This window comes from Nuphar pumila, chromosome 7 (assembly GCF_984573655.1).
Source record: "Nuphar pumila chromosome 7, dmNupPumi1.hap1.1, whole genome shotgun sequence".
Lineage (NCBI taxonomy): Eukaryota > Viridiplantae > Streptophyta > Magnoliopsida > Nymphaeales > Nymphaeaceae > Nuphar > Nuphar pumila.
Window position 1 is genome coordinate 42,021,753 of NC_143255.1, and position 72,089 is coordinate 42,093,841.

The following is a 72,089-nucleotide window of genomic DNA, read 5'->3' on the forward strand; positions in this document are numbered from 1 at the left end:
GTGGATGATGATCAATTTGAAAATCAGAAAAAGAGCTACTATAGGGTGACAAAGAGTCGAGTTGGAGGTAATGTAGTTGAAAGGGCAAAAGATGAAACAATCTATTTGAGACCTCCAGATTGAGCATGGCCATTCATCCAATTATCTCATGGATGATGGAGGAAAACTAGAGATCCGTCTGGCTAAAAACATAAAACTTAGCGTTAGTATTGTAAATTAATAGTTTTGTTGTTTTATTACTTTATTTCTTTTGCCTTTTGTGTCATGAGTGTGAATGATAGATCATGCAAACAAATTATAATAAGTTACATGACTAGGACAGTCTCGAGTTTCACATCACAAGGCATTATATCAAAAGAACTCCAACATTTTTTTATTCGATCGTATTTTTTTCTTCTTTTGCTTCCTATGTCTTTATATGCATTCATGCATTCATATAGTTTCATTCAAGCATGGGGGACTACTGAGGACAGTGACATTCAAGCATGGGAGAAGGTATGATATACCTAAAAATTTCTGTCCATGTATATTTTTTTTAAAAAACTCATAAAATTGAGTATTTTAAAGCAAAAGTTTAACAATATATGATGGTTTTTGCATATCTTTATCATTTTGAGATGAATTTTAAGCCCCATGTAGAATTTTTTCTAAAACTTTATTTAGATGAAAATGTTATATATGTGGTATTTGAAGAAAATATTTGTTTATGACTGTGAAAATCTATTATGATTTATATAAATACAGATGTGCTGATTTTTTAAAAAAAAAAACAAAAAAAAAACAAAAAAAAAAAACAAGCAAATGTTAACAAAGAAAGAGCATACAAATAGTATTTTGACACTTCTAGCTGTAGTGCATTTAAAAGCAAGGTTCAAGCACAAGTTGAAGTGCTTGCACTAATGTGATTGAATTCCTAATCATTAAAGACATACACGAGTTGAAGTGTTTGTACTCAAATGAATAGGGCAGCTAGAATATCAAAACTTTCTGTGCAATTATTACATGAGGCCTTTTGGATTTGAGTAATTAAGCTCGATGGATGTTCTACAACTAGTGCCTTAAAGCCATCTAGTTTGAGAGCCATCAGCCCAAAGCTCGCTACAAGGATCCATTAGAAAGCCTGATTATTAGAGACATTGCTAAAGCAGCGAGAAAAAACTAAATGTAACTATAAAAATTCAAGATGTAGTGACTTGAGTGACTAAGTCTGAGGGACACTCTGTGTCAAGTGCCCTAAGGTTGTCTGACCTGAGAGTCACTAACCTAAAGCTCGTTACATGGGGTCATGAAATCTGAAAATCGACATAGTGCTCAATAAAATAAAAAAATAAAGAAGTGCTTAAAGAAAAGAAAAACATTGTTTAATTTTTTTTTACAAAACACTGTAAAAGTGTTTATGTAATGATAAATAGAGGATGACATGAATGAACAAGTTTTTCTAAAAATAAAACACAGCTAATCCAGAAGTCTAAAGAGATTAAAAGTAATTTTTCTAAAGTGGATGCGATTTAATAAATGAAAAAGAATGTGAATACTTGAAATATATTCGTTAAAAATAACTTTTTACTTTCCCGATATTTGAGAGAATTATAAAAAATATACATGATAGAGATGTTTGTGGGTATCATCACTGGAAACCCTCATGAGACCTTACTTGTCCACTGGAGTAACCCAGAGATTTAAAGGGCTTATTGCATATGCTAAATGCAACCATGACTCCTACGAAAGTGAGTGGACAATTTTTACCTTAGTTTTTGCATTTTTAGAATAGATCTTTTATTTTCGTTATAGTCTGGAAGTAGTGTTTGCTCGAAGACTAGCAAACAATAAGTATGGGGGACTTTGATAATGCATGATAATGCATTCATTCTTAATACATAAAATCATGTATTTAAGCATATTTTATTGGTTTTCATTTCATGTTTATAATGTTTCAACGGTAAAGACGCCATGGTTCAAATTTCATGTGATTCAGATTTAAAATGAGAAAGTTACGGCCATTTTATGATTTTAGAGTGAATCCCAAGGCAATTTGGACCATGATCCAGTCCAAAACATATTAATCGGATCTTGGATCCAATACTAATGTGTTTAGCAAACACTTAAACCCAAAACCACTTCATAATTTTTAAAAACTTCTCTTGAATTGGCTCAAAAGTCTCTTTTTGAAAAATCTAGTTAGTTAGGTACTAATTTATAAATAAGAAAACTTTTAGGAAGTTAATTGTAAATAGTTTTTAACCAAAATTTTAGTATAAATACAAAGCTTGGGACTGGAGTGAAAGGGGTCTTCAGCCCCTCTTCTTCCTCTTCACCCCTTCTAAGAATTTCAAAGAATTTTTCTTTTGCCTCTTATTTCCCTCTTCTTCCTCTCTCTTCTTTTCTTCTTCTTCTTCTTCTTTTCCCTTTTCTTCTTTCTATTCAAGTAATAGAGATCTCTTTAGGAGCCCAATCCAGAGTGGAGTTATACATCTTTTAGGTTGAAGATAAATCAAATTCACTAGATCTATAACTTCGTGAGTTTTCTTCACCTCTTTCATTGTGAATTAATTATAATTTTGGTTGTTCTTTTCTTTCTATGTTCCAATTTAATCATTCTGCAAATTTTAATTTCCTATATTTTTTTAGTAATTAGATTAGTTAGTAATTAGATCTGATTCCACGAATTTATAAGTGTTCATTCTTTGATCTAATATAATAGATCCAAGTGTAAAATTCTGGAATATCATTTTTCTGATTTTTTATAGTTTTTTGTTTTTGTCATAAATGGAGATTTTAGAATCCAAATTATGATCCGTAAATTGAATCTGATTCATGTTTGAGTCTATTATTTTTTTCAACAACATGATCGAATTCTGATTGATGGGCCATTCTGAGCTTTTTCCAGCCATATATTATGGCATCTCTATTTTCTGCAACTTTTATTTTCTGTATTTTTTTTAGTTTTCGTTTTTGATATATCTGGAGCTTTCGTACTCTAAATCCATAAAATAGATTGGATTCATGAATGAATATAATTTTTGCTGTAAAATTTTCATTTATTTTCAATCTGTTTTGCTAGACTGAATCTATTAAATACCAAAAGCTGTCAGAAATTTTGACAATAATTTCCAGAGTTTTGAAGTTGTTCACTTGTTAATAAATTGAGTTTTATATTGAATTTTATAATTCTATAAATTAGATTCTCTTAATTCTTGTTTTGAGAACATATCTGAAAAATTTGAGTAGGATATGAATTCATTTGCTATCTAATTTTGTCAAATTAAAGAAATGTGTTCTGATAGAAAATTCTGTAATAGCTAATGGTAGAATTGTAATTTCATATAGTAATTTCAATTAGTGTAGATTTTGCATTTCATTTGTTTTTGTTATTGTTTTTTCATGAAATGATGCAATTTGATGATTCCACATGATTGAAGTGAAGCAGATTTGAAGTTAAAGTGAAGAAGCAAAGACAAGGAAGCTCTATTTTTAGTTTTTTTAGCATTTTTAATTCCTAGTTAATTAGGGCCTTTTTGGCCACATTTAAGTTTTGTAATTAATTTTAATTTCAGAATTATTTGGGGTCTGTAATAATCCTTTAATTGTCATTTTGTAATTACTTTTAATTAGTTTAATTTTTCTTTTTAAGTTAATAAACAAATTCACTTTTAGTGGAATACAAAGTTTTATCAACCCGTTCCTCGAGTTCAATCCCGCTTCTCTCTACTTGTGAGAGTTGAATTTTTAAAATTTGGTGATCAACTTTCATAAATACTTTTCATCAAAATATCATTTTAAAAATACATTGACAATGTGTACACCAATCCAATTCTATTTGGATCGGTCCAGGTTAACTGGATCTAGAATCAGTCTTATCTAGATTAGACTAGATCCAAATTAAGACCTGAGACCCAGTCAGACCTGACTCATTCTGGTTCAAACCCAGACCGGGACGGTCTGTCTGAGTCGGTTTGGACCGATTCGGTCTGACCCGGTTTGGTCTAAACTGGTTCAGTTCTGAACCGGTTTGGTCTGAACTCGTTTAGTCAGAACCGATTCAACAGTTTTTTTACTCGCCTAGTTCGGTTTGGGTCGCATCGAGGCCGACCAGGCCTCAATAAAAATAAAAAGCAGAAGGGGCTCTGCCCCTTCCATCTTTCTTGTTGCAGAGGGGGTCGACCTCTGAGTCGACCCTCTCCCCTTTTCTCTGTGGTAGAGGGCTGACCCTCTTTCTCTCTGCAGCCTAACAGGGTTTCCCCTTTTTTTTTTGTTTCTCTGCAGCTCGATGGTAGCCATGACTGTTGGCCCTCAATTGATCGGAAAAGAGAAAGGGGAAGACCCTTACCTCATCATCGCCAACCAGATTCTCGTGAGTCCCTCTGATTTTTTTTCCTTCTTGCATCCCTCTCCTTTTGCCACTCGCTTGGTCGACGATGGAGGGAATGCACCGTGAGGGCTATTTATATTCCTCACGGCGGGGTGAGGATAACCTCAAACCCTCCCCCCCTGTCGATCATGGGGGTTGAGGTTTATCATGACCCCCCGATCTGTTACAGGGGAGGTTGTTCCCCCAAATAGGGAATAACCTTTCCATTTTTTTTGACTTTATGTCCTCTGATGATTTTGTAGAAGGGGGGTTTTACAGTTGTAGTGATCGATGATGCAGAATCATATGATTGGGTTCACCCCAAAGTTGAGATAATCAGGCTCAAAAGCTACCCTTCTATCTTTTTCGTGACCTTTGAGACTTTCTTCCCACACATGCACCATTGGCTTGTCGCCGCCTGCGGTCTACTCAAGGCCAAAGATCATGATTGAAAAGGGAGAGCCACATGAATCTCCACCTTCTCGAGAGGATGGATGTTGCCACTGCTTCCTTTTCAGACAAGCGAGAGAGGATGTATGTGGCAAGTCTGAGATAAGATCAGGTTCCTTCTCTTTCTCCATGATGGAACACTGTTGCCTCTTTTTGGAATGGACCATTCTCTCTCTCTCTCTCTCTCTTTCCAAACTTACAGAATTCAAGGCATATTTGAAAGCCAAAAACATGTAGAAAGAAAGTTCGCATAGATTTTTTTTACCCTTCCAAACAAGAAAGACTTTTATTGAGAGAGTTTTGTAAAAAGTATATTTTTTTGATAAAAATCATTCCTCTAAAAGGGTGGAAGAATGTTTCATACCAAGAAAAAAATTATTTTTAAACTCTCGTCCACCCATCTCACCACCACCACTACCACTACCCACCATCTCACCATCTTATCACCACCACCATCCATCTCACTACCACCCACCACCATCACCGCCATCCTCTTCCTCCTCTCTCATTTTTTCACATTTTCCCACTCTGTTTTCTCATGCTACACCAACAAGCAAAAAACTTTTTTTTAGAAAACTTCTCATGTCAAAAGCTCTCATAGGCAAAACTTTCTTTCTTTGTGAAAGTTTTTCTCTCTTCCAACCAATTGTTGCCTTTTTATCACTGAGAATCAAGAGATATGGGTCTTCTTATATTAACGAAAGGTAAGTCAATACCTTAACTAATCTAAGCTCATGAATGTGGCACATCTAGGAATCCAATCATGTCAAATGTAGCCCAGATCATGTTTGTGACAGAATCACATTCACTGGTTTTAGAGATTGGTCGTAATGGATCTAGATCCAGATTGGGTTTCATATAAATGAATAAATTTGGATCAGAATTTCGTAAATTAGCTAAGCTTGGGTACTATGCATGTAAAACGTGTAAAGTTTTAAGAGAAAATAAATAAAGAAATTGCCTTATTTTGAGTTAAAAATGTGTTTTTATCTTTTATGGTAAGTTTTATATGTTTTATATGCTTAACTCTATCATTCTGATAAAGAAGGGTAAAATGGTCATTTTAATAATTTACATAATGAAAATACTATTACAATATTCAATTTAATCATTTTAATAAATCACAAACCCATTTAAGCTTTTGAGGTGTTTCAAACTTAATGGGACATATTTTGATGGTTTTTAGAATAATTTTATAAAAGGGTATTTTAGTCATAAAATTAATTATGAGAAATATTTTAATTAATAAATTATTGCTTTAGAACCAAATTTTGTCTAAGTTAAGTCTATGAATCACCAAATCATCTTAGTTTTAGTGTATTTTATTTTATTTATTTTATTTAATCTTTTATAAATAATTTCTTTTATATATAAAGTTTTCTTTTTAGATCATTGGGCCGGGTCCGAACCAGATCCAAACCGTACCCGATTTGGACCCAACACCCTTTATACAATGCGTAAGACCTAAACCCTCTTTCTTCTTCTGTTTCATTTCCTTCTTCTCCCCACTCCTCTCCCTCCTCTTTCCTTTCCCGTTCGCAGACCCACCAGAGCCGTGCCATCACCGACACCTCTGCCAGTTGACGACCTCCTCTTCCTCTCCTCTCTTCTTCCTCCTTCCTTTTTCTTTTTCCTATCTCCCCTATTTTCTCGAGGGATCTTCCCCGCCAAAAGCCACCACCATGAAGGGTCTGCTCGGGCGCCTGCCAGAGACCAACGAGGTTGTCACCGTCGTGAACTCCTCCTCCTCTTTCCCTTTTCCCCTTCTCTTCTCTTTTTCCTTCCCCGTTCGAGTGCCAACCAAAACACCTATGCCACCGTCGCGTACTGCCATCGACGTCGTCGGGACTCATCCTCTTCTTCTGCCTTTGGTTCAGGCGCCATACCGCCGGGAGCCCCAACCATTATCGGGTAACCATCTCTCTCTAAGCATTACTGTAGGGTTTCGTAAACTTGTGATAGATTTTGCGTAGTGGGGTTATGACTTCATTGTTTTTTTTTTTTGAGTTTGAGAATCATAGTGGTCAGTGTTTTATTGAAAAACTAATGGTACCAACCAGAGAACCATGGTGGTATTTTGCAGTCTAGATTACCACTTATCTTAGATGGTGTCAATTATCTTTGTGTTTTTTTCATATTTTTAGTATTTATAGCTTTACGTTTTACTCTTTTGGCGTAAGTGGGGTGCTATTTGTCATCACTTGATTTTTTTTTGTTGCATAAGCAATACAAATGAAGAAGGTTGGTCACCTCTTCATGTTGCTGCAAGCATAAGGTGTTTTTGCCTCAACCGAGTGACCCTAATTAGGGTTCTTCTTGAAATTTTGCATGTCCCCTTACTTAGGAACCCATGCCCAGCAGGTCAGGATTGTTCATCATGTTTATCGTGGGCTAAGATGCACATATACATTATTTTCTATTTGAGGCTCCGATTATTCAGCATTTACATACAATTCTATATAATTTTTAGAAATTTTATCATGCCTTAGTTTCTGTGCCATCACAAGGAGCGATGCTTTGAACTGCGTGTAACCATGGGATTTACTCCACATGGCTGTCCAATTTTGTATGGGCTTGTGAACATGCTACTTTTTTATTTTTCATAATTGGTTTACCGATTCACATTTTGTTTCTTTTTGTCGCTCATATGCGAGACCGAGGTTCAATAAGTTGTCATTATATGTGCAATTGTAGCACTCTCTCATTATGAGAGGGGTGAGCAGATTTTGTTGTGTGGCGAATTCACTGGACCTTCAGAATCTTGAGTTCTGTTTTACTTTTCATCGCATCGAAAAGGTAGGATTTCTAAACTAAAATTTTAGAATGTAATTCATGTTGTATGATAAAAATATAAGAGTTAGTTTGCACGCACACTGAATTCATAGCACAGTCACATTGCTAGAAATAATTTAGAATTATATTATATTGTCAATATGAATATGAGATTGCAGGTGCGTAGCTGAATAAATTGTGCGATCCTTAATGCTAAGCATCGCATGCGACTAAAAATGCCATGCAAAAATAAAAAGAAAAAAAATGCAAATATAGAAGCATGCAAATCGGGTAAATACCCATAGTAAGTAAGTGGTGCAAGCGCATTACAGGTTAATTACTTCTTGAATGCAACACTCTCCTTCTCATACACTCACTTAATTATGGATATCTAGGATTGTTGACAATTGTAGTTTGAAAACCATGCTAATCATGGTTGTAGTTAGCGGGATATTGGAGTGCATTTGATGCATATACATGTTTAACATTATTGTAAAATGAATAGTTGACTGTATTGCAATATTTGAATTGACTGCATCAAATACTTGCATGACATTAATTTTTTTATTGATCTTACCATGCATGTAAAATTTGTATCATGAAAATATGCCTAAAATGAATGTATCATGCTTGTGAAGATGATTACATTTTTCTGTATATCCTGTTAATGTGTGCAAGTATGATGTGATGTGTTTTGCACATGAAATAATGGAATTATCTATGTATGCATAATAACTCATGTGAGTGCATCTTGTGTTAAGCATATTGAGATTAAATCATGCATGAAATCATGTTAAAATTAAATTATTTATGTAAGCATGTATAGTTGAATCATGACATGATAGGTTATACATGAAAGCGAATACAAATTTGTTTTGAACATACATGAGAGCATGCAAATTTGAATTATGCAAGTGGCATAGACTTTTATATCATGCATGAGAGCATAAAAATTTGAATTATGCAAGTGGCATAGACCTTGATATCATACATGAGAGCATGTAAGTTTGAGTTATGCAAGTGGCATAGACTTTTGAATTCATGCATAAGAGGGTTATCTTATGAGAATATAATGCTTGGCTTTGACCTATGACTTAATAATAAAGATAACCCTAGACCATGGGTCCATTTGAGGCACCAATAAGTCCGGGCTCTCTGAGATAGCTAGATTCGTTTCGATCTCGTATCCTCTTAGGATTGAGAAGGGCGGTACAAGCCTCGTGGGATATGTGTTTTCGAGGACTGAAGGCGCCTCTTGTCCTCGTCTCACAGAGGTTAGGAGATAGGTCTACCAATGAGTCCTAGGTGATAGGACCACAGTTCGATAGAGTTAGGAATGCATGCTCAATTTTTTTGTTGACGATTTTGGTTTTGCATAGGCCAAGACCTAGGATCATGGGTCCGTTCTCCCAACCACACATTATAGAGTTGAATCGCTCGGGAAAGAACTAGTTAAACCATAAGAGGAAAATAAAAAAATACATAGAATAATGAATACTCCTATGATTGTTTTTGGATGTCTATACCCTCTTTTGTACCAAATGGATTTGAATAAGCAAGAGAAATAATTAATTAATTTTTTTAGAATCACTGCTTCCACATACATAATCATATATTATGAACATGTAGAGACTTCTAAGGTTTTACATAATTATTGCATATGAATTGTTACATGTGAATGAAAAAGACATGTTTATGTTTGATCATGTGATTTGACCTGTTGATATATGTCAAATGCTTGGTTGATACACATGAGGTACTTGTGTGTGTGTGACACACAGGAAGGGTCAAGATAGGACCTGTTTTATTATTATAATTGAATGCAAAGTGCATAAATGTTCTGATAAATGACATGTGGATTTATAATTGAAATAATGCATGCCTTAGTCATAAGTTGGACATGAGCATGTTTCGTTTGAGCATAAAGTGAATGATGATATTGCATGGTAGATTGCATTTTTACTTCACTTTAGAGTATGCTATGAATTATTAGTTTTATATATTTATGCAAACTATTATAATGTATATGAATGTTTATGAAATTAAATGCTATGAAATGAATGATATATTATGTGATCGAATATCATGTTCTTATTATGATATGAATTCTCTTGACTCTCATTTCTAAAAATGATGAAAATTACACTTGATTGTATCATTTTAACTTGAATTGCATTATTCAAGTTTAATTTTGATTTTTTACGGGCATGTGGTACAAATAACCTCATGGAAGATTGAAGTGAAGCGTGGGTTGCTACGTGGCTGAAGGCTCCACTCTTACCTACTGCAATTCTTGGAGGGATCAAGCAAAAGTTTGAGATGATTAAAAACTTGTGTAAATTTTACTTTTTATCTGAATCCTTATATTTAAAGAAGTGTAATATTTTGTAATGAGAACATTTTTAAATTATGTCATTTCATTCCTGATATGTTCTTGCATATGGTTTAGAATTTCAAATCTTTACATAACTCCTCAATTATCTTAAATATTGATATGTTTTGTCTTCCGCATTTCTTTTTTAACATGTGAAAAGCCTTTAGAGTATCCGTACGGGATCTGATACTAGGAGGCTAATATACACTCGGGCTTGCCCTAAGTTGGTTCGTCTAGTATTTGGAACAATTGGAATGTGGCCATAAATGAACTTGTTGGCATATATATTACTTTCGGGAACCATAAGAATTTTTAAATAAATAAAAAGTTTTAGATTTTTCTCAAAATTTGGGGTTTGTGAAAGTTTTAAAAAGGTTAATTTTTTATAGATGTTACACTGCACTTGTGGGAATGCATAGACCCCGTTCTCACCCAATCTAATTGAGGAACCTTTATGCGACTCCAAACCCATATTCAATAACAAACAAGATTGAGGATGAAGGATAATATATTTCTGGCTTCATATTCTCCTTTTTATGTAAATGATATTACCAAATAATAAACTGATATTTCCACTGTATTTATGCTATATGAGCTATTTCCATTCGGGAGTTAATGCAATTGGTAGCTGATTCAATTTGGAATGACGTCTCTTAAAAACAGTCACAAGTTGATATATCCACGACTTATCCTTTGTCATCCAATTAAACTACATGTAACTAATAAATTGGTAACCAATAAGTAAATTAATTAGTTGCCAAAATATACATAAAAACACAAAATTAGTAAATATTGCTTATCAACTAATTTTTACTGACAGTATATTGTATGAAATAGATTCAAGCAAAGGAAGGTAAAAGAAAGGCACTGATAAAAAAAACTTCACCATGTTTAATCATATTGCAGATCCAGTGAATTCTTCGTAGGTTCTCTTGACCAACCCAACCCAGGGACATACACAGGTAAGACTTGGTTCAGACATACGCATTACTGAATCCAACCTAATTGGATCTAGCCTAGTAGGGTTTAGATCATATTAGAAAAGCAATGCCAAACCTGATAGTACGATTAGCTAATGGGATACATTTTTCAGGTAACTGGGGCAGATTGTTCGATAGATGAAAATTTGCATATCAAAGACCCTGTTCCAATTATTAATAGGATTCTATTTGCTTTAGGATTCAGATTTGTTTGGATATCCCACTGATTGAATATCCATAGACATCCCCATCAATGGTCTTCTGACCTATAAGATCAAAACTCCAGATCGCTTATTTGGCTTGCGAAACAGCAGTCATTCCTAAAACAAAAGGGGTTTCTCTTTGGTGAGTTCTTTTCTAGGAATGTGATTATATATATATATATATATATATATATATATATATATATATATATATATATATATATATATATATATATATATATATATAGAGAGAGAGAGAGAGAGAGAGAGAGAGAGAGATGGGTGGGTGCTAAACCCACTTGGTGCTAATGGTTTTTTTTGGGGCTTATTTTATTTTATTTTTAATTTCTGACCGTACAGATGTGATCTATGTATACTTGATTTTATAGGGATCAACTCTTGAAACCTTTGATTCCAACAAATGGATGAATTTTTATAAAGTTTGAAAAATCAGCAGTCTAAAATCTTGGTAAATTTTCAAGGCTCCAAACATCATTTTTTTCATCTAAAACACATGATCCAAGTGTGGATTCTTAGTAAATCGACGATGCCCAATGCATTTATACAGCCAAAACCATGAAAAAAGCAATGGAGAAACTGAAAAACCCATTTAACACATGGTTTAATACCGACCCATTTTAGTATATATATTCAATTTTTTTTTCATTTAACCTACTTGAGTCAACCCAAGCCCCATTCATAATTGACAGCCAGGTTTTGCCTGATCACCGTCTGATGAAGGGTGATTAGGTGCAGCAACCTACTAAAAAGTGTGCAATTACATTGCACCTGATCTTTCCTCTTTCTGAATGGTGACTATATGAAACTCTGACAAAAACCTGCTTAAGTTGGACCAAACTGGTTTAGTCTCAGGTGCGAACCACGAGATAAAGAGAAAAAAACAAAAGAAGACAGGAGATTTACATTCTGCATTCAGGCCTACGTAAGAACAAGAAACCCACAAGCAAATGCAAAGAAATACAGAGAAGAGATATATGTTGGACATTATCAATTATGGGTCCAACCCACGAATGTGACTCATGTTTGACACCCTCCTAGTGGGTCACGTTGACCACGTAATGGGGTAGTGGGTGGGAGTTAAGTGAATGTGGAATAACCACATTCACGTAACTGCCTAATCTCTCATTACATAAGGGGTTAGGGGTTACAAGGATGATGAGAGACTTGTAGCATTTTCCTGCCTAATTCAGTTTCGTATTCGGACACAGCGGAATAGGGTCCTGCTTACCGTCGACCTAAGGCCTGGGCTTATTGTGGGCGTCGACCGGCTGAGGAGAACGTTGAATTACCTACACAAACTATGGCGAATTCAGGTACGCTTCCTGTCATTGATTTTGCAGGGATTCGCCAACAATATATAGCTCTTAGTACCCTAATCCCTAATGCACCCGAACCTCTCGTACCCCAGCTCTCAAAAGGAGACAATGTAAAAAAGATTAAGGGGATAAAACCCTAATCCGTACAAAAAAAATTACAAACAGCCAACCCCAATGAAGTCGTGGAATCACAGAGCAGAAAACAAGAGAGTAACAATGAGCCGAACCCAGGACACACGAACTTACCTTCAACCTCTCGAGGTGCTCGCTACCAGAAGCCAGACGTAGAAAATCATCCTCATCAAAGGATGAGTACATGAGCTTCAAGCGCTTGAGGTGTCTGAAACCAATGAATCCATGCGATAGCTTCACATTGCAATTGTACAATTTCAATGAAGTCAGGGAATCGCAGAGCGACAAGAAAGAGGGAAGCAGTTTCCTCCAACGCCCTGACAGAACAAGCTCACGGATGCGTCTAAGAGAGAGCAAGAACATGACTCTACTTAGTAGGATACCACTAGAAAGAGGGTAATGATCGATAACGTGGCATCGAATGATCAGATCGAGAAGAGTTGAGACGAGCATGATCTTTACAGTTCCACCATCCTTTGTTGTCAACAACATGAATCTGTTTCCACACATATACTGTTGTTTCAGTGATGACAAGCCTTCCCTGAACCTGAAAATCAAGGTTTGGTAGAGAGCAGAAGGCAAACCTCCACCTTATTAGAGGATGGATGTAGCCACTGTTTCCTTTGTAGACAAGTGAGATGATGGAAACCAAGACATCTTCAGGCAAGGCTGAGATAAGATCTGAATCTTTCTCCTCCTCCGAGGGTCTCTTCTGTGTCTTTTTTGAGCGGACCATCCTTCCCTTGTGTGTGTGTGTGTGCAAATATATACATACTATTGGGGAGATGGGGGTGCAAACAGGTTGGAAATTATCTTAACCGTGGTAGGTCCGAATGGGACTGTTGACATCAAGCAAACTGGACCCAGCGTAATGTAGTTGCATCCAAGTCCAACATTTTTGTGGTAAAACTGGATTCGGTAAAGATTGGATAAAAGAGTTTAACATGTAAATATTAAGGCAAACAGAGCCGGAGATGGGATTTAAGATGATATTTAATGATGGTGTAATTGATGCCACCAACCCTCCACAGGTGAGTGGGCTATTTTTAACTACATCCTTACAAGGATATTGATCTCCCATTTTTTATTTTCACTCCAATCTCCCCTCTCATCTAGTATCCAACACCGATTCGGATAGGCAAATAAATCCTATAAAAAATATTGACTGGTATCCAAATCCAAAAGAATCTTGCACCTTAATGCTAAACCAACTTCTCCTTGTTCTCTATATTTCCCATTAAAATATTTGAAAACTTCTGTTTTCAGATGTTTTTTTTTTGGATAATCCAAGTGAAAAACCCCTCATCACCTACAGCATTGGCTAGCCTTCAGTTGTTAAACCTTTGATGTCCCCCTTACCCACTGGAGAGTACAATCAGCTTCAACCTTACGGCAAGAAATGCCACCCATGGGTTTTAAACTTGTGATGTCCTGTCAACTTGGTGGCATTCACAAGTCGCCCCTATCAGATGAGGGGAGCCCTTGTGAGCTTCAATTTGCAGATGTTAATCATTGCAAGTTGAATATTATCTTTTTTCTCTCACCCAACTTACTGCTTTCCTCTCTTCCCTTGGTTGTGCTTGGAAAGTGGTGATTGATACCAACTGGACAGGAATAGCTGATGTGGACTACCATCTAACTTGTTTGGGAAGGTGGATCTCTTATTCTTAAAAATAGTGAGGCAATTGGCATCTGTCATTTCTTTCTTTTTCTTTATTTTGGTCTCTTTCACCTTGAAAAAAAGAAGAAGAAGATATTTGCCAAATCCTTCTCTTTAAAAGATTTCGGTTGAAATGGGAAACTTTTGGCCAGTAAATATAATAAATTTTGCTATTTACTAGTTCTCATTTTACCTTATTTGATATACATTTCTCAATTCATCCTCCTACTTGTATCAAGTAAAGAGATGTCTTTACACAAGAAAGAAAAATCAAAGATAATTGTGTAGACCCTAAAAGAATTCAAGGAAATGCCAAACGGGAAGGATTCCTTTAAGGCCATTTTTGAAATCTAGGAACTGGGACAGGAGTTAATGCATTTAGCAAAAAGTTGGTCAAACTACCACCTGGTGGCTGTTTCGAAACTGGTAGCTTGGATGGGACTTAATGAATTTGGGATGATAAGTGGCATTGTATTTACACAAAAGCATAGAATTGACAGCTACCACCTCTAGCTGCCAAATCCAGCTGCCACTTCCCATCCCAGCTACTAGTTTCCAAACACAGCCTTAATTCTTTTCAAATGCATTTGTCACTGTTTCCTTCTAACTAATTTCAATCAAATTCATTGTAAGGGCCCCAATGGGAGTTTTAAATTCTTGGGGTGGGGTGGGGGAGTCCTAATGTAGGTCTGTCTCTGCCTAGAATACTTTATCACTACCCTTAATGATCGGGCGAGAATAAATCAGAAACTAACCTAAAAAGTGAAGAATAATTCATAGGGGCTAAAGTTGAATAACTATAGCTTTTTATATAAGATAATTCTACATGTTAAATTACTCGTTATTGGGCATTACCCTGTTGGTCCGTGTCTTTCATGGATATGGGCGTAAATGGCTTTTGATGGGAGCAGGAACATGGCTGATATAATCTGATCTTAAGCAATAGGCCCCATTTTGGATCCAGATCTGAATAAATATCCAATGAGGTAAAGTTTAATCTATATCCAAATTTTGTAAGGTGATGTTGAACCTGGTTAAAAATCGTTGGGAACAGATATTTTACAAAAGAAAATTATAATGTCTCTCGAGGTTTAATTAAGTCATTTATTTAGTTGACCTTAGCTTATGAGTATTAATCGTCAATAGCAGATCAGTCACAAATCACTTTGGTCTTCAATTCAGTCTGTGACAATAAAATCGGTAATTTCATATGTTATAAAGGGGTGTAATTCGGGCCCTAACAAGCTCTGGGTCAGCATGGGCTGGAACATCCCCATGTCAAATATTTGACCAAGCTGACTCCCAAAAATTGGGCAGTTCTAAAATATCCAAAAAAAAAAATTCTGTATAGCCCCATTTTTTTATTACTGTTTCAAAAAAACTAGCAATAAAAAATTGACTATGCAAGGAATTTTTTTGGTACTTGTGTCTTTTTTTAGAAATGAATTTTAGGGATGGCAGTGGACTGGGGAAAATGGGGCCCCACTCCACCTCGCCCCTTTTGGACCTGGGATGGACTTACACTTTTCCCCGCCCCACCCCGTTCCTGTCCTAATCCTCGTCTTGTCCCACCCCACCCCACCCCATCCCATCCCCAATCCTTCTTTAGGGATGGCAATGGACTGACGGGAAATGAGGCCCTCGCCCCGTTTGGACTAAGGATGGAGGACATGAATCAGGGATGAAGGTTAAAATCCAAATCCGTGAGAGAATGGAGGTTCGGATTTTGAGACGGGGTGGGGGTGGAGACCTTGTCCCCTGCCGCTGCCCCGGTCCACTGCCATCCCTAATGAACTTGTGAGGCTCGACTCGATCATTTTTCATGGATTTTTAAAATAAAAATTTTAAATTCAAAATTAATTTTTATTATATAATTTATTTTCCATAAAACAAGTGTTTCCTATAGTAAAATGACAGTTTAAAGGGTAAGCATGGTTACCCTCTCTCAATTGGTGACCCTAGTCGGCTGAGCCATTTCTTTTAGCTGCTCAGGTTTCGAAGCTATGAACCAAAGAATTTGGAAAGGACCAAACTTTTACTTAGTGAGCAGGGCTAGATTGGTGCGATCAAGTTAGAACAGGGTTTGAAGTTGGCTTGACTTGGCCCATGATATCTTTGAATCAGATCAGGCTAGTTTTATCACCATTAATTTACTGCAATAGTTAGATTATTCAGTTAAGCTGTAGCTCTGCCTCTCTTCCACATCCAAAGGCAGATCTGAACGGGAAAGTCGATTCAAACATGACACAAATGTGTAAATCTAATCCAGTGAATCCTTTTCTGATCTTGGTTTAATGATAAGTAGCATGATATAAAGTGTGATCACTTGAATCGGAGGTCTGACCAAACCCGATCTGTTTGCACCCCTACATAGCTCTGCTTCTTTTTCAGGGTTCAAAAGTCGGGGAAAACCACCATAATGGACCCCAGCATGGAACCTTTTTTTTTATTTATAACCCGAAAAAACTGCACCCAATATAAAGACCTAGTCATGCTGGCTCAGCCTATCGTGTCGGCAAAGTAAAACTCCGAGCCCGACCCAGCATGAAACCTAAAAGTCAGGCCTGCATGGAACACGCACTGTAGCTACAGTGCATGTTCCTGGGTCCTCACTGAGCGCCGCGTGGTGCTCAGTGGGGGTGTACGGGGGAGTCGTACACCGCCGTACATCCTGCAGGATGATGTACAGTGCGTGTTCCTGGGGGAACATATAACCTGCCCACAGTAAAATCAGTGTGTAATAGAAATAGAGAAGGCCATTTTGAAAGAAAAAAAAAACTTTAATGAAATCGTAACGAATGCTATGGAAGGTGATGATTTCAAAGCACAAAAAAAAAGAGCTTTGGCGTTTCACCTGGTCTGACCTAACTGAAACCAATGAAATTAATATAATTGCATCCACGTCCAAATTTGTTAGGGTAAAACTGCAGCCAGTAAGGCATTGGAGGGTTTGTTTCAGACTCAAAAATAAATCCTAATGAAAAATATTCACTCGGATCCAAATCTGAATGAATCCTACACCAACTTCTCCCTTTCATTATCATTGTTTTCCCAATAAAAAAATTTGGAAACTTCAGTTACCGATGCAAAACGTAGGCAAGTTTCCTATTATCTCTTTCTCTAATTATCTCAGTTTAGTAGTCTACTAATTTTTTTATCCTTAATTATCTCATTAAACGTGAAAATAACCATTAATCACCACGAGCTGCTTTATTTTTCACTGCGCTTAAAGATTGGATGTGATTAAACCAGAAAGTAATTAACCTAAAAAGTAAACTAATTTATAGGGGATAAAGTTGAAGGGGTGTAACTGGGTTGGATAATACCCGAATCAAACCGATGTTCCAAAACAACCCAATTTTGATAGGCCCATGGATTTAAGTCGGGTCTAAAATCTATAAGCGTTTAAAAAATAGGTTATGACAAATATAGACCCAAAACTCATTAAACATGACTCAATTTTTATACACAACCTTAGTCGTTCTATGTAATTTATACCTAAATGGATCCAACCCCAAACCCAGTATATATCCAAAAGCGTTTTATACCCGACATACATGGTTCTATACAATATGTACCCAAAACAATGGAAACCTGAACCTGTCTTAGACCTGAGTCTCAAACCAATCCTAACCCGAATTAAATGTATATTGATTATGAGAAACTTAAATATAATTGTCATTAATAGAAATACATGACATGCACGTTTTAATTGAGAAAGTGGCTATTATAAAAGGCAGCTATCTGTATAAAAAGGGTCAGTCTATAAATAGAGTATGTAAAAAGATCCAACCCATCAAAAAGCAAGAAATAGCTCCATAGCTAGTTCTGTTGATTGTCCATTGCCATGACATCTCCATGTACCTCTCAATTCATATATGTAGCATCATCGAGGTTTGCATTCTTTTTAACATTTTGCCATGTAATTGTTTTAAAATTAATTTTTTAATTTATTTATCACAATTGTCAACAAGATGCTTGGTTAATCTTTTCAGAGTTTTCTTTTTCAATTACAAGTGGTATAAAAGGCAAGTTCTTTTGCTTTAACATTTTTCTATATATATTCCTTTAAGAAAATCATTTTATTTTATATGTAAATACATTTGTTAATTTTATTTGTTCTCATAATAAATTTTTAACATAAACTCTACTCATTAACGGGTCGATTACCATTCTGGTCGTTATAAAAGTAACTTGATGGTGCTGGATGCCTAGCCCAACAATAGTTTATGAAGCCTTTAGCATGTCAACTAGGCACTTTGGCAATGTCCAATTATTAGCAATAATTATTATTTTTTTGTTTTGATAACAATGGATAAACTGCTTGGCTCATCAAGTTCATTGCCATAGTACGCTTATCTTCGACCTCGTGGCAAGGGATGTCCACTTCTAAGTTTCTAACTTGTGATGCCCTATCAACTTAGTGAAGTAAATTGAGTCAACCCTACCAGATTGGTGGAGCCCACGTGATGCACATTCAATCCCGAAGATGGAAGAAAATTCTATGTTACCATCAAAGAAAAATAAAAGAATAATAAAAATTAATAGAAAATAACAATATTCAATCATCCATATCCCTAATGCCCCCTCCTTCCCTCAAATATTTAAATAAAAATAAAACTTAAATCTTATTTTTGGATCTTGAATAAATTCAATATCTAAATACAATGATCTAAAATGGATCCTTATAGACTCGAATCTTTTACTATGCTCCTACATCATTTTCCCCATGTTGAAGAAGGCTGGACCTCAAAGTCTGCCTGTTTGCATTTTTTTCAATTTTGTTTCACTTTGTATGTTAGGGGTCCATAATATGAAACTAGATAGCTTTCCTACTTCAGACATTGTGTGGACCAAACACGATCTGCTCCAATATGTATCTAGAAGCCCAGAATATTCTTCTTGAACCATCCATAGTCTTCAGTTACATCTTTTTGTTGATCTGGATCAGATAGATCTAGTTTCAATTTGAACTAGTGTGAAGAAGTCCATGAGGAGATAAACTGGACTTGCTTCATTATCCTGCCCTCCACATATCCACATATTGTTGATGATGCACTCCAAACAAGCTCAGGTTCTAGGGCAAGTTTGGTTTAGGTGAGGTGAGTATGGGTAAACTTTGGATATAAATAGGAGGTAATGCATGAAATGGTTCTTTTAGCATTGAATCAAATGGATTCAGGTTTAGTTTATGATAGGGTTTTTGGATATGGAGATATCAGGTTTAAGATGGGTTTTGAAATATAAAAAAAAAATGCATTTGAACTCATCACATGATTTTGAATCTAAATCTTTTTTAATTGAATCTAGGCTTGTGACGGGGTCTAGTTGAGATTTTAAGGTAGGCTCTTTGAAACTAAACTTCACATGACAACTTTGCTTCAATATTCAATATACATTTGATAACTTGCTCTAAGTAAGTGATTGAATCTTGGGATTTGAGGGTTATTTTGAACAAGAGAATGGGTTGGATCAATTGTCACCACAACAAAGCAGTGGATTAGCGACGACCACATTCCATCGCTAATCCGTCGCTAACCGGCTTAGCGACGGATTAGCAACGACGATGCGATGGTATGCTTACGTCACGAATTTTTTGACGCTAACTGGCGACGAAATAAATTCGTCGCCAGGTCTGTCGCTAATTGCGACGGAATAACGAGCGATGTATTCCGTCGTCAATCCATCGGTACTAAACGGCGACCTCGGCTTGGCGACGGATTTACGTCTGTCACTAAGCCGTTGCTAGATTTATATGCATAGCGATGAAAACATCCATCGCTAATCCGTCGCAAACACGAAAAAAAAATAAAAAAATTTTATTTGAAAATTAAATACCGAGAACGATACAATTTATATTTCTTGTACAATTTATATTTTCTGTAAATAAAAAACAAACTATAAATAAAATTTCATATAAAATGAATCTACAACAATTAATCGTTCCACCTTAAAATTAACAAGTTTAATTATTTACAATTCAACAATTACAATTTGGAAACAAAAAAAAATAGAACTTCTTCAACATAGTTCTCTAATCATCGCCAAGATTTCGTGCATCTTCCAGTTCATTGCCTTTATCTGTCCCTTCAGCTTCGCTACGCTGATTATCGCTAGCAGCCTACACAAGAAAAGAACAGTCAATATTGATAAACAAAATATAATGAAATAAATTACACACTATATGTGATTCTATCATATGCTCATATATGTTCTAAGGCAATAAAAAAACTTTATATGTGATTCTATCATGCTCATATATGCTCTAAGGCAGACAAAAAACTCTATATGTGATTCTATCATAAATTATATGTGTTTTAAAGCATTAAAATTTTTTTATATGCAATTATATCATGCTCAAATGAGTTCTAAGGCAGCTAGAAAAACTCTATATGTGATTCTACCATGCTCATATGTGCTCTAAGGCAGGCAAAAAACTATATATGTGATTCGATCATGCTCATATGTGTGCTAAGACAGTCAAAAAATTGAATATGTGATTATAGCATGCTCATATGTGTTCTAAGGTAGACAAAAAACTCTATATGTGATTCTATCATGCTCATATGTGCTCTAAGGCAGGCAAAGCAAAAAACTTTATATGTGCTTCTATCATGAATGATATATGCTTTAAGGCAGTAAAAAAACTCTATATGTGATTTTGGCATGCTCATATGTGTTTTAAGGTAGTCAAAAAACTGAATATGCGATTATAACATGCTCATATGTGTTCTAAGGCAGTAAAAAAACTGAATATGTGATTATAGCATGCTCATATGTGTTCTAAGGTAGTCAAAAAAACTTTATATGTGATTCTATCATGCTCATATGTGCTCTAAGGCAAGCAAAAAACTTTATATGTGATTATAGCATGCTCATATGTGCTCTAAGGCAGGCAAAAAACTCTATATGTGATTCTATCATGCTCATATGTGCTCTAAGGCAGGCAAAAAGTTATATATGTGATTCGATTATGCTCATATGTGTTCTAAGGCAGACAAAAAACTGAATATGTGATTATACCTGAGAGGGACCTGCAATCGAAGATCCCCTGTTCAGCACAAAATTGTTGAACTCATCTCGGAGAAAGGGGGCGACAGTGTCATGGAAGTAGTCATTCAGTGTGTCCTTAATGATCTGACGTACATCATCACCGGAAAGAATAGGCTGTTGCTTGGAGCTTATGTCGGCGGAAGAAGTCTGTGAGCCGTAACTAGAAGAAGCAATAACTGGTGAAGTGTTCATATTACTCCCAAACCCGAACACGTGACCTTTTTTGGGTTCACTTGCTGCAGTCACCCATGCTGCAGGATCAAATGATGGATGCTGAGTAACATCATCGCCATATCGCTCTACCATCTGTTGCTCATATTCCTCCTACAAAATAATGTTTAAAGTATGCATTAATAATTAATGATAACATTATGATAACTTGCATATTGTAATGATTATTAATAGAATAAATACATACTGTTGTCGTTCTCGCCTTCTCTGATACGAAGACTCTCGTGGTCTTCCGTTTATGTGTTTCAACAAACACATCTTTATATGGTACAATGCCTCATTTTTCTGCTTCCTGCGAAGTTAAAGGACAAAAGATTTAGTTCACAAGTTTGCAACAATACTTATAAAATTAATATTATATATTGATGAGTTACCATTTTCTTCAGGTGGCTCCCAAATGTCTTAGATCCACCTGTGTGTAGATGGGCTTCGAGCATTTTCGCTCGATTTTGTGCAGCCTTCGCAGAGTGATTTCAAAATGCATCTCCCGCCCACTTATCACACATTTCATCTCAATAATCTCTCCTAAGCAGGCAGAGGGTCGACCCCTCTGCTATTCCGACAGAAGGTTAAGCCCATGCCGGAAAGGCAGGGGGTTAACCCCCTGCCAGAAAAAGCAGGGGGTTGACCCTCTGCCAGAAAAAGCAGGGGGTTGACCCCCTGTCGGAAAACGCGGGGGGGGGGGGGGGGGGGGTTGTTTACCTGTCTCTGGGCGGCGGGGCCTGCGGATGGTGGGACCGGCGAACGATGAACGACAGGAGCGGGAGCAACAAAAGAAGAAAAGGAAAAGCTGTCTGGGATTAGGGTTATTCGAAAATTAGCGACGGCTTAGCGACAGATTAATTTCGTCGCTAAGACAACGTAAATCAAATTTATGAAATGAGCGACATACTATAGTCTGTCGCTAATTAGCGACGGAACAACTTTTTGTCGCAAACGTCATCGCCAAATGTTGTGGCCGTAACGACAAAACAATATGTCGCAAAATCCATCGCTAATTAGCAAGGGACGTGGCGACAGACTATATTCCATCGCTATTCTCGTAAGCTTCATTCATTATAGCGACAGATGTTTTTCGCTCGTTAATCCGTCGCTAACGAGCGACGGAAATATTTCGTCGCTAACAACGTATTTTCTTGTAGTGTGTGAATCTTCGGTGAAGTTATAGCTTTGATTGATAGAAAGATGAGTTTTGGTAGGGTTCATTTCGATTGGATATTAAGGTTGTTTAATACTGGCATAATTAGATTGGGTTGTATAGGATGGTGATTGGGCATGAATATTAAAGTCATTGGTTCATGACATGATCTGGAATAACATAATTCAACCAATATTTAATTGGGTATGGTTCTGGATCAAGGTTTGAGAATGATAAGCTTAGTTTGAACCTGATCTAAACCTATAATATTGTGAGTTTAGTCTTGACTTGGTTCATATTAAAACTGAGGCTCTTTTTGGGTCCAATAAGATCCAAATTGGGTGGGGTTATGACTAAAATTTTGAGTTTAGTTTTAACCCGTTTGGTTTGAGTGGGGAACTGGGTTATAATAGATATTATGTTTTAGTGTAGTTGAGTGTTGAAGTGGGTATGAGTCCAAATCAAGGCTAGATGGGTCAAAATAAAAGTATTGAGACTGATTTGGTGGAATTATGTTAAAGTTTGCTTTTGGGTTTGGATGAAAAGAATCTGTTGAGAACTTGTTGGAGAGGTCGGTAAATTACTGATTCTCGAGAAAATTGGTTTTTAATACTGATTCAAAGGAAGCAAAAAGGGTGGGTAAGGTAGAGTTATTGCAATGAACCTGTTCAGAATAGAACCAATTCTATTTCCAACCTAACCCCCTCCACACACAATGGAGTGAGGGGAAATGGGGGATGGGTTAAGGTTTTCACCCCTACCTGTATCCACCCACTTGGAACAGCCACTGACCAGTGGGCTAGTATCCTAATGGTTAGTCATGGTCTGCGACCATTGTTTGGCTGTATGATGGTCGGTTGGAAGTTCATCGTAGGTGGCGGAGGAGGAAAAGTAAGAAGATGAAGGAGATGCGAGTAGAAGAGTGCCTAGCTGGTTAGGCATACCGCCGATCTGGAGTGGCCGGCGGCCACCTTCCGGTGCATTCCTAGCCGTCCTGCACCATGCCAGCAGCGAAAGTAGGCCGTTGTTGATTGATGCCCACATGGTATATTCGGTTAAGGTGGTCACACGGGTAAGTGTTAGCGGTTAAGGTGGTCACACAGATAAGTGTTATGATAGACTATTTAGCCAAACAACTTCGCTTGTTGGCATCCATGATTGTCGTTGATTTGGGTAATCATAGGACATATGATTGATCGATGCGCTTCTTGGGTTGCACTTAGAAAATTTGAAAATATGTCATCCTTTGAATAAGATTGAGGCTATGATCCTTCACTTTGATACCAAATGATGCACCTTAAATCCCTGAAGATGTGAAAAAAACTTTAGTCAACTCTTATGCACAAAAATCAAAGAAAAGCAAAAAGCATATTTAAAATTTATAAAAAAATAGAAAAAATAACAATATTCAATCATTGGTCTCCCTAATCCTTTCCACATAAAAAGTATTTAAAGAAAAAAAATCCTAATCCTACTTTTGAATCTTGAGTAGATTCAATATCCAAATACAAAGATCTAAAAATATTTAAAATTTAAATGGACATGAGTCTTCTATTTTGCTCTTGCATCACCACGTAAACTAAAAAATAAGCAGATTTTTGAATCGTGGTCATAAATCACAAATCTTGTTGGGGCCTATTTCAAGAAGTGAAAAAATAAAAGTGTATATGCATCAATAAACATGTAAAGAAAAAACACACTAGCATTAAAATCACTATAAGAACACAATCTGCTCAGTTGATGGCAATTTTAGTGGAACTTTTTTATTTTATTTTTCATGAACAACAAAACCACCATTGGGACCAGAGACCAAGTCGCGCTGGCTCAACCTTCTATATTTATGGTTGCCTTCCTTATGGTGTAAACCCATGGCACACCTCTTTCCCACAGGGAGTCACCCAACTTCGGCTGAGCAATAATGCAAGGGGTTTGACACTCATGGGAATGAAACTCTGACCACCCATCTAGTACCCAAGGTCCCCTACACTTCTAAACCCTTTAAAGTTTTTTTTTTAATTATTTATTGCTATAAAATGAAAAGATAAATGATATTTGTAAGTGTATATATGGTTATGGATATGAACTATAGATGCAACTTAGATCTTACCCAGAAATAGGCTGACTTATGTCCAACTATATTAAAGAGAGGGAAACATTTGGCAATGCCTCATTAGGTACAAACGCCTCTAGATCTCTATGCACAAGTTGTTTTGATTCAATTTGATCTATTGGATGGATTCAACATGTTGGAAGTAGTGGGAGCTCGCTTTGAATAATGATTTTTGATGGAAAACATGGTTTTATGACCCGAAAAAATATGGAAAGTTGTAGGCCGTCTATTTTTGAAGCCTTATAAAAGCTTGCTTACATGTCACGGCCGGATGATTCAAGAGACGATTTTTACTAATTAAGTAAAACATGTAGATCACATCTATAAGGTTAGTTTTATGAAAAACAACAAAAAAATTGAAAAACAAAAGAGGGGTTTGTACCTCATGTTACCACTACCAAATGTTACCCCATTAAAGAGTATGCGACATAGATTAATGCAAATATATCAGGTATGGATGGGTCTAGTTGGACTCAAGCTGATCTTATCCACCTCATTTAAGATGGATATGTAGGAATATAGATCGACCTTGATCAAAGTTACGTGTGACCTCTTCTTTTACCCAACTGAGTGTATGAAGAGTAGGGAATCTGGTTTAACTGTCTAGCTAGATCCAAATATTGTATCGAAGAGTTGGACTGAGTGTGTTTGGATGCCCTATGTGAGTGAGAATTCTCAATAATGATAATGCTTGTGGGGCCCACATTTTAGCCATTTAGATAAATAACAAGTCGATGGATGGTGCCAATCTTTCCCTAATTTTTGAAAAGCTAAACAAATCTATACTTTTTAATGCTACCAGTAGGACAGGGAAAAGAGATGAGTTGCTCATGGTCAGAGAACTGAACATGAATAACAATTGTTGGTCTCAACTTGGCTCATATAAACTTGTTAAATAGTAGTAAATTATTTTAAACATATTTTACATAACATAGTGTTTTTTTTAAAGCAAGCTGGGGTTAGGCAGACCCCTGCCAGTTATACAACGATACCATTGGGATTTGAACTTGCAACGTCCCAATACAAGGTGACGTGCACTAGCTGCTCTTACCAGACAAGCGAAGACTTGTATACAATAAATGATTGAAGTGTTTTGCATGTAAGCAATAGGTTTAAAAGTCACATCATGTTTCTAGTTTTGAAACAATGTGTTTTTGCAGGAAACAAGCCGTTTAAGCTCAGCCAACAGGTCAAGATTTCAGATCTCATTATTTCCAGGCTTTGAAATAATGTATCATTTTATGTAAATGAGTCATCTTTTGCTTGTCTCATTTAGCTCGGGCTGGTTTAAAATAGTATAAAATATTATATTCAAGTCAACTTTAACTCATAAAAATAATAAATAGATCCAACATTGAGATTTTGCTTTTGGAGCTTAGATCTATGTGATTCAAAACCACCACAGAAGCTACCAAATAAATATAGCATTAAAAGAAGATGCCCAAGATATTAATTGTTTTCCTAGATTCAAGTACAACACTGTCAACCCAATCAACCTTGTGAGTCATCCCTAACATGCAACAATCATCATGCTTATTTCCAACATATTGGTAATAAATACATACAAAATAAATCAAAATGCAATAATTCCAAACCCTGAGAACAATCTAAGAAAGGCCAAGCTAGCACACAACAAGGATGTTCTCTACACTTTAAGCTTCAATGAGGTAACGACCACCTTTGGATCAGTTGGAGACTTGACAGTAAGTTGTCAAACTTAGAGAATGGAACTGCTCACCAACCTTCTAGTTAGCACCACTATATCCTTCCCTGGGCACTGCTTGTTGTGAGAGGTTGGTGCCTCTGTCTCTGGCCCATTTGACCACCACAACCTCTCAATCAGTTTAGCTCCTTCCTCGTCAATGAATCGGTCTGGTACGAACTTGGTTGGTCGGTCGAACAATTTGGGATCTTTCATTGCAAATGGTTGGTACCCACACATGAACTCCCCCTTCTTCACCTTGAACATTGCATCATGTGACTCTATGATCGTATCATTCCTTGCTCTTGCATATTGCCTTAGTACCGTCAGAACAACCGATTTGACCAGTGGCATTGCATCAATGGCTTCAAAGTTGAGGTCCCTCTTCTCCTTTATTGCTTTTTTTACCTCTTCTGCAAATTTGTGATGCAATAGAGTGCCTTTGTTTGCTATGTGTCTATAAGAGTCGACCACTATAAAATACTACCACATGCACATAAAATATATCAACACAGTTGTTTACATGGTTAGACCAATTTCTGGTCTACAATGGCCAATGAAGATCTCTCTATCTCAATTGTGTTAGATGAGGTTCCCTTTGATGTGCATTATGTGTGTTACATTATCAGATTTACATGCCTTATCAATGGCCTCAGTTTTAGGAACATAATCACCTTGATTGGCTCCTTTCTTTTTCTCACAATTAACATCTTTCTGTTTTGCACACTGATCATAAACATCATTATGTTTTGCATGCTAATTACAATTACTTATGCGTATCTTCTTGCTATCATCCATATCCTTGATGATCGTGGGATCCTTATCGACTTCAAAGGATTTGGATATAAAAGCACCATGATCCAAATTTGTAGTGTTACTAATAGCCCCCCTCAAGCTCATGGTTCAGGGAAAAAGATTGAGCTTGTCTTTAAGTAGGACAAACCGAGAAGAAGATAATGACTTAGTCAGCAAATCAACAATCTGATCGTCAGTTGAAACATAGCAAACTTTCAGGTGGCCTTTAGCTATATGATCCCGGATGAAGTGCACATTGATCTCGATGTGTTTGGTCTGTTGATGGTAAACCGAATTGACAACTAAATAGGAAGCTCCAATGTTGTCACAGTAAATAATATATGGAACAGAAAGAGGAGCACACAACTCATGAAGTAAAGACAAAAGGGAGAGAACTTCGGCAGGAGCATTGGCAAGAGTGCGATATTCTGCTTCGGGACTAGAGCGAGACACAATATGCTATTTATGAGCATTCCATGAGATAAGTGACTTGCCCAAGAAGACAACATAGCCCCTAGTGGATTTGTGATCATCCAGATTGCCTGCCCAGTTGACATCAGAGAAAGCAAAAATATGCAGTTGAGGTGAAGAGTAGATGAGAAGGCCAAGATTAGAAGTGTGCTTGATGTAGCATAATATACGCTTGGTTGTTAACCAATGAGAGGTGGTGGGCGCATGCATGTACTGGCAGACACGATTAATGATCGCAAAGCTCAAATCCGGTTGAGTCAGCATAAGATTTTGAAGTTCTCCAACCACTTGGGGATATTGAGTAGGGTTGACTAATGGAGGATTGGTAACAAGGAGCAGCTTGCAAGAGGTAGCCATAGGAGTAGTAACTGGTTTGGCATCGTCCATGGTGGTTCACTGTAAGAGATCACATATGTACTTTTGTTGCATTAAAAGCAGGTCTTGAGGAGTGTGTGTGGCTTCAATGCCCAAAAAATAGTGCAAGGGTCCCAAGTCCTTGATAGAGAATTCCTAACCGAGGCGGGCAATAACATTGGGAATAACAGAGGTGGACTTGCCCGTAAGGATGATATCATCAACATATATAAGAAGGTAAAGTTGCCGCGAGTTGCCAAAATACACAAACAAAGAGGTATCAATGCGGGAAGCAACAAACCCAAGAGAAAGCAAGAATGAGTTGAGTCATTAGAACCAGGCACAAGGAGCTTGTTTGAGCCCATAAAGAACCTCGTGGAGCTTGCAAACATAATGCGAGAATCGAGGATCAGTAAAGCTCAATGGCTGTACAATATACACTTCTTCAGAAAGCTAGCCATGAAGGAAAGCATTATGTACATCTAGCGGGTGAAGCAACTACCTTTGAGAGGTAGCAAGAGTAAGAACATTGTGGACAATGGGTGGTTTGATGGCCAGACTAAATGCCTCAAAATAGTCAACCCTTTCTTCCTATGTATAGCCTTTAGCAACTAACCGAGCTTTATAACCTTCTAGAGAATCATCGACCTTTTGTTTAATTTTAAAAATCCATTTACTCCCTACCACATTGTAGGAAGAAGAGGGTAGAACAAGACTCCACGTGCCATTTTTCAATAGTGCATTGAATTCCTCTTGCATAGCCTCACACCATTGTGGAAGTTTATAGGCTTTGGAAAAATAGGTAGGTTCAGTGTCTTTGGGAAGGTCAGCCATGAGAGCAAGGGGGGTAGCGAGAGGCCTCATAGAGTTTGGGTTTAAGGGACCTTGTTTGAGAGCAAGTAATCATGGTATGCGTGCAGTGCGGTGTAGTGGTTGAGGATGTAGGAGCAAAAGGAGAAGCCGAGATAGGCTCCGGAGAGTGAGATGTAGAGGGAGGTGTAGTAGAGGTAGGCTCAAGCGAGTCGGTCATAATGGGTTCAGGAGAATATAGGAGATTAGAAGGAGACTCAGAGGGGATGGCTGTAGGAGGAGCACTGGAAAAAGAGATGGGTATTGGTAATGAGCCAACAGGTGTTGATGTTGGTGTTGGTGTTGGTGTTAGGGGTGGCAATTTCTGACCCGACCCGCCAACCCGACTCTTAGGCGGGTTCGGGTTGGGCTTAAGCCAACCCGTTTAATAAACGGGTCGACCCGTGTAACCCGTTTATTAAACAGGTCGGGTTCGGGTTGGGGGTATGCCAACCCGCCAACCCGGCTAACCCGTTTAATAAACGGGTTAGGCGGGTGGGTCAACCCGCCAACCCGCCAACCCGTCTGCCCGACCCGTCAACCTGACCGCCAACCCGACCCGTCAACCCGTCAACCCGACCCGCCAACCTGTCTACCTGCCAACCCGCCAACCTGACCCGCGAACCTGAAAACCCGTTTACCCGACCCAACCCATTTATTAAATGGGTTGGCGGGTCGTGTCGAGTTACCCGTTTATTAAACGGGTCGGGTTCGTGTTTGCCACAGCCGACCCGTTTAATAAACGGGTCGGGTTCGGGTTGAGGTATGCTGACACGCCAACCCGCCAACCCGACCCAATTGCCACCCCTAGTTGGTGTAGGAGAGGCAAGTTCTTTATAAGGAAATTGGTCTTCGTCAAAAACCACATTGCGATTGACAATCACTTGTTGCTTTTTAGAATCAAAACACAAATATCCCTTGTGTTGAAGGCTATAACCAAGAAAAGTACACTTTTTGCTGTGAAACTCCATTTTGTGAGAGTTGTAGGGACGAAGACAAAAAAATCAAGCATACCCAAAAACTTGTAATCAAGGCTACACTTGAACAACCTTTGAAAAGGAGACTCTATACGTATAACAAGAGAAGACATACGGTTTATGAGATAGACAATTGTAAGAAAAACATAGTCCCAAAATTTGTAGGGAAGGTCAGCTTGAGCAAGAAGCATGAGTCTAGTCTCAACAATGTGTCAGTACTTACGCTTGACTTTTCCATTCTGCTCATGTGTATGGGGGAAAAGTAACACGATAGTCAATGCCATAAGATTTTAAATAAGTAGAAACAGAGCAAAATTCACCTCCCCAATCACTTTGAAAAGCTTTGATAGACTGACCCAATTTCTTTTCCACTTTTTTTTTGAAGATTTTGAAACATAGCAAGAACCTCAGATTTATTCTTAATAACAAATATCTAACAATATCTGGAGAAAGCATCAATAAAACTAACATCATAATAATATCCATGAATAGAAGACTCTGGAGCAGGTCCCCAAACATCAGAAACAATCAAATCAAGTACTTCTAAAATTTCATGAGATGAAGGCTCAAATGGAAGAGCATGACTCTTTCCCAACTGGCAAGCTTCACATATTTTATTAGAGGGCTGCACAATCGCATGTAAAGCATATTTATTTAAAACATGATGAACTATGCGAAGAGAAGGATGTCCTAAGCGCAAATGCCACTAGTGAAGATGAGCTCGTTCTCCAACAAAAGTTGCCACTCCTTTATTTTGATGATGTGCTTTCTCCAAGTCCAGCCGGTACTGCCAATGTTCACTTGCCCCCTCCATGATTGTTTTCTCTGAGTTGTGAGCCTTCACATAGCAACGATCAGGATGAAACTCAAAAAATGCATCATTATCCTTAGTGAACTTATGAACAAATAACAAATTTTGAGTAAATGTTGGCACATGTAATATATCATTAAGGAGAAAGGAGAAACCAAAGTTAGAATCATAAACAATAGACTTCTCAATGTTAGAGATAGTCAAACATGTGCCATTGCTGATTCTCACTTGCTCATTGCCTTGATAGTTGGTTTGAACAAAGAGATTGTTAAAATCTGATGTGATATGGTGAGTGGCCCATGAATCAGGATACCACCCATTATAATCAATGGGTGGTATTGTAGAAGCATTAAAGGCTTCAGCTGGTACCCTTGCATCTTTTTAAGATTGAAACATTCTGCATTTTTGTATCCCATGCCTTTGTTTGCAGCACAATTGACAAGTAGATCGATATTGAGCTGTAATATGCCATTGCCACATGAATAACAAATAATAGAATTTCCACTAGTATTTTGCTGAAAACTAGATTTGCCCTTCTCTTGTGATTAACCTCCATATCAATTCTTATTAAACCAATTTATTCCACGGTAGGTCTGATTTGAATTGGACTGTTTAAAATCCACATTGGCTATACGGGAATCAGGTGTGGGATCAGCCTCTTGTAGTTGTGCTTCATGAGCTAATAACATTCCTAACATATCCTCCATGGATATAGGTTCCATGTGAGTGTTTAAGGCAATTCGGAGGGCACCATAGTCAATTGTAGGTAAACCCGCTAGAATGTATGTCATTAGGTCTTTATTATCAATAGGTTTAGAGGCTAGGGCCAATTGATGGCTAATATTGCGTGCCTTATGAAAATATTCAGAAATAGAATCTGATCCTTTTCGCATGGTGGTAAGTTGAGTTTTTAGTTGTTGCATGTGGGCTCTTGATCTGGCAGTATACATGCATTTAAGAGCTATCCAAACATCATACGAAGTGGTCATCCCAACAATCTGACTGTGAACCACATCTGTTAAGGATGAAAGGATCCAACTTAACAGAAGTTGATCCATCCACTGCCATTTAAGGTATGCGGGATTCACGGTCTTATCCTTTCCCTGATCATCAATGAGAAATTGTTTTGGACAGGAAAATGAACCATCAACATATCCCATGAGGTTGTAGCTTTTCAAGAGGAGAATAAATTGTGATTCCCATAATAAAAAAGTTGTATGTGAACAACTTAACAAACAATCAATATTGAAAATTGGTAGGAGCTAGAAGAACCGAAAGAAAACCTGGAAGTGTCGCTCCACTTGATGAACCAGAGTTATTGGTAGGGCTACCACTACTTTGTTTATCTGATGCTATGCTAATATTTCTGCAGGATCTCTGTATCGTTGGAAAGGACAACTTTGATACCATATAAGAGTCGACTACTATAAAATACTACCACATGCACACAAAATATATCAACACAGTTGTTTAAGTGATTCAACCAATTTCTGGTCTATATTCACGACCAATAAAGATCTCTTTGTCTCTCACTCTGAATTATGTGAGATGAGGTTCCCTTTGTTGTGCATTATATGCGTTACATTATCACATTTGCATGCCTTATCAATGACCTCACTTTTAGGAACAAAATCACCTAGATTGGCTCCTTTCCATTTCTCATATGTAACATCTTTATGTTTTTCACGCTGAACACAAACATCTTTCTGTTTTACACGCCGATCACAATCATTCATGCATATCTTCTTATTGTCATCCATATCCTTGATGATCTTGGGATCCTTCTCGACTTCAAAGGATTTAAATATAGAAGCACCATGATCCAAGATCGTAGTGTTACTAATAGTGCCTAACCAACGCTAGAAAAAATAGACTAAAGTCTGCTATAGCATTTAGCCCAAACATAAATATCAAGTTATGAATTGCTTCTTCTTTCAGAACACCGAATTCATTCTTTGCAATCTCAAGTGCCTGGACCCCATAAGTCCTAAATAAAGAATAAAGTTTTTGGTAGTGCCTGTCATGTTTTCGAAAAGAAGATCATATACAAGAATTAGAAAGATAGAACATGCACATAAATGTATTAACATGTATACCAAGTAGCAAAGATAAAAACTAATTTGGTATCTTTAGATATATACCTCTTCATTGTCTAATATGGACAAGGAAAAGTATGGAACACCAATTCTTCTAGTGGGTGTGGGAGCTGCCCAATGTTTACACCAAGAGCAAGTTGTGGTGCAAACCATTTCAAGCAGAGGCTAGCACCTTCTTCACCTATACTAGCTAGACCGGGATTGAGCGGATCTCTTTGAAGCAAAGTGCGAGAGAGGAAATTGAAGATGCAGCTGCCAAATGCATTGTTCACTTTTGCTTTCGACAATTGATCATGGAGCTTATCCCATGTTTCTTCAACCGCATGTCAGATTTCAGGGAGCCATCTATGAGAATTGAGCATGAAGAGGTGCGGGACATAAGACTTGAGCCAAGTGTGGTTGTCCTCTGATGTGTCCAAGTAAGAAAGGACCCTGAACCCACCTGTGAACTGAGTGCTCATCATGTAATGACCACCTAGCACATTCCTAGTATCAACAAGTAAGTTGTCAAATAGAGTCCTGAAGCTCTTTGAGTCCAGGAAGATGACAACCCTGGGGTCACTCGGGAACCCGGGCAGGCTCGATGGCATGTTGGTCTAGAACACCGTGTTGTTGTATTTGCTCATCCGGTCGACAAAGTACTTATCTGGGCCGTCAAACCAAAAGTAGTGGATCCTATCTATCAAGGCCCCCATATATGAAATTTGAGTTACCCCTGGTATCTCTCTCAATGGGAGTTTCTCTTCCTTCTTCTCTTGAACTTCAACCATTGTTACCAATACTCTCAATAACACATATGTAGAAGCTATGAGATTGAGGTATCTCTCTGCACTGGCTTTATAAAGCCTTTTGAATTCATTGCTCAACCCAGCTTAAATGTTTTAAAAAATTGGTCATTGCGCAAGGCTAGAGTGTTGGTCATTGAGCAAGGCTAGAGTGTTGGTCAAGTCTGTACAACTATTCAATGAGTGCTTATGGATTTAAAATATGAAAAATTGAGCACTTCAAAAAGTCAGTCCTCCCCATGTTGTTTCTATTGATGCATGTATTCATACTACATGATATAAAACACAATGTGGGTTGGGTGGGACTACCATTATTGGTAATAGTTGGGCTCTCTAAAAGGACAAGTAAAGATGGATGTACATTTATTTGTCCTCCCAAAGTGGTCAGTCTGAGGGGATGGTACTTTCAAAAATTTCCCACCTTAACTCTTGCCATTTTTTGCTAAAGTTCAGGCCAAAAAATTGGAATTACGGAACACTTATTGTATATGGATTCTACAAAACCTGTAATGCTGTACAAAAGTATTCTCAGTTGCTTAAGACATGGTATGAACTTTCATTTTATGTTCGCATGGAAGCTGATCAGACTTTTGGAGTGAATAGGGTTGGTGGTATCAAACTTGTCTCCAAGGGTTGGTGGTAGTACTGCAGTAGACGTATAATATAGACCAATACTATTCAATGAAGAAGATCTGGTCGATTGAATTTCTCATGCCCCTCTGAGACTATATTCAAAGAACATGCATTCCAATGCATCCATATTGGTTGCTCTTTTGCAGTGGGTTTTTTAAAACATTATTTTCAATAAAATCATTTAAAAAATCGTCAACCAAAGATAATAAAAACCGACTTTCCACGAATGTGGTGAGTATGGGTCGAATCCTCAAGGAACAAGATACCTTCAAATTAAATCTAAAACTTCAATATATTAATATCACAAATGTTTACAACTAAGTTAACAATACAATTCTAATTGAATTACAAGCCAAAAATGAAAATGAACTGAAATAGATTGCTAAGTCTTCTCTGGATCGCCAGAGGTAATTTCATATTTTCGCCATACGTGCATTCGCACTTATATTTTAAATACACCTGTTGATCTACTTCTAACTTATCAACCTAAAACAATGAAAATAAAGAGTCAGTATGTCATTATAACTCTGAATTAATTACTGATCTAATACTATGATTAAACTAAAAATAAAATAAATGCAAATCAAAGTAGATTAACTAATCACATTAATTCTAATGAGTCTAACTACTGTTAGTATATTAACTACATGATAGAAAACACTAAAAACTATGAAAAATCAATTAACTAGCTAAATGACTGCTTTGCCTATGAACAAAGCAAAATCGGATTCTGATAGGTTTTCGCAAACAGGAAGTTTGAAGGGGGCAGATGAAATCCAATTTTAAAGATTCTTCTTTCGTTCTCTTTCTGAAAGATTCAAGAGTCTGTCAGACTTTACGGAATTAAAAAACTCATTCGGAAACTCCGGATATCAGCGTTTCAAGTTCGTAGAAAAGTTGAAAACCGTTTGTCCTGAAATTTTAAATCGCGAAAAATCTAATTTTGGAAAACGCTTAAAAGGAAAACGAAATCAACTCGAAATGAGCTGAATTTTGGTTTGTAAACATTTAACACACTAATGAATAGAATAGAATAGTAGTTTTGGTAAAACTCAGAAAATCTTCATAGAGTATAATGAGTGTAAGTCAGTGCAAAATTCTGATTACTATTTCAATGCACTATTCATTTCAAACATCCAAATTTTGTACTTTTTCTTAGAATGCATGCAATACCAGTCATTCACAGTCCTAATATTAACTAACTAATGGAAAAGAAAACTAATTATGGTAAATGATTTAATTCTAACAAGCATATCTAAATTACTTGCAAGAAGTGCAAGTTAGCTCTAACTAAAATGCTCGATTACATGCAATTGTTATACTATCTTAAATAAAAATGCAACTATGAATTAAATTAACTAAATTAATGCCACTATCTAACCTAATCTACTTCATTTAATGTGAACTAACTAGTTAACTCGATAAAGCTAAATGGAATCTAAAACTATCTTCAAATTAGAGTTAGTTACTAACCTACACCTACTAGGGTTAGTTGTCTAATTAGGGTTAGTCAAGGGGACGACTAAGGAGGATGGGTTATGTTTGACATTGACTAGGCTCACGCCACCCTAGATGGACCCACTAGATTAGTCACTAATTATTCAAGGTTAATCTTACATAATTTAACACTCTACATGATTTTAGAAACCTATTGTAAAGTCAAGACATTCTAAAATTAGACCAAGACACCGAATGACTAATGAGACTTGCTAAAAGAAAATAATGGAATTAAATTAGTATTTGACCTATCATATGGATTTTTCCTAAGGTATACTACACGAGTAATAGGACCTAACCCTGATTAAAAATCAAAACTTACTTAACCTAACCATTCAAAGTAAAGAAATTACCTAAAGCTACACAACACAATTAATTGGCTTACCTAAAGTGTATTACACGATTTGGAAACACACACACACACAAAGTCACAGTTTAATAAACTTAAATTCAATTGATGCAAGGTTAACTAATATGCACTACTAAATGCTAACTAATATGCATTAAATCACATGCCTATCTCAATCACTAAGAGATATTAATTTTTGAACTAACAAAGCAAAGCTACAAAAAAAAATCTAATTTAACCAAACTGATCACACGATTACACTAGAAATTTAAACTGCATATACACCTCACTAACATATTGCTACATGTGACACAAAATAGAAAAGAACATTTCGGACACATACTACAATCGGCTAAGCTATGCTTAGCCAAAATTCACCATTAGACTCCATAAAACTCACAAAAATGACTAAACTCCTAAACTAACACTTACACTTGACCTATGTGCTGGTTCAAGCACAACCAAACCTATGCTAAGGCTGTAACAACAGTCGCACAAAAATTAAAGAAAATAGAAAATAAAACCACACACGATTTGTGGTTTTACACTAAAAGAAAATGGTTGAGAGGCTTACCGGAGGCCTATTTCGGCAATCCGAGGAGTGGGATGGTAGAGAAGAGGTGGAAATTCGCCCAAGTTGTGCGCCAACACTCTTAATGGTGCTGTCCACTTCGCTTTTGCTGCAAGTTGCTGGAAACCGTGGCTGATGGCGCTCTGATGGTGGCGTGAAGCTCTGATTGCGTGGATGGTGTAGAGAGCCGGATGGTGGTAGAGTCAGCTGGCTGTGAAGGGGTAGACAGCACCCCTTACACAACTGGACCACCACCATGATTGCTACAACCTGCAAAACACAACAAGGAAGGTTAGTTTCAGCAAGGAGGAGAAGAGAAGGAATGTAGGGAGAAGAAAATGAATGGAAGAGGAAGAAGACAACGGCTATGGGAGCTTGACAAAGCCTAGCAACCCAAAGTGAAGAAGATGGGGCGGCTTGGGGCTGAGGAAGAAGGTTGGAGGGTCGAGATTTGGGCTGAAGGGCACACTCCCAAGAGCAAAAGACATGAAATAGGGTTTTGGGCAAAGTTTTTATAGTTCAAGCACTCTTTTCTGGAAATCCAAGAAAAAAGATTAAAAAAATACTTAATTGTTGGGCGCCCTTTTCTGAGGGGGCATTTAGCAAATGTTCTAAAACTCGAGTTTGGGCTGATGTGGGGGTAGATTGTGAAATTTTGGCTTAAATCCAAGGCCCAAATGGGCCTTTTGGATCCGATTTGACCAATTTCGCCTCGAGGTTTGACCCGTTTCACTAAAAATATGACATCTCTCTCGTTTTAAGTCCGATTTGAACAAAATTTGAATCATAGCATAATGACATCTATATGCATCTAAGTGTGGGTTCTAAACCTACAAATGATGCATTTATGTAATAAAAATATATTATAATTATGAGTAATTAACGCATCATCACATATCTTTTTGTGTTTGAGTTATTTTTTCTTGCCTTTATCATGCTCTCCTCATGTACCCAAATTGTCATTCAAAACCATAATTGCACCCATTCTATCAATAATTTTAGACCCACGTTATTTAGTTTTTAGTGCTTTCTTAATTTTGGAATAGTATACCACATATTTCAAGAAAATTGGGTAAATATGTGGATTTCCTTCGTTAAGAATGAACACACGATTGCCCAACTTGAACATGCAATTAATGAAGGTGTCTCACCTGGACACAATGACATGGAGAGAAAATTTAACACTAAGGTCTCATTTACATGTCACAAAAAGTGGGGTCATTTTTATGGAAAAGCATCGACGCCCGTGTATTTTTGTGGGGCCCACAGTCACAAAACAAACTGAGACTCTTCTTTCTGTGCAGAAAGGGCCCCAGATTCAACATTGGACCATCCTTTCGGTGAAAAGCATTTCATTGGGTGGGGGGGTCCGATTCTATTTTCGCAGAAGAGGAAACTGTGAAAGAGATGATGTGGCTTTCTCTAATGTGACAAGCAAATAGACTCTAAGGGTGCCTTTGTGTGTCATTGAAAGTGGGCTGGTTTCGCGAAAATGCATCAATGGGCGTGCATTTTTGCATGACCCACAATGACAAAACAAATAGTGGAATCCACCATTTTTGCAAAAAACCCTCAATAGGCATGCCATTTTACATGCTCCATAAAAATAGTTTAGCGGGTGGCATCTCGTTTCATTTCCGCAGTAGAAGAATCCACGAAAGGAAGTGCTGGGGCACCTCATTTTGTACATGCAAATACCCCCTAAATAGAGGATATCGTTGTTCACTTGCACCAATTTTCCTTGTTTTCATGCAATAATTTTCTATATTTTGTATTGGGCCAAGTACTTAAGTACTCTGCTCGATATTTTATGCTGATAAACGAGCTCAGTTCATTAAGGGTATACCTCTGATCAGGCTTGGGCTCGACTCGTCATAAATTGAGCAGCTGATTTGTTTAAAAAAAATCTTTAGAAAGAAAATTTTAAAGCTTCGTATTATGTATATAATATATATAATATTCATATAAATTATATAAGAAATAAACTTATAATTTATAAAACAATACTATATGAGCTAGGCCTTTACTTATTAGGTTATATAAAACATGCGTCATATCTGGTCACACGTTTGGTTCTCTCTCTCCTTCAAAACTATTAGAAATAGTTCATATGAATATTTGTGAACCCTTTAGAGTTCAGACACATTAAAGAATGAAATACTTCATAATCTTCATTGATGACTTCTCTAGATTTGGTTATATATACTTGATGTCTCATAAGTGTGAGACATTGAACAAATTTAAAGAATATCATAAGTGAAAAGGCAACTTGGACGTAATATTAAAATCTTAAGGTCTGATCAAGGTGGTAAATCTATGTTGAATGAATTTAAAAAATATTGTCAATGATATGAAATTCTTCAACATACAACAATGCCTTGAACAACACAAAAATATGATGTATCTGAGAGATATAATAGAACTCTCATGAACATGGTTCGGTCTATGTTGTTTAATGTATATTTGCTTAAGAGAAGCCATGTGTACAACTATGTATATCTTGAATAGAATACCCTGCATGGTTGTAATCTCAACTCCCTATGAACTTTGGTTTGATACGAAATCACACTTAAGCCATCTTCGAATGTGTGATTCTATAGCACATGTGAAAATCCTCGATCAATCAAGAGATAAGTTGGATACTAAGTCAATTAGATGTACTTTCATTGGATATCCAAATGAAAGAACATGAATGAAAACCAAGAATAAGAAGAAGAAGATGATGAACGAAAAGCAAATAAATGAAGAAAAAGCAAAACAAAGGAGGAGGGATAGGGAGAGAAAGAAGAAGAAGGAGAAAAAAAAAGAAAAAGGAAAGAGAGAGAACCCTAGGTGGCCTCTAGTGGCGTCATCGACCACTGGTGGCCTTGCTCGGCCTAAAGGGGAGAGATGGAGAGGGTCAGGGTACACCTCTCTCCCACGTTTTTTTTTACAACTGCCCCCAATGTCTCTGTTCTGACGTAAGAGGAGAGGTAGAACGAAAATTACACTGAAATTAGGACACGAGGGATGCATTCCTGGCATTCACCACGTCCAAGGTGTGATGGCAGCAGTGTCCTGCTTAGCCGCAAGACGCGCCATCAAACATACCTTAAGGAATGGGTAAAGTTTTGCAATGTCTAATAATTGAAAAATAATGCGGGATCACATTAAACTTAGCTATATAAAATATTATATTTAGCATAAATGTGTCCTTATCAAAACAGACGTCATTATTTTGGCCCATGGTAATTTACATTTCCATGTAGGGCCGCCCTTATTTAGTTCCCTTTTGATTACGGGCACGAAACAAACTACCACGCTGCGTACATAACGTATGATGTCCTATTTTTAGGAGCAACACGATGCGTGTTGCTAGTGGTGCTTTGAGAACATGTCACGAATTTATCATAATGTTGGTCTTGGAGGACCAACGGGGGCTCCGCTTGTCTGGTAGGAGCAGCTAGTACACGTCACCTTATGTTGGGAGGTTGAAAGTTCAAATCCCAATGATATCATTACATATATGGGAGGGGTTTGCCTAACCCCTAACTTGCCTTTCAAAAAAAACGGAATCTCCACAGTTGTAAAAAAAAGGTCGCTGGATTTTACTAGGGCACGCTTGAAAGGAAGAAAAAATCTTACAAGTTTTTTTTTTTTTTTTGCTTATAATAAGTTTTGATATGATAATTTCACAAAAATAAAACAGAAAATATGAGAAAAATGAGAGAAATGAAAGTTCCATCAGCTTTCTCTCAAACAGAGAGAAGTCATCAGCCTTTTCTCAAATGGAGAAAGACCGGATATGGTAGTGGGTAAGATGAAGATGAAGGAAACCCTTCTTGTGACAACTCGTGGGATGAGATGTTTTGGGGTGGGGGTGGGGATGGAGGTTAAAATCAAAACTGGTGCGGGGATGAACTTATGCTTTTTCCCTCCCCGCTTTGTCCCCGTCCTGATCTTCGCCTTGCCCTGCCCCGTTCCATATCCAATCCTTCTTTAGGGATGGCAGGGGCCGCCTCGCCCCGTTTGGACCGGGGATGAAGGGCATGAAACTGGGATGGAGGTTAAAATCAAAACCGGTGCGGGGATGGAGGCGGTAATGGAAGGCAAGATTTTGAGATGGGGGTGAGGGTGGTCCTCCGCCCCGGTCAACTGCCATCCCTATCCTAATAAAAAAAATTCTTTATAAAATAAATTCCTTCACCCTATCCTGAAGCAAATTTTCTACCAAAACTCATGCTTTTAGAGCAACTATCTTTTTCAAAAAATTTCTTTCATTTAGAATGGTTATAAAAATTGTCATTTTTTCTTTCCTACTTACATTTTTAGTATCACTTTGTCAATTCCAGCTCATAAAATAAAAATTTTCCCACAAAATGCTAAGCAAATAATTAGTATATATAAAAAAGTTTAGAATACGAAAAAAAAAAACAATTGCAAAAGCTTTTTTGTTGCATTAAAATATAAAAGTATAAGTTTGCCTATGCCAGCTCCTTTGGACCTGGACCTGGACCCAGACCCGAGTTCCGGGACCTCAGTGCGAGACACAGTAGCAGAACCTGAAAGTCAAAGATGGCTCTTGACCCATAGGACCAGCACGTGTCTTTCTGACAGCCCTAGTGAAGTCCACAGTCTTTTGACTTGATAGGCCATCTAATCACCGGCCTGGTAGCTATGCATGGGTCAGATCCAGGCATTGAGGTCCGGATCTGACCATGTTTGAGCACATCCAGGTTTTAAGGTCCAAAGCTTGTGGTAAAATGTACCTTTTTGTCCGTAATTGTACATACTTAAGTCAGATCTGGCATGGATAAGGTCCAATTAGGCCAGGATCCAAAACCTATTAGTGTATCCGGATCCCACTAACTCAACCCGATAAGCCCCTATTACCGTTAGGTGAGTCAGGTACGGTTCTTGTGGGCTTCAGAATGGACCCGTTGTCAGAGGCTCAAAGCATAGCCTCAGACCAGCTAAGACTTGTTTGAATCAACCGATTCACGTATCAACTCGGAACGAGTCATTGTGGACGCCGTTCCAGAGGAGAGGACCAAAGAAAGAATACCTTTGGGTACTTGCAAATCTGCGATCAGGTATTGATTCGACTCGGTTAGAGGTCATCCGATTCCCGATTCGATTCGGACTGGGGAAAAGGCCGGATAATTGATTCCGTGAATCTAAAATAAAGAAAATTTTATATTTGTTGGCGGGGAAAAGAACGAAGGGGCATTGTGGATCCTCGTCTTTATCGGATCTGGTCTGCGTTGACGTCTTCAAAACACTAATCCCAAAATGTACATTTGTTGGTGACCTATTTACCACAATGTCCTTTCCTTTTTTTTGCTTTGAAATTATGAAATGCTTTCATCAATGAGAAGATTTGAATTTTTATTGGAAAGTTTGCTGTTAGTAATAATCTCAAACCCTATCTCCTTATCATTCAGTTTTTCTATGAGGAAATGTTTCCTATAATGCCATCCCTTATCTCTCTTGTTGGAATTTTGCCTAAATGGGATAATGCTTGCTGTAAAGCCATTCATTGACTCTCTCTGATTGGTAAATAATTTCATTATCTTCCAAATTTTCCTTGGGGGAAAAAAGTTCCCATGTTTGCAAACACGGATGAAAGCAGAAAATTGATATTACAGTGAAACAATCAATGTCTTTGAAGAACTTGCCAAGTTAAGCATCAATTCAACCAACATTAACCTTTTAAATTTAGTATTAATCAGTCAATAAATTATGGTATTTCAATATATTATGATATTTGTGGCAACACACCAGTATTTTAAAACCAACCCCATTACCCCCCACCATTAAACATGCAAGAACACACACACACACCACACTCGTGTGTAAGAGAAGAAATGAGAAAATCTTCACTAGATGGAAAAATTTTCCCCACCTAAAGAGGCGTAGAAATAGTGGAGAAATTTTCCAAAGCTATGTATCCCCTGGTTTTCATATGATACGGACATTCAAATTTTCTGAGAAAAATTCTACCCCTTCCAAGCCTGTCCTAAAAGCCCGAACCAAATCCATGAATCCAATCTGTAGTTTAATATACATAACAATTCATTCAAAAACAATTTTTGTTGAGGCAAAAAAATACCGATAAAAAAATTAAAGAGAGGTTCATTAACTTCATTAAAAAAAAAAACATGACAAAGAAAAATAAAAAATACCAATATAATAAATAGATAAAAAGACGAGGTTATTTTAGTAAAATAATATGGCAAACGGAACAGCCCATGCACATAAGGGCTCCCCTTCATCCCTTCGCCTCCTCCTCTTTCTATCTCTCTCGTTCGCCATGGAGGAAAGCTCTGCGAATTCCGTGGAAACTCCGGAGAATTCCCAAAGCAGCCACGGGTGGCAGAAGGTCGTGTACCCAAAACGCCAGCGGAAATCCAAACAAGAGAATTCCGCCACCGGAGAATCGCTCCGCCCGAACGGCACCGGCGACAAGGCCGGAAACGTCTTTCGATCTGTGGAACAGCACGCCGACGAGCGGCGGAGGCGCGCCCTAGAGGCCCAGAAGGCCGCTGTCGATGCCGCGGAGTTCCTCGAGAAGCCCGCCGGCTTCGCCGCCGGCGGCGGGAGCTCCGACGAGGAGAGCGAGGCCGAGAATTCTCACCCGAATGGGGCCGCGGCGGAGGAGAAGAAGCCCAAGCAGAAGAAGCCCAAGAAGCTGAAGGTCACCGTCGCCGAGGCCGCCTCCAAGATCGACGCCGCGGATCTCTCTGCGTTCCTCGTGGATATCTCGGTGAGTGAGTTCTTGATCTGTGGTTTTTGTGAGTCGGTTTCGAGAGATCTCTTGTGATACGTTGAGTTTCGAGGTCTTGGATTCGAGGAAATTTGGTTCCTAAATGAGTAGATTTTGAAAAGCTGACATTTTTCTGGGGTTTTCTTGTTTCGAATTAGGGTTCGTATGAGAATGCACAGGATATTCAGCTTATGAGGTTCGCGGATTACTACGCGAGGGCGTTCTCTGCGGTCAGCGCGTCTCAGCTCCCGTGGACGAAGATGCTCCGGTCTTGGATTCGAGGAAATTTGGTTCCTAAATGAGTAGATTTTGAAAAGCTGACATTTTTCTGGGGTTTTCTTGTTTCGAATTAGGGTTCGTATGAGAATGCACAGGATATTCAGCTTATGAGGTTCGCGGATTACTACGCGAGGGCGTTCTCTGCGGTCAGCGCGTCTCAGCTCCCGTGGACGAAGATGTTCAAGGAATCTCCCGTCGCAAAGATCGTGGATGTGAGTTATCTGCGCGCGGAACTTGGAAATTTCTAGTTCTGTTGGATGAATGAAACCTAGTATTTTCTTTTTTTCGGAGTTATTTTTCCCGTGCTACTTCGCGAGTTCATTACGGTTCTTGCATGCCGATTGTTGTTTTGGAACATGATCTTGATTTCTTTTGTTGTACGGATTTTCGATTCTTGTAGGGAGAAACTTCGATCTTTTTCCTCCTTATAGTGGGTTGTAGATTTGATGCATCCACTCATCCATAAAATTGAATTGATTTGTGATATTGCTTGTGCTCCATAATGCATTACGCTCAGCATTCCAAGCTTCCTTTTATTTTTTTTTCAGATTACTTTTTTTTTTCTTTAATTCTGATCCTTCTTACGAAGTTTGGATTTGGGTGTCATCGAGTATGTAAGGTTTTTGCACTAATCCTTTATGTAATAAACGTCACAGTTGACCCGCATCCTTTAACTGCGTGAAATGAGGAAACAAGATAAGTTATTATGGTGCAGACTGCAAAGAGATACTTAACAATGGTCAGAAACATAAATTATTATTTTTGTGTGATTCCCTTCCAGCCTATGTAGTTAAAATCCCAACTATGCGCAAGTCTACCCCCTAGGAGTGCCGAGGTGCCTAGGCAAGTACTTAGGTTGGGGGAAGGGGACCGAGGTTGGTGTTTTAAAACATTATAATCATGTTTTTTTGAGTTCTTTGAAATATTTAAGTATTTTAGTATTATTTTTATTTTTAATATGTTTATTTTAAATAATTTTATTCTTTTGTGTGTTTCTAGGTGATACAGCTAAACAAATATTAGTTTAGACGAAATTGAATGTTAAAAATGTAATTATGTTTTACTTGTTTAGATTCATTCATGACTCTTTTTTTTTTTAAGTTTTAGTTGTCTAGCTTCATAAACTATGTTAAATATGTATTTTATATTATTTTTGAGAATTTACTGTAATTGTTTAATGTTTTATTTATTTTTTCTTTTTTGGGTCCCGGCTAGTCCTGCCTAGGCACTGACTAGAACTTTTAGGGGCCTGGTGCCTAGGCGCCTACTAGCGCTTTTGACTACTTAGCTTCCAGCAGAACAGAGAATTTCATCTACTCGATCCATATGCACATACAGCGCGTCTTTTTTTTTTTTTTGGTAGACCATCCATTATGCCTTAGTGTTCTGACATGTTTAGTTATCTTACCTATATTATCTGTTGATAGTTCTTGTTTATTTATTAATTTATTAATTTCAGGTACCAGTGAGTTCCATTTCTGAAGATGTATACAGAACATCTATTGAATGGATTGGCTACAGACCTATTGAGGCTCTTAGTGAATTTGTTTTGTGGGCATTTGATAGTATCATTGCTGACCTTGGAGCTCATCAAGGAACTGTTAAGGGCTCAAAGAAGTCCACTCAACAGCCATCATCCAAGGCACAGGTGACTGTCTTTTCACTGAGAAATCTTTCAGCTAACTGTTTCCTGCTGCAGTTTTTCTCATAATGTGTATGCTTTAATTCCTGGCTTTTGGTTGGCATTGCAACTTTGTCTTTTTCTGAAGGTTGGCATGGAAGTTTTTGCTTCTTTTTTAAAAATCGATGTCTAATTTGAGGTGTTGCATTTGGGTGCTGCTTTGATTTACATGTTAGAATAATCTGCAATAAGCAACTTTTAGTAGTTTAATTTTAATCCACTAATCCTCCTGGTTTATAACTGTCTGACTCCCTGTGCAAGGATGAGCATGGATAGTTAAAACTGCCATTTCCTTCTCTTGCCATTTCTCTCACTTTGTTCTATTATTGGATTTAGTTTTTGAACTTAGATATTGTTTAAATCAAGTATCTCCCACTTGTGCTTGAAATTGTGCTTTATGCACTAGTAAATTTTTAGCTGAATAAAACTTTATGGTTGATGAAAAGAGAAAAACACAAAGATGTCTACTGCACATGCCTTTTCTAGTTTACAGTGTCACTCAGGAAAATCATGGATGCATGCCTTTTGTTTTTCAAAGAAATTATCAACAGTTTCTGTGCAGTTTCTCTCTGGATACTGAATTATGGTCACCAGCTCCTATTCTATGGGTGACGGGTTCCTAGGTGACTAGAGACATTGATATGTTGGAACAGAGAGAACTTGAGCTATACAAACCTGTTTACGTAGAACTGGACTACCTTGGTTACAGGTTGAAATTGAAATAGAAACTGGTAACTTTTGGGCTATGGTTGTGAATAGCCCACCAGTGAAGGACAAAGTGTGCGGCACCTCTATCTTGAAAATGTATCTTCTGCTGCATTCCATTGGTCAACTGCAATATTGAATTTGTAGCACTAGTTTGAAGAAAGTTGTAGTTCCAGTGAATGCTATCTTCTCAAGGATAAATTCAGATCAGACAGAAGGAAGACTGAGGGAAATAGCTAGTTACTCCTCTGTTTGGGAAGCAAATGAAGTGGATGCCAATTTTAACATCATATTCAAATAAACAGTGCTAGATAATGTGGAGACTAGAAATCAGGATGGAGAATTCTTTTTGTTTGTTGACATATAAATCACCAGGTTGGTTTCATTATGAATTGTATTTGTCTCTTGTACTCTGGTCTGGGTCTGCCTAACCCTAGCTTGCCAATCCAAAAGAAAACAATTGAGCAATAGGGAATCCAGGTAATATTGCTCGTCCTCTGTACTTCATATGGATCCAGCTACATGTGAATAATACGTTTAAATTCCAGACTAACAAGTTATTCTCTTTTAATTGTTTCTTTTTCTTTGGCTAGCCAAAACAAAATGACTTATAGAGAAGGAGCATTAAGTCACTAACATATTTTTATTTCTTTTGGTATATTGATTCACCACTGGAACCTTACCAAATGATTATGAAATAGCTTTGTGCATATGAATACCTGTTTCCTAGAAGCTCACATGCGTGATGGTTTAATAATTCTGCCATTCATTTCCGTTAAATGCTTCTTTTTGCGATTATTGAGAATGCACACTTTCTCCCTGTGCTCCTGATGTTTCTAGGATTTGCTTGTCTTTTCAGCTATTCTGAAGATTTCCAGTAGTCTTACGTGATCATGTTGGTTGTGCATTTTAGGGGATGTTCTAGACCCTATGGTGATATGGAAATCTGTAAACAATAGGGAAAAATGTATGAAGCAAGATTAGAAATGTATCTGGTATGTGTGTGAGAAACATTTGCTAATGTTTAGATGGTTCTATTACATTATCCTACAATATTTTCCTTGTTCTATCTCCTAACCAACATATCATCGTGTGTGTGTAGGGAAATAGGACAAAACTGCAAACATAAAATAATATGTTTGCGAATTTGCATAAAATTTACTTGTACAGCAGCATCATGATGAGTAAAAAGTAGAAGATTGATAAATAAGTTCATAAAGTATGTGAATTCATTGATTGCATGATTGAGAAATAAGTTCATAAATACATGAATCGATTGATTGCACATATATAATGTTTACAACTATACAATCACATGTTGACACAGCACGGTGTTTGAGCTCATGAAAACATTTTGCTCGATTCCTGCTTCTGAGATATGACCAGCCTGCTTGGTTGCTGCTGTAGTTATGTTTGCGAAAACATGCGGACATGGCATAATAGCTGACTTTGTATAGAAATATGTATAGCCATCATCATTGAAGAGCTATAACTTTTCTGATACTCAATCCTCCATGCACTGATGAGTTGTTTCTTCTTTAAATGTATTTGTTTACAACTTACAACACATTATCATAATATAAAATCGGCTCTAATGTGCCATTGGTTTTCTTGAAGTTGTGAACTTGTCCGTGATAAATTCATACGTGGGCCTCTGGTCAGTGGTTCAAGTGTTGGTGCTCTGCTTCTCAATCCTGTCAATGAAGAGCCTTGATATCCTGTGACTCAACTATTATATATTAAATAGAGTAATGAACTCGCTCTTATGAAAAGTACATGTATCTTAATCTCTTAATATTTACAGCTTCGTTTGGACCAGCCTGATTTTGTAATCTAGAGAACATCTGATAAGTTACTTAATAGAAGTCAGGAATGTGATATATATTGCGAGCATTTATTAGAGTACAACTATGTTCCATACAGTCAGAAGATGCTGTAGGTGGTGGTGCACCTAAGATTTGTTCTTATGGTAGCCTGGTGTTTGAAATGGTAGAAGATGCTTATTGAATGACTTGATTTTAATCCCATGCTTAGAATCCCAAAATACAGATAATGAATATTTATTTTGCAACTGGATTTTTTTTCTTTTACTTTTTCTCTTTTTGCCAGCAATAATGGTTAATAATTGTAGTGTTACTGTGTTACAGTAAATCAAATGCTGATGTTCTTTTTTTTGTTTTCCTGTTTCCTTTCTGGTATTGAGAGAGTAGGTCAGGGCTCTGGATTCTCTGAGTCATGCATACGGTCCTGGCATTTGTTGTGATTGTTCCAGCTATTAGAGTTTTCTGATACTCGTCTTCTCTCTTTCGGCTAAAATTTTTGTTCATTCTGTGATCACGATGTACCAACAAAATTTGTGGCAATTGTTTGTATACCATTTTAAGAGCTTCCTATTATAACTGCAGGTGGCCATTTTTCTTGTTCTGGCTCTGGTGATAAGGCGAAGACCTGAAGCATTATTCAACCTAATGCAAACACTGAAAACTGGTTCAAAGTATCAAGGTCAAGATAAACTTCCTGTCTTAATATGGGCTATTGCGCAGGTAAAGATTATTTCTGAACTATCACTTTCAGAATTTTATGCATGGACATGGAACTTGATATAAACTTAACATTGATCTTTTCTTTATTTTCCAGGCATGTCAAGGAGACCTTGCTGTAGGGATGTCCTTGTGGGTTCAAATTGTATTGCCTATGGCTGCAGGCAAATCAAGCAACCCCCAATCAAGAGACCTGGTTTTGCAATTGTTAGAAAGGTTCATGCCATTCAATTTCATATCCAAGTGCTTTACCGATATCATCGTTTCTGAAACATAATTGTTTACAGAATCTTGTCAAGCTCCAAAGCAAGGCCCATTTTACTGAATGGTGCTGTGAGAAAGGGAGAACGTCTGGTACCACCATCTGCGCTTGATTTATTGATGCAAGCTACATTCCCTACTACTTCAGCCCGAATCAAGGTCATCACCATCTGCATATCCTTCCATTTGTTTCTTGGTCTTTGATCAGGCATTTTGAGCCATGTTTTTCAAGTAATTACCGCTAATTGTTTACATTCTACAGGCAACTGAAAGGTTTGAAGCTGTATATCCATTCCTGAAGGAGCTGGCTCTTGCAGGTTCCCCTGGAAGCAAAGCAATGAAACAAGTAGCAGCACAACTCTTCCCTATCACTCTCTCTGCAATTAATAAAAGTAAGTTGGAACTGTAAAATATATGTCCTTTTCTGTGGGATGTTGGAAATTTTTCAAAAATAATTTGGCTATCAACTGACTTACTGCAATTCCTAAAAGATAAAAGATGTCTTAGGGTCTTTGATGGTGTCAATTAAGTCAACTACTTGGATTGTTCGTTAATATAGAGAAATTGTTGCTGTTTTGAGTAGCTTGTAGGAATCAATCTTATTTTGATATTCTTGTATCAACTGACTCTCTTCTTCCGTCATTGATGTTCCACAATCATGCTATTTCCGTGGCGAGGCAATCCAGTTTCAAATGGCACTCTCATTAGCATTAGCAAAGATTCTGTCTACTACTAACTGGATGCGAATTGAAGTTTTAAAGCTGTTGGATCAAAAGCAAGTTGATTTGCATCCACCATGTGTTATCCTTATTTCTGAAGCTTATTTTGCAGACAATCCAGAACTATCGCAAGAAGCTGCTGGGACATTCATTTGGTGTCTAACTCAGAGTTCTGATTGTTACAAGCATTGGGTTTGTGTTTTGAGCATTTGCTTTCTCTCTGATATATTTCCCTCCTTAGGGTGTGCAATCACAACATGATTTACTTCAAATTGTCAACAGGAAAAAGTATACCTTGAACAAATTGAAGCCAGTGCAGTTGTTCTTACAAAACTCTCTGAAGAATGGAAGGAACACTCTGCCAAACTCTCTCCATTTGATAACCTGAGACAGACCCTTACGAATTTCAGACTTAAGGTAAGTGAATGGTGCATCCTCCCTACACGCTCCTGCTGCATTTGGTTTTCTACCAGATACAAAAATTGACTTGGTTTCTGGGACAGAATGAGCAAGCCTTGAATGGGGCGGAGTCGGATGCAGACCGTTTATCTTCCATTAGACTTGCGGACAAGTTTTGCAGAGTTTTACTGGGAAAGCTTACACGCCGTGGTGGTTGCGTGAGGACTGGTATATTAATCCTTACAATTGGAGTTGCCGTTTATGCTGTTGCTTCAACGAATTCAGATTCATGGGACTGGAAGAAACTTTCGGTTCTGTTTGGTTCCCCAAGATCTATGTGAGTTTCATTGAGGTAGCAGGTAGTGGCACATTTTAAAGATGGCTGCATGTTGCCGGTGTAGGCGATCGGTTTTCCTTTTCCGTGTTCCTCCTGCTATCCTTGTGTAACAGGCATGGAGAAGATGCAAGTCTAAATCAGGCCTTCTCTTAGCAGAAACTAGGATTAACTTCATGTGATGTCGTAGTTGCTGATAAAATCTTTTTTTTTTTTTCTGGTTGGCTTCATTTGGGTTTTGCAAATATGGGGGGTTGGGCAGAGGGTGAGAATTTTTGGTCCCTGAGACTGACATGCAGTTTTCCCTTCTGTAATTTGCTAAGAGTAGAGAAATCGGATATTTTGATGTTCATCAGTTGAGAAATGGTTGAATGCTATGTGCATCATAGTCGGTTTACATTATTTATGTGTACAATTTGATGATTTCAACTTGATGTGCTCTAATTTCAGTTTTGGATTGTGAGGTACCTAACATGCAACGACAGGCCAGGTATCCAGTGTTCTTTCAGATATATGTGCCCCAGAATGGGCCAGGCTGGTCAAGTCCAAAGGTCTTGCCCTGGTCATACCCCAGCCGACCCTGCTAGCATGCATGAATGGAGAAGGTTGTTTGGGGCCCAGAACGAAATGTATAGGTTTCAGCCGGATGTGGACCTGGTCAGCTCCTTGGGAGTCTGACATGAGCCCGCCCTACCATGTTAGCTGGTGGTTAAATCATCGATCGTGTGGCTATGCGGTTTGACTGACAAATCATCTGGTTCTGGTTAATGGGCTCAGGTTTGTTCATGTGAAAGTGAGTTGAGTTGGAGAAGGAATAATGATCCTTGTAAAGATTTCCCCCTTTGGAAATCAGATGCTCCTTCCAACTGCTGATAGCTAAGAGTGATGATAAGCTGAACTGTGAAAAATGTGTCGAGTCGATCTAACATTGTGTATCTGTCATCTGTGCAATACCAAGAGGTAACAAAAGTTTCAAAACAGAAGCTTGTTGGAGTACTTGGAAAATGAACGCCACAACTTCACAGGTTTCTGCAAAAGATCGTTGATACTATCTATGCAACCTGGTTCATGGTGAGTATTTTTCTCTATTTTCTTTTACTATAAAAGCTGGGGTTGCGTAGACCCCCACCAGTTATACAACTCATACCATTGGGTTTTGAACTTGCAACGTCCCAACACGAGGCTACTCTGTGACCTGACCACGTCGGTAGACAAAGCTGGAGGAACATGATTGGTGGTCACGTCTCCAAATAGTTGCTGCAATCTTTTTCCTCTCGCGTGTAAAATTGCAGAATAGAAGCAATTTAAAAGGGTAAACACCATGGGAGCCTTTGAGTAGAGAGATTCAAGAAAAGAAAATGTGTTTTTTTTACAAGGAATCCTTGCTGAAGCGAGAAAACCCCCGAGTGGGCCCTAGTCCGATTCCAGGGAGCGGTTATATGCCATGTCATATAACCTCTCACCACATGTTCAACATTTTGAGAGAGAAACTGAGAAGAAAGCCTTCCCATTTTACCCTAAAAAATAAAAAAACACGTTCTCTCCCTCCCTTTGCAATGCCTGTGGCGTAGGGAGAGGGTTGCGGTGGTTGTGTGACACCGCACACCTCATCTTTCGGTACTTACTGAATCACAACCCATTAGACCTCTCTCTCTCTCTCTCATATATTTCTTTTCTATACAATAAAATTGCTCTCCCCCATCCTTTCTACGGTGCAAATCAAGAAGAAAAAGAAGGCACGATGGGTTCGTCGAGTATCAACGTTCAGACCAAGACTTCTCCTCTTGCTCTCCCTCATTCTCCTGACCCCACTCACAATCACAATGAACCCAAGAAACCAATAACCCCGAAGAGAAATCTCAACTTCTCCCCGACCATGGTCATCTCCTTCTCCCTCCTCCATCTCCTCTCATTGTTTGCCATCATCATTTTCTTTTTTTGGTATGGTTATTCTTCAAAATTAAACAATCAAGAAATATAGATAGATGTTAAGGATGATGATGATGTATAATCAATGTTATTTAGTGGTGATATTTACTTGAAAGTATGCAAAGTTAATGAATGAGTAGTTAAACAATGAGTAGTTAATAAATGTAATGATACAAATCTCGTGAAGAATGTATATCTATCTCAAGCATCATCTATTGATCTGAGTCCTTTATCGATTATTTAATTGTCCCAAACAGTAAACAATATTTATGTTGTACATGATCAATGGATTACTGCAAAGGATATGAAACCACGTGGAGTTTCAGTGATCTCCATCACAATAATTTGAATGACATGCAACATTTTCGGGCATACGACAATGCTAGGTACAAGTTATAATTTCGATGTAATTTATGGTTGAAATATAGGTGCAATGATGAATGTAATATTTTGATGGTTAATCTTGAATGTTAAAATGCAGAAATGATGCATGCATGAAAGCAAATGAAGCGATAGATATAATGAATTTTGATATAGTTGGTGCAACCAAACAATCAATTAATGATAGCAACGATTATGTTGACAGTACAAAATTGGATGATATCGATGATGATGAGTATACCATGTCGATAGGAGACGATGAAAACATTGATGACATTGAACATATAAGAGCAAGTGAAAGCAGTAAAAGTGATGCACCAATGGTATTGGAGAATGCGAACCTTTGGTTCTCGTTCAATGGGTTCTCATATAATGAATAACAATTAAAAATCATTGAAGCAGAGACATCTGACTTGTATGAGCAAGTAAGTAATGAAAGGCTTAATGAGTTTTTGAAAGATCATGTGATCAAGAATAACTATAAAACAAAATTCTTAAAGAGTTGCAATAATAGAGTCATTGTCGTATGCACGAGAAAGAACGATCATATGACGATTGATTGCCCTTGAAAGAATATAGCACCAAATTACACGAGAATCGTTGCAAGGAGAGAGGAACAATGTAGAGGGTTCTATAGGAAAGTACTTTGCATACACATAAAATAAGAAATATCGTATATATGTCATAAATTTACAAATATTTAAGTAGAATATTTGCGATATTACAACATTTAGTTTAACTTTAAGTTTAAGTGAAGGTTCGCACATATGTTTATGCAAATTCGTGAAGTATAAGCGAATAAGTAGGATATTTGCGATGTTCTAGGTTTTAGTTTAACTGAATTTTCGTAAATATATTTATGTGAATTCATGAAGTATATGCGAATAAGTAAAATATTTATGATTTTAGTAGTTTCAGTCTAATCGAACGTACACAAATAAATTTATATGAGGTTCATATTATATATGCGAATAAGTAGGATATTTATGATTTTGGTGGTTTCAGTTTAACCGAATGTTTACAAATAAATTCATGCGAGTTTATGAGGTTCGCACAAGAAAACGTGTGATTTTAGATTTAAGTAGGAGTTTGCACTAGTCGACGAGCAATACAAATTTATCGCAATAACCCGCCAATTCACAATTTCAAAAGGTAAAAAGGTCTTAACAAAGTTGGGTATTTACAATTTTGGGCATTGAGAGAATAGCCAAAATTGTAAGATTTTTAGAAAAATATGTCAAATTAGTTGTCGAGTACAACCATTTTCCATATTTAAAATCCCTGATATAAGGTAAATGAACGTGAGATCCGACGATAAGGAGATATTATCAAAGCTCTCATTCGCTGATCTCCACATCTGAATCCAAGTGAAATATGGGTACAGTTGATGAATCTTGATTTAGTGCAACTTGTATATGCTTGAGCTTTACCTAAAACTTGAACAGAAGCTCGGTTGAATTAATCTCAAGACAACATGAGCCAGATAAACATTTATAAATGTAAGAGCTGGACCATTTGAATCAAATTGTAGGATCATTTGAATTAAAAAGAAAGATCTCCATCATGTCCAATTACGGCAGATTGGTTATTGGAGTTCACAAATTTTTTTTGTTAAGCCTAATTATTATAATATTGTGCATGATTCATTTTCTGATTATGTTATATCCTTTCCAAAAAATTTAGTAGTGCTAGTTGGACTTACCAAGTGGAACTACACAATTTTTTGGCATATGTATCCTGGTTTTCACATCCATTTAAACTGAATCCTTGGCATAAATAGAATCTTGACTCCATTTTAGAGTAAAACACCAAACATGATTTTGTATCCTTAGATTATTGATTGGCTTGACCTATTCTTGAGAACTCTTTGTAGACTCTACTGAAGTTACACCGAGAAACCACACCCAGAGACCTAGCTGCACTGGCAGTGTTTCCAAAAAAAATCTAAGAAGTTCTTGGGAATCCTACAAGATCATTCGTTCTTTTTTCTCTGACAGATGGTCAAAACTTCATCTGGTTTCGAATGCTACTGAGAGGTTCACTAGAGATCAGAAATTGTTAAAGAAACAACAAGATGTTTTTTCTTTTGTCCCTTCCGGGCAATCAAAAAAGAAAGAATTGGTTGATATATTTAAGATAATTACGTATTTACAAAATACTGTCTCAATTCATCCTATTTTATCAGATCCGAGATGTGATATGATTCTACGGGATGAACCGAATATGGAACAAGTTGATAGGATCCTCTTTTTTACGTCCCCATGTCCCTCCCGGGTGGATGGCAACATGGGGGCGCAAACGAAAAAAGAAAGAGAGGAATGGGGTTTCTCGCTTTTGGCATAGCAGCCCCCCCTACTGAGGATGCTTGCACGGCGCACCCCTGATAATTGCATCGTTGTGCCTGGGCTGTGAGGGCTCTCAGCCATTTAATGATCAATTACAGTTTGAGAGTATACCAAAAAATTTGGGCCACCCGCATGTCACATACAGTAAAGCTATTTTATGTGATAAGGATGCTGTCACAGGCCTATTTCCTTCAATGGGCCAGCGCGGCGCGACGGTCCTTCCTTACCGCCGCAAGCCTACTCGTCAGCTCGCTTGCCGGTCGCGGAAGCTTATGATCAGAGTGCAAGAGAGCAAGAAAGAATAGAGGGAGAGAAGTTGCAATCACAAGAAGCAATCACAACGAGGGTGAACAAAAGAAAGCTCAACGCATTTGATTCATTCACAATTTTGCCCGCAGGCTATTACAGTTCAAGTATACGGGCTGCCCCTTCGGGGTATTAATTCACCTGAACCGGGCAGCTTACATCAGACTCAACAAAAGCAAAACAGACTCTAAGCGCAACTGTACACTGTAAGTCGCAAGGGAACATGCACCCCCCTTCAAATCATGCGCCGTCCTCGGCGCCATCTATTTCGTGGTAAGCCCTGACTTCAGCCGGGTAGCGGCTGTTCATTCGAAATGCAGGCTCCCACGTTGGTTCCGCTGTTTCCTCCCACTGCACCAAGTATTTCTTCGCTTGCCCCAAGTAGTTGACCTTGTGGCGAAGGATCTGACTGAGGTGCTTCTCGGCCCGTTGTGCTGCCGGGGCCCTCTGCATGATGGGAGCGCGTTGCGGCACATTGCGTTCCGGGTATCCATCATCTGGATGGAACTGCTTGAGGTTGCACACGTGAAACACGGGGTGCACCTTGAAGTCTGGGGGCAACTCCAGCTTATAGGCTAGCTTGCCCACCTTCTTTGTGATGGTGAAGGGTCCCTCATACTTTCTGAGTAGTCCGCGGTGCCGCCCGCGGAAGATGCCTGTGCGACCAGGATATAACTTCACCAACACTTGGTCCCCAACTTGGAACCCTGCGGGCCGACGGTGTTTGTCCGCCCACTTCTTCATTCTCTTTGCCGCTTTGTGTAGGAATGCCTTCGCCAACTCATTCTGCTCGTGCCAGTCGCGAACAAAATGATAGGCAAAGGATGGCCTTCCCTTTTCTTGTGCGGCAAGCGTGTGCGGGGTCAGTGGCTGCTGCCCCGTGGCTATCTCGAACGGGCTGTGGCCTGAAGACTCGCTCTTCTGCAGATTATAGCAAAACTGTGCCACATCAAGGAGCTTCACCCAATTTTTCTGATTGGCACTAACAAAGTGCCTGAGGTACTGCTCCAAGATCCCGTTGATACGCTCTGTCTGCCCATCAGTCTGCGGATGAAAGCTAGTTGAAAATAGCAACTCAGAGCCAAGTAGCCGAAATACTTCACGCCAGAACTTGCCCGTGAAGCGAGCATCGCGATCACTCACAATGCTCTTTGGTATGCCCCAGTGCTTCACCACATGCTTTACGAACAACTCTGCAGTCTTCTCTGCAGGGCACTCCTTAGAAGCTGAAATGAAGGTGGCATACTTTGAGAAACGATCCACCACGACCAAAATAGAACTGAGGCCCTCTACCTTTGGCAGACTAACAATAAAGTCCATGGAGATGCTATCCCAAGGACGTTCTGGAATTGGTAGAGGCTCAAGGAGACCGGCAGCCTTCTGGTTTGTCCCCTTATCTTGCTGGCAGATGAGGCATGTCCGCACATACCCCTCAACATCGTCTCTCATCTGCGGCCAATAGTAGCCGCGCTCAAGGAGTGCTAAGGTCCGCTCCTGACCAGGATGGCCGGCCCATAGTGTATCATGGCACTCCTTGAGTAGCTCTCGGCGGAGGCTTCCCCACCGTGGTACAAAGATGCGCCCCCCTTTTGTTACGAGGAGGCCGTCTTGTAGCCAAAATCGCCGAGTCTTCCCTGCCTGGGCCAGAGAAACAAGGTGTTGTGCGGTCGGATCTTGCTGCGTACCCTCGCGGATGCGGCTCAACAATGCACCCTCCAAATGCACTTCAGAAGACTCCGCACGCACAGCTGCCAGTTCAGCCCTACGGCTCAGAGCATCCGCCACAACATTGGTCTTTCCAACCTTGTACTCCAAGGCAAAGTCGAACTCAGCCAAAAACATCTGCCATCGAGCTTGCTTGGGCGTCAGCTTCTTTTGCGTCTGAAAATAGCTCGTGGCCACATTGTCCGTCTTGACGACGAACTCGGCACCCAAAAGGTAGTGCCGCCAGGTCCTGAGGCAATACACAATGGCTGTCATCTCACGTTCGTGCACTGTGTACCGCCTCTCTGCATCCTTCAGCTTACGACTCTCATATGCGATCGGATGCCCGTCTTGCATAATAACTCCGCCAATGGCAAAGTCTGAGGCATCAGTGTGGACTTCGAAGGGTCTCGAATGATCAGGCAGTCGCAGCACTGGCTCTCTCACTAAGGCTTTCTTCAAGCCCTCGAAGGCATCTTGGCACGCTCCTGTCCAGAGCCATACCCGATTTTTCTTCAACAAGTCTATGAGGGGCGCAGCAATGAGGGAATAACCTTCGATGAAACGCCGATAATAATTTGCCAAGCCGAGGAATGACCGCAATTCTGGCACTTTGCTTGGCGGAACCCATTCCTGGATGACCCTTATCTTCTGCCCATCCATACACAGCACACCACGCCCCACAACGTGGCCAAGGAAGCTGATCTCCTCCTGCCCGAAGAGACACTTCTCTCGTTTAACACAGAGGTCATTCTCCTTTAGCACCTGAAGCACTGTTCGCAAGTGCCCGACATGTTCCTCCATGTTACTGCTGTAGATCACGATATCATCCAGATAGACTACCACAAACTTGTCTAAGTAAGGGTAGAAAATCTGGTTCATTAGAGTCGTGAATGTGGCTGGAGCATTTGTCAACCCGAATGGCATTACTAGAAATTCGTAAGCACCATAGCGGGTGACACAAGTTGTTTTCGGCTCATCACCTTCGGCAATCCTCACCTGCCAGTAACCCGATCGCAGATCTAGCTTGGAAAAGATACGGGCACTGCCTAGCTGATCGAACAAGTCTGCTATCAATGGCAATAGGTACTTGTTCTTCACCGTGACCTTGTTCAAGGCCCGGTAATCCACACATAACCGTTTAGAGCCATCATGTTTCATCTGAAAAAGGACCGGGGCACCAAATGGGGCTTTTGATGGACGAACAATGCCTGCGTCCAACATCTCGTCTAGCTGCCTGCGCAGCTCCTTCAACTCTGCTGGCCCCATACGGTATGGAACCATTGCGGGAGGCTTTGCTCCCGGGGTCAACTCAATCTTGTGGTCGACCTCGCGTCTTGGCGGAAGACGCTTTGGCAATTCCGGAGGCATCACCCCCCGAAACTCCTCCAATAGAGGGGCTAGGGTCGGCGGCACTGCTGCTTCTACCTTCCCTTCATCTGCACGCACTGCAACTAGGAATGTCTGCTCCCCATGCTTGACACCCTTCTTCAGTTGCATTGCTGATAACACTGAAGACTTGCCTTTCTGCGTGAGGCACTGCACTGTGTGGGACAGGTCTGATCCCATGATCGTCAACGTGTTAAACTTTGGCAGCATCATCACATTCTGGCTTCGCAGAAACTCCATACCCAGAATCACCTTGAAATCGTCCAGGGGCACCACAGAGAAGTTGGCTTTGCCGACCCAACTCCCCACTTGAGTAGCCACATCTCTTGCTTCACCAAGAATGGGCTTGGCCTCAGAGTTTACTGTTTTGATAGTCCTCTGCTTTGGCCCAGTTTTCAAGCCCAACCGCTCTGCCTCTTCCCGCGAGACAAAGTTGTGTGTGGCCCCGGAGTCTACCATTGCCGAAGTAGACTTTCCATTCATAATGACTTCTACGTACATAAGTTCCTTACTGACCTGCATGTTCTTAGCTGCGCAACTTCTAGCTGCGTTAATCGATCGCATGGCACCCATCCTCGGTTGCATGGTCTCAGTGTTACTGCCTTCAGTGTCGCTGCATTCTTCCTGTGCAGCATTGGCTTGCCCGTCGTCTTTTACAAGGCGCTTTGGGCATTGCCGGGCGATATGTCTATCACCACAGAACCAACATGTCACAACCGCACCCTTGTTGCTGTTGTTATGCTTTGTGTAGTTCTGTTTTTTTTCGGGTTGATGGCGTGTCGACGCCTCACCTTTATCGTTGCACTGCTCATCCTTCTTGCCTCCGTGGTCAGGCTTCTTCCCAACTTTGGTTGATGGGGTGAAAGGTTTGCGCTGAGTATCAACTAAGCGCTCCGCCGCCACATATGCATCTTCCAAAATACGAGGGTTGCTCCTTTCCACTTCGGACTGTGCCAATGGTTGAAGTCCCACAATGAACCAGTTGAGCATGTCGTCCTCTGGCATGTTAGGTATCTCCAGCATAAGCTTCTGGAACGTTCGGACATAGTCTTGCAACGAACCAGTATGTTTGAGTTCACGAACCATCCGGTAAGCCTGTCTCTGCGCATTTCTTGGCATGAAGTAGTTGCGCAACTCTACTTTGAAGTCGTCAAAGGTGTCTATCACACATTGACCCCTCTCCATGTCATTGCGCTTCCGCCTCCACCAAGCGATAGCATCCCCATCAAGTAAGGCCGCTGCAGCCTTGATCCTCATATCTTCAAGGGTCACATTTTGGATATCCAAGTAGTCTTCTACTTGGAACAAGAAGTTCTCAATAGCCTTGCTGTCGCGAGAACCATTGAATTTTGCGGGTCTAGGTACATCAATCCTTGATGGTCTCTCACCATTTCCGCCATTCAGGGTCACCGTGCGCTGCAACGTACGGTTCTTCAACTCAAGATCGGTCACTGTAGTCGTCAACGAAGTGACCTGCCCCATTAGTAAGTTCACCTGCTCTTGCAGGCTCGCCACCACATCATTCAATCCATTGAATGATTCACATGCGCGTGAAATCGCTTCATCATGCGAAGTCACATCTTCCACCAACTTATTAACAGTTGCAGCCAACTCTTCTTGGCCCCGAGGTGAATCCATCTCCTCAGCTTCGGCAACTGCCTTGCCTCTGGTGTTGCGCAAGTGTTGATAAGGCGCCACGATGTCTTGCTCACAAATCGCAGCCTGTCGGCGTGTCTGTCGACACCGACTCCGGAGTCCCTTCCCCAGCACGAGAACGGGCTCTGGTACCACTTGTCACGGGCCTATTTCCTTCAATGGGCCAGCGCGGCGCGACGGTCCTTCCTTACCGCCGCAAGCCTACTCGTCAGCTCGCTTGCCGGTCGCGGAAGCTTATGATCAGAGTGCAAGAGAGCAAGAGAGAATAGAGGGAGAGAAGTTGCAATCACAAGAAGCAATCACAACGAGGGTGAACAAAAGAAAGCTCAACGCATTTGATTCATTCACAATTTTGCCCGCAGGCTATTACAGTTCAAGTATACGGGCTGCCCCTTCGGGGTATTAATTCACCTGAACCGGGCAGCTTATATCAGACTCAACAAAAGCAAAACAGACTCTAAGCGCAACTGTACACTGTAAGTCGCAAGGGAACAGATGCAATCCAATATATTAATAAACTGCTAATTTTATTGCATGATGATAATTTGCACTAAAAAGGTGTGAATCTTAATTGTTAATCCACCTACTCAGGAAGGATTTTGATCTATTTCTTTTTGAAGGGCATCCATTAGTCAGTGACATAATGCTGTCAATGTCTCAGTTTGGAAATGATTTTCATTTAATCCATTACAAAGGAAAGATCCAACAAAGAGGTTTGAATCTAGCCCACACGTCAGTAAAACGAGGGATTTGATAATTAAAGTTGTACCACTAAACTAAAGTAATACTCAACTACTTTTACTTATCTATCTACCTAATATGTGTCTGGCTAATTTATGTATGGGTTAATATTTATTACTATTGAAGGACAAAACTATTGATCAGAAATCACATTCTTTTTATATTTTTTATTTTGTGGATAGATTGGACCCTATGTATGTGATTTATAATGTTTGTTTAGTAAAAAATGAATTTTAACTGGTGTTTGTGACATGTCAGCAGGCTTTTTAAAGGCTTAAAAAATCAACTGCCCACATTGTACCAAAAATTTATGATGCAAAAAATCATAATTTTACTTCAAAAAAGTCAATCCAATGACCCATAACAAACAAACATGTTGGACATATCTATGTGGATAGATTGAGCCGATACAACTTGAGCCTATGATTTTCAGTTCACTAGTTTCATACCTTCATTAGTACCAAATGTAAACCCTTTATATATTTATGTAGGTATTTATCTAACTTGATGTGGGTAGCATATTGCAAATTTTTTTATAAAAATTAAAGAAAGACATCAAACCCTTATGGGCTCATTGGGTCTCTCTCTCTCTTTCTCTCTCTCTCTCTCTCTCTCTCTCTCTATATATATATATATATATATATATATATATATATATATATATATATATATATATATATATATATTCTGTTTTTCGAACTAGCCAAACTGCCTTCCTAGAAAAAGGTCCAATTTAAAGAGGAAATTAGAAAACAAAAATTTAGTCCTCTTACCTAAAAATTCCCCTTTCTCTCCCTCTTATACATACACAAACAATATTTCCTCTTCTGGCAGCTAGCTTGGAATCTGAGTATCTTCATGCATATTGAAGAATATTAGCTACAAGTCATAATGTTATGTTGGTGGAGTCTGTGATTTGTGGACAATCGGACCTCAAAATGTGTTCTCGCGTTCAAGCAAGAAGGCATATTTGGACATTATGTGCATGCGTGTGTTAAATTGACTGTACAGGGAGTTGGGTGGAAGTGGTTGATTTGGGAGCTACGGTTTTCCCTAAATATTCATCCGGGTAGATGAATAGATCAAGTCCTTTTTAAGACATTAACATGAACAAACAAACTAGAATAGAAGAATCAGTACCTCTTTATTTTCTTTCAGAAAAAAATGAAGACATTAAAAGGAGTTCAGTTTCACTCATCTCGTATCTTCGTACCCCTCTTAAATCTTATGGTGCAAGTTAGCGCGGTTGATTTGTAAACACTCATTTTTTTCTAAGGTGCCAAATATACTATCATCTTTGAAATAATCAACTTATAGGTTGGAGTTCACAAAAGGCCAGCATGAGAAAACCCACAAAATTTATTGGATAGTTAAAGTAGTTCAGCCATCCACCGCTTGTTCCTTTCAGACGGCTATCTTAGTGGCTACTCTAGTTCAACCGTCCAGCAGATCCAACATTTGCCTTGTCCCTCCTGGATAGCTATCTCAATTCCGTTGTCTGACCCTGAACAACTACTCTAGTTTAGCTGTCAAGTTCAGTCTATTCGACATTTGGTTTATCTTGTCTCTAGTTGACGGTCAAACTTGTTTAGCCGTCCATTGCAGGATGGACAAACCAGTTTAGTCGTCCTATCAATTCGAGTAAATGAGACACATTTGCCTCATCTCTAATCACTTTGACATGATTTTAAGAGAATATTTTTCCTGTATAAACTTTCTCCTAGAGAGGACTCCAAATTAACCTCATCTCTTATCCAAGATGAGTACAGATCCATGTGGACCACATCCGAACCTAAAAAGTCCCATGATCTGATCTGTTTCGAACACCTACAAATAGGGGTCTACCATATGATTGGAGGAGGAAGGGGGGAAGACATCTGAGCATTGGCATTGAGAAGAATGAATGCAAGACCACCAAAACCTGCCTTTTCGATCTTCTTCTCTTGCACAAAGGTTCTGTCAGAACAACTGCAGAAAACCCTCGCTTTCTTGCAGAAGTGTTGTTGAACAGACAAAAAGAACTTTAAAGCCTAAAACAGACCTCAAGTTCAAAAAATGTGTGTTTGTTTATCTATTTTCTCTTTCCTTTCTTTTATTTGTTTATTTCATTCATTTAGTTAACTTCATTAGTTTGGAGTAGATTTTTACATGTTTCTTTTGTTTATTTGCATTATCCGTTGTATGAGTTATGCTACAAAATCAAGATACATGCTCAGGCTTTACCTTTCCTTTGGCAAAGGACGGTCGAAGTTTGAACGATGTCCCTGAATCATTTTAAAAAGAAATTTTTGTGATTTAAAGGTAAGTTTTCAAATTTATTTATCAACAGTTTTTGGCAATCACGATGGGACACTATTTTCATTTAAAATTCCATAGGTGGACTTGCATTTCATTCTGTTTTTTTTTTCTACTCTATTGGCCGACCTGTTCTTTTCATAGACTTGGCAGGTCGAAGGCCTGTCTACATTCCTGCATTTTTCATGCTTTCTGTAATATTGTTATTTTGTTTGGACGACTAAATTAGGTTTAGCCATCCATCTTGCTTTTTCTATAGACTTGGCCATCCGAGGCCTTGTTTATGTATTGTCTGCTCGTTGTCTCTAACAGGTTTGACTGTCCAGTTAGACTCAATTTCTAACAGGTTTGGCCATCCAACAGTCTCTATTTCTGTTAGTTTGGTCATCCAACCAGACTTTGTTTCTGACAGACTTGGTCGTCTGGCCAAAATTTGCCTTTATCCCCTTTTTTGCCTTCGCAGATTAGTTGTCCAGGTCCTGCGGATCCTTTTCGCAGACTTAGCTATCTTGACCCTGCAACCTGATTACAGATTTAGTTGTTCAGGCCCTGCAAGTTTTCTGCAGAGTTGGTCATTCAGGCCCTACAACCCTTCGCTCTTTGGTCGTTCGGGCTCTGTAACCGTTCACTCTTTAATCATCCAAGGCCTTTTTCTGTTTTAGCCATCTGGCCTAGTTTGGTCGTCTGGCTCTGTTTTGTTGTCTGACATAGTTTGGTCATCCAACTCTGTTTGGTCATCCGATCCTTGATTTCATTTAGTTTCTCTTTATTCTAAATATAAATAATTTTTTTGCATTAGGATCATGCATAAATATTAGGTTTAGGTTTTTATCACATTTTTAAAAATCATTCTCGGAGAATTTGTATGACATTTAAAAATTAGGAAAACATAACCTCCAACAATTTTAGGATATTATGTGAAAACCTTATTTTTCTAATTGCGTGCTTACTGCTTTTTCATATTCTCTCTCTTTTAGCATTAAAGCCCTCTTTTTGTTTAAGATTTTTAACTCTTCTTATCATACAATTTGAATCTTCAGATCATTTCACTTGTACCTTTAAGTTGTTAGCTTGGGTATATTGGTAGTGGATACCATTCGAAGCTGAAACATCTATGCCAATGCTCTTAGGTCGTTAGCTTGAGTAAATCAGGTATCGAATCTGGAAAAAATCCCCTATCCTAGAACCCGAAGAAACCTCGCAGATTCATGGAGTGCTTTTCAGGGAGACTTAGGATACCCGTCTGGTTACCAAAATCTCTCTCTACTTGTTTGGACTTCTCTGAATTACTTGTTTGGGGTATCATAAATTTATTCTGGAGGAACCACCTCAGAAAAATTCCACTTATGGGATGCTACCTCATCTGTTTAGACCCATGCACGGCCAGGATGTCACATCAGATGTTGCCAAATGTCACCTATGATGTGGATTCGAATGAAGAGACCCACACCGATATCCCTTGAAGATGCTCAGAGAAAAGGAAATGGTCTAGTACAATCGGAGTCCAGCTCTTGTTGGTCCTCTTGAGTTCATCATAACAATCCTCCAACAAATTATGAGACAAACAACTCCAACACAAACAAGCCAGTCAGAAGATGAGTTCATAGAACTTCTCATGTCAGACCCTCAACCAAGAAGAGCAATAAGTTGACACAGATGAAATATCAAATAAAGAAAATTGAGAAAAGGATAATAGAATTGCGAGAAAGAGAAGAGTACCAATAAGCCCAAGAGGAATTGGAAGAGAGAAGGGATAGACACGCCTGAGAACAAGAGTATTGAGGCTAATCCCGAGTGTTCGACTAAGAGATGAGTGCTTATAGACGTCGAGTAACCTGCCCAATCCACACTAGATCCTTATTATTGGATAGAAAAATCAAATCCCTTGAGTAACATGGTCTAGAATCTCAACACTAGCATGAGATATGTGCATATGAACAAAAGGGAGTACTCTACAGATGACTTCTTACCTAAAGGGTATGATGATAAAGACAATGAAGCTCCTCCTAAGTTTTTAAAATTCAGAGGAAAAGGTGACTTGAGAACTCATCTAGAACTATTTATGGGAACCATCGCTAAATATCAAAATAACAATAGGAGGTTGATAAACGGGTACCTTAGGAGACTAAAAGGGAAAACATTAAATTGGTTCACTAACCTAAATCTTTAGATTATCCGAGAATCCTAGCAAATTATCAACATGTTCATGGAGCGATTCCATTTTAATGTGGAGGCCTTGCCCACCATCAGCCAATTGTATGACCTCAAGCAAAAGGAGGATGGCACCAACAAGTTTATAAACCGATGGAGGTCTATGGTCAGCAAGATAATGGAGTCAATCTAAGACTCATACACGCTGGTCATAATCATGGACAATTTCTCCCAACCACTGAAAAGCCTGGTCAACATGGCTCAAGTGAAGACTTATGTCAAGCTCATCAAGATGAATATCACCTTTAAAGTAAGCTTCAGAAGAGGACTATATGACAGGTTCCTAAAGAGCAACAAGGACAACAATGTCTATAAAAAATCAGACTCGTCCAAAGGTCAAGTTAATGTCATCCGAATCTTCGAGCAAGGTCCACAGAAGTAAGGAAATTAGGGCCAGAAGGTGAACAACTAGATGAATGCTCTCAATAAGTAGAATTCAAATAGGAATTGGTACAATGGAAACCTGAAATAAACAAGGGACCCTAAATTTTAAAGTTCAAACAAGCCCGATCATAAGTCCTTGATCTTCTACTAAAGGATGGTCTGGTAAAGTTGTCTAAACTATCGGATCCACCACAGATGAAGGGTAAAGATCTGTTCAAATTCTGTCGATATCATCAGACGATGGGTCATGATATTAAAGAATATGTCATCCTCAGGCATATCATACAGGACCACATTGAGAGTGGCGAATTATCGGTTGATGAGGAACAACAAAACCAGAGCGACAATGACATGTGCATTTTTTAAGAGCCTTTCCCAAATCATAATATGAAAGAGGATGTCAAGGCTTGTGAACATATGGAGAATTGGCCATCAAAAAATGTTATACAGCAGAGACTGCCCGCCAGCTTAGTGATATGCATTCTCTGAGCCCTCATATGCAGTGCCTGTTCCTATCAACTATCGATGGCTCGAAAAGTCTACTACCAAAGAGGGATTAAGGTACAAAGAAGGCAAGCTCTAGAGAACCAGAAAATTCCAAGGAATCCCCCCTCCAAACAATGATCGCACCACGGTTCCTCTCCTAACTTCTATCACAGAAAAGGATAACTTTCCTGGACAATCCTCATTATCTAAATCTAAGGGATAGATTGACATGTTGGCAATTCGACTGAAGAAGAAAACAACTCCATCATTGAGACCAGCCGTGAATGTAAAATCGTCCAACTCAAGCCAAACATCAGTGGTTGATCATTCCAAAAGGCCCAATACTTTTAAGAACAAGGGCAAGGTAGACGATTCTCACCTCAAAAGTCATTCCTTATACCAGCATATGCAAAAAATATAGAAATAGATGGAAAATCTCCTTGAGCATGAGGTATCAACCTTTCAAAAAATTGAAAAAAAGGCAACAAGACATAAGAGAACCTCTCTCAATAGCGCCAAAAGCAGGGACCCAAGGTTTATGCTGCAAAGGACCTGAACAGAAAAAAGGCAAAAAGAAAAAGCTCACCTGGGTCTTGAAGGATCACTTTAGAAAGGGGTTAACCATTATCAGTTCAGTCGAGAGTCTGATTGCATCTGAGAACACGGTATTGACACTTCATCTGCATCAACTCAGCCTAGGCTCACAAAAGTCAAACAATCACTCAAACCCTTCCACCTCTGATTCTGAAAAAGACCAGTGTACTTAGAGAAAGATGACCACAGGTCAGGGGCAGAGTCACAATGATATGGAGGAAAAAAGACGTATTGCATTCATCGTTATCCCACTTCCCTAGGTAAGCCTTCAAAAACCTGAATTCTGTAAAATAATATTTTGAAAAACAAAAAAATCAAAAAACAAATTTTTTTTAAAAAATTAAAAAGTTCTCAAAATAAAAAAAATGAATATTACAAAAAGCCAAGAAAATCTAAAAATATTTTATTCTCTCGAGGTCCAAGCTATCATCTTCATTGTAGGAGTAGGCTATTCCCGTTGACAAGACTAAGGAAGCCTTTATCAAACTCATTTTCTTTATTTTCTCTGATCATTCTCAATGATGCCTTTCTGTCCAAACCATGTTGGAGCATGTCAAAGAAGTCTGAACCTATCCAAAACCCAGAGATAGGGTATTGTAAAGTTGTCAGAAGTTCAAATCTCTTAGGTAAGAAGAAACCTTTATCAACCAAACATACACATCCCCAAATCAGCCTGACCTCGTTGGGCGAGACCCAAATCTTCTTGAGAGCCTGATTTACCTTTGGACACTTGTCCAACCTCATTTGGCAAGACTACACGACAGTCTCCACATCTCAGTCATCATTGAACTAGTCTTACTTTGTTTGGCAAGACCCGGAATGGTCTTGGCATTCTAGTTTACCTTGACTCCAATAATCATAGGAGGTGGATAGAGCTTCATCATAATGCTAAGCATATCATTGTAAGATCATTAAAGGTCAGAGATCTTGTCCTAAAATAGATCTAGCTCTCTTCAAGATGACCCTTCTCGCAATTGTATCCCTATACATGAGAGTCTATCACACAAAATATCAAATTCTTAGGAGAAAATAAGGTAGCAATATAGTGAGGCCAAGGGACTTTAATCCAATAATTTTAGGTTGTGAGTCTATAAGGTTGAATTATAGGGGCATGACATTATTTTCAATGCATGAATATATATCCAATGGAAACCCACCAAGGCAATCAACTCTCCAAGAAAAGGGTTGGGTGTTGAATACTTTCGATGTAAATTTGCTTCATAGGTTGCCCCCCTGAGGAGTTCTTTCCTTTTATCTCGATAAGAAAATACATTAAAAAGAAAAAAAATGAAAAAAAAGCAAAGCACAAAAAAGAACAGTGCACTTAGGGTGACACCTACTCTGAGCACATGGCGAGGTGACTGGCTTCTGTCATGACACTGCCTTAGGGGTAGTGGTTATAATAGAAAAGTGAGAACTAAGAAAAAGTGAATACTTATCTCTAGACCTAGGACAAGGTGTTAGGCTCCAGTCATATAGCCTTTTGAGGTAGAAGTTGGATATATAGGAGCATCCCTTCTGGACTAGAAAACCAGGAGACTCATGGTTGCTAGGCCTCAGGTCAAGGGATGACAAAAGTAAGGAATAAAAACCTTTTAACCTAACGATAAAGACTAGAGAATTCACCCAGGGGCAAAAGGTGTACTTGAATGCATTCTCATCAAGCTCTAGTCCTTCAGAGTTCAAGCCTTAGTGGAGACCATTAGACCCAACAAAAATGCCTTGAGATATAATCTCATGTCCCTATAACTAGTTGCTTAAAAACCAAGGAAGAATTAGAGGAGAAAAATTTCAAGAAATTCGAGTGTCGCTACCTTATACCAACCTAAGAGGAAAAATGTCAAAAGTGTAAGAATCTCAAGTGTAGGAATAAACTTGTGAGGAAGGTTTTAATTCTTGAGAAGAGAGCAAAAAACAAAAATCCTTGACCTAAAATGATCAATCATTCATGGTTGTCATAGGCTACCTATTATATTACAAATGCATGAGCCTCACTGCTTATTATAAAATCCATTTGCACGTACCAAAGAGTCTAGCCATAAGGAGCCCGAGTCTGAATCCCTAAAAAGTCTTGTTCAGTGACTGAGGTATGCCTAACTCCTCTCACAGGGGCAGAAAATCTCGTCTAAATTGATCATCTTAGAAAGGGTACATCAACCCTAAGGTCTTATTAGGGCAACTCCACCCTATCCATGAGCCCACAAGAAGTGTAGGACTCCTGGAGCTCGCCCCCTACAAATTCTCAAAAAAAAAATATCAAAAGATATCAAAAATCAAAATGAGCCTAAAAGACATGAAAGGGAGCCACATTTATCATGTGCTACCCCTACCTAAAACCCATAATTTTTCTCTCTCTACTACAAATAAAGTGTTTTTTGAACTGACATTGACCTCGCTCGACAAGATCATTAAGGGTCGTGGCAATCCAGTTGTCCCTCTACTGGAACCAACCTAACTCGACAAGACCACCAAAGGGTCTTGGCAATCAAGTTGTCCCTACACTAGCACCGATCTTGTTCGACAAAACCACCAAATGGTCTGGGCAATCCAATAATCCAAAATCGCCATGACCTCGCTCGACAAAACCACAGACGGTCTCAAAAACTCGATTCACCCATCGACACTGGCACCGACCTCGCTCGACAAGACCACCAAAGGGTCTTGACAATCTAGTTGTTCTTAGACTAATCCGACGTAGCTCGATAAGACCCATAACGGTCTCAACAAACTCTTCTTTCGAATGTTGGCACCGACCTCATTCGACAAGACTAATCACGGTCTTGGCAATCTAGTTTTCCTTTGGACACTAGATCAACCTCATTCGAAAGGAATGAATTCAGTCCCGACAACCTAGTGTTTTAAACCTTGATTGTCTACTTCTTTGTCATAAACTGAATTACATCGATTAATGACAAAGAGGAACACTTTCTACTAAAAATATATGTTAAGATATATGTATAGTCCAATAAGTTGATTTCACTTGCAAAAAATGACTTCTCACTAAATAGTACGGTACTATCATCAACACTAAATAACACTACAAAATATACACATATGCATGCATGCGCACACATACACAAAGAAATAGTCACATAATTTTGAGCATGCAAAATATTTGAGAATTAACAAAAACTTATTGCATTAATGCTAAAGGTAGCTAATGATGATGAGGATTGCTACTGTGCAAAATTCAAAAGGAAATAAATCCATATGTTTGATATGATGGCCAATTAAAATTTTGGCATTAGAGTAACAAAAATGTCAAGGCATTAATGACAATTATCCCTAAAATCTAACTCATGTTGACAGTGTCCCCACTTGGTCCGAGTTGATCAGACAAGCTCACAAGAATCAGTAGGTGGATCAATGTTTAACCTTAATTATTAGGCCAAGGCCCGGATCCAATCATCTAAAAGCCTTTAATGCATATTATGGTAGAGCACAATCATGTGCCTGTTGCACTTTACCTATTTGCAATTGCAATACCGGGATGTGATCGTATATACGGCAGGCTAAGTCCAGTGCAACTAGGCCTCCATCCCGGGGGTAGTTTCTGTTGGATCCTGGTACAGATTCAGTGTGGCCATTGGGTCTCACACATGGAACCTATAAGTCAAAGATGAATCCAGGTATTGGACCTGAAATATGGATCTAAGTATTGGATCCAGAGTAGTAGGCTACAAATCCAATGACCCACTTACGTAGTGGGTCAATGAGTTATGAACTACTGAAATAATGGTGGGCCCCACATCACATTGGATTTCAGCATGTTTGAGAATCCAATAGAACAATTATAGCTGGGCAACGTCTACCCAAGGGAGGATAAGTAACTCAGACCCTGCCTTTGCAGATTGAGAAAGTTCGATAATTGCATCGAAGAAACCCCCCTAAAGCATGTCGTTAATCACAACCCAATTTCTGCCCTCACTGCGTGCACCACAGTCCAAAATTCAACAATTTCTTCGTGTCATAAAAATGAAAAAAAAAGATAACTCAACTTGATCTTACGTTCAATTCGGAGATAAAGCGTTGCTTTTTTTAACACTCAAATTGAGATATAAAAACTTTGAACTTTATTTTGGGATCTCTTCACTTTTATAATAGCTTCTGATTCTCAAAGCTTAGATTACAAGTGATAAGAAAAAAAAAGAGAAAAATAAAGGAAGAAGATGATGACTTGTGATGTCAATCGGATCCTCGTGTTTTCTTGGGCTTCCTTGAATTCATTGTTACCTTGGAAATTTGCTTTTTCCTTTTTTCTATCCCTCTTTTTCTCCTCTCCTTCAACTTACGTAATTTTTCTCTTTTATAGAGTTACTTTCTTAAGTTTAGCATCCCATGATTAAAGCTAGCTATTTCATCATGGATACTATTTTTTGCTGAATGGATGTCATCTGTACTTGTAACCACCCCCTTGCTCGTTGTCTTCCTACTTTATGGGTACTAGCCACGACATGTTAGATGCTTGAGAGTTAAATTGATTTACTGCAACCAACACAAGTTACCTTTCATTTACTGTAACCAACACAAGTTATCATCTTTTACTATAACCTGCAAGGGTGGTTACCGTAACCAGCACATGTTACCTTATTTTACTGTAACTAGCAAGCATAGTAAAAGAGGTTTACCATAACCTGCGTATTTATCTTATCATGTGTAAATGAGTATATATTTGGTAATTTTGACACACTTACACATGAATTTAAATTATTTATTTATTTTATATATATTGTGCAAACAAGAGTTCAGTATTATATTCCCTATCTTGTAATTGTCATGCATATTATGGTGGAGTGTTCGCAGTTGCCATGTGTATTATGGTAGATTGCAATCATGTGCCTGCTGCACTAGACCTATTTGCCATTAAAATGCTACTTTTTAACATAGCTCAACTTGATCTTACAGCACTCTGGAGTTCAGTTTTATATTCTCTATGTTGTAGTTGCAATGCATATTATGATAGAGTGCAATCATGTGCCTGCTGCAGTAAACCTATTTGCAGTTGCAACCACACATTGTTAGATAACTTGATCATAGAAGCACTTGGGAGTTCAGTTTTATATTCTCCATGTTGTAAATGTCATTCATATATATTTACGTTAGAATGCAATCATGTGACTGCTACACTAGACCGATTTGCAATTGCAATCATACAACTCAACTGGGATCTCACAAATGCTGGTGGTTCATTTTTATACTCTATGTTGTTGCCCCTTCATGGTTTTTTCTATACTTTCATGAGAAAAAAAGAATTGATTGGTATCATTTTATTTTGTACAATTAGTATTTAATTTCTTTGTAGTGTCATTCTCTTCAACTGCTAGAAA

The 72,089-nt window shown here is 38.6% G+C and overlaps 3 protein-coding genes across 3 annotated transcripts; 2 read left to right on the forward strand and 1 right to left on the reverse strand.

Moving 5' to 3' along the window:
• Positions 1-16,886: 16,886 nt before the first annotated feature.
• On the reverse strand, positions 16,887-33,433 carry LOC149832055 (allene oxide synthase 2, chloroplastic-like). Its single transcript, XM_090013146.1, has 6 exons — positions 33,286-33,433; positions 32,930-33,156; positions 32,602-32,718; positions 27,130-27,216; positions 26,531-26,973; positions 16,887-16,971 (listed from the first exon to the last, which is right to left on the reverse strand). Exons 1-6 carry the CDS (start codon positions 33,431-33,433, stop codon positions 16,887-16,889), a joined length of 1,107 nt encoding a protein of 368 aa, XP_089869272.1.
• Positions 33,434-42,949: 9,516 nt separating this feature from the next.
• LOC149832056 (uncharacterized) lies at positions 42,950-43,725 on the forward strand. Its single transcript, XM_090012344.1, has 2 exons — positions 42,950-43,423; positions 43,582-43,725. Exons 1-2 carry the CDS (start codon positions 42,971-42,973, stop codon positions 43,723-43,725), a joined length of 597 nt encoding a protein of 198 aa, XP_089868470.1. The 5' UTR covers positions 42,950-42,970.
• Positions 43,726-43,795: 70 nt separating this feature from the next.
• On the forward strand, positions 43,796-50,693 carry LOC149832057 (uncharacterized). The gene is made up of 9 exons (XM_090012343.1): positions 43,796-43,914; positions 45,162-45,350; positions 48,494-48,631; positions 48,726-48,844; positions 48,916-49,048; positions 49,152-49,281; positions 49,721-49,800; positions 49,891-50,025; positions 50,112-50,693. Exons 1-9 carry the CDS (start codon positions 43,810-43,812, stop codon positions 50,346-50,348), a joined length of 1,266 nt encoding a protein of 421 aa, XP_089868469.1. The 5' UTR covers positions 43,796-43,809; the 3' UTR covers positions 50,349-50,693.
• Positions 50,694-72,089: the final 21,396 nt, after the last annotated feature.

Coding starts and splice junctions, on each gene's coding strand:
- LOC149832055 (XM_090013146.1), bottom strand. CDS start 33,433: ATGCCATCGAGCCTGCCCGGGTTCCCGAGTGACCCCAGGGTTGTCATC. Junction 32,719..32,929: donor CACACCCACTAGAAGAATTG/GTGTTCCATACT, acceptor TATGGGGTCCAG/GCACTTGAGATTGCAAAGAA. Junction 27,217..32,601: donor GTCTATTTTTTCTAGCGTTG/GTTAGGCACTAT, acceptor GTTTATGATCAG/TGTGCAAAACAGAAAGATGT.
- LOC149832057 (XM_090012343.1), top strand. CDS start 43,810: ATGAGGTTCGCGGATTACTACGCGAGGGCGTTCTCTGCGGTCAGCGCG. Junction 48,845..48,915: donor GTTTTGCAATTGTTAGAAAG/GTTCATGCCATT, acceptor AATTGTTTACAG/AATCTTGTCAAGCTCCAAAG. Junction 49,801..49,890: donor CTGATTGTTACAAGCATTGG/GTTTGTGTTTTG, acceptor AATTGTCAACAG/GAAAAAGTATACCTTGAACA.
- LOC149832056 (XM_090012344.1), top strand. CDS start 42,971: ATGGAGGAAAGCTCTGCGAATTCCGTGGAAACTCCGGAGAATTCCCAA. Junction 43,424..43,581: donor CGTTCCTCGTGGATATCTCG/GTGAGTGAGTTC, acceptor GTTTCGAATTAG/GGTTCGTATGAGAATGCACA.